This window comes from Pelmatolapia mariae, linkage group LG7, assembly GCF_036321145.2.
Source record: "Pelmatolapia mariae isolate MD_Pm_ZW linkage group LG7, Pm_UMD_F_2, whole genome shotgun sequence".
In the NCBI taxonomy this organism is placed as follows: Eukaryota; Metazoa; Chordata; class Actinopteri; order Cichliformes; family Cichlidae; genus Pelmatolapia; species Pelmatolapia mariae.
In genome coordinates, this window is record NC_086233.1 from 50,359,344 (window position 1) to 50,431,432 (window position 72,089).

Below are 72,089 nucleotides of genomic sequence, written 5' to 3' on the forward strand. Positions count from 1 at the left end.
CGGTTTCTCGCAAGTGAAGCGGAGCGCTGGATTGACAGACAGAGGCGCGCACAAGTGAAGAAAATTTGTTTTAAGGCGGGTATTTCGAAGTCGCAGAAGTATGACGTCACAAGAAGGTGATTGGTCACTTGCAATGTTGAACCTGGAACAACATTTATTATGATGATGTGGGAACAACGCCAACATGAGGATATCAGATGATGCGTCTTGAGCTAATGGCTTGCTCACACCACATATGCAGTCCATACACGGGTAAGCACCCCAGATTGCACAGGTAAGATGGATCAATTCAGGCAACCATGAACACCTATCTTTACATACTGTAGAGATGCCAAATTTGCACGCCATTTTCTGAGGCTATGGCAGTTTCAGGGTCCATTTGAATTAAAGGGATATTTTCAGCTGAGAGACAATTCTGGTGTTTAAAATTAAGATAAGATTAAACAGGAAATTTAGTCTTGAAATCAAATTATTTACATAACACAGTACTGACACATTATTTTGGTGTCACTATTGTGTTCTCTACCTGTTTTGCACAGAAGTGAGTCTTCTCATACTCAGCATGTAAAGAACACTTGTATAATTTTCTGTGAGGCATAGGAGGAACTCCATCAGGCCAAAATGGTGATGTTATATATAAATTGTCAGTGAAACCATGGTTTGGGAATGGAGAGACAACTAAAATTAGCCAAATAAATTTCAAACATATTCAGAACATTGATATTTTGGAATCTATATAATTTATTTACATTTCTTATGGAATGTGCATGTTTTGTCTTGTACCCAGGACCATGGACTGAATTTCATCGCACAAGGTTTGCCTTTTGATTCAAGCAACCATCTTTCCCCATCAACTTCAGGAAATTCACAGAGTCCCCGTGTGTCAATTCGCAGGACAAAGGTTGTTGATGATCTTTCGGCTGTATTTATGGACAGTAGCATAACGAATGTGACTTTGAAGATGAACTTTGTAAATGAAAATGCTGTTGATGATGCTAGGGTGTCAAGGGAGGTTTACACTGCATTTTGGGAGCAATTTTTGGAACAGTGTGAAGGTGAAACTGAACTAGAAAAATTTGCATTTCCTGCGAAAATGCAGTGTGGATGCTTTAAAGCTGAAGCTGTCTGCTGAAAATAGCTGAAAAAGCTGAAAAGTTGCAAAAATTGTAAAAACTTTGCAGAAGCAAAGGAACTCTGTTAAAATGTAGTAACTTAGCAGAACTGCAATATCTTAAAGGAAACATAATACTTGGCAGAAATACAATAGCATAGCAGAACTTAGCAGAAATATTGTAACTTACCAGAAACACGATAACTTCTCAAAAATACAAGAATTTAGGAAAAATAGTATAAGATAACAGAAAGAATATATTTAGCCAAACATTCTTAAACATTACAGAAATACTATGATTTAGAAAAACAGTACAACATAGCAGAAATGCTGTGATTTACCAGAGACACTCTAATATACAGGGTGGGCCATTTATATGGATACACCGTAATAAAATGGGAATGGTTGGTGATATTAAAGTCCTGTTTGTGGCACATTAGTATATGTGAGAGGGCAAACTCCTCAAGATGGGTGGTGACCATGGTGGCCATTTAGAAGTCGGCCATCTTGGATATAACTTTTGTTTTTTCAATAGGAAGAGGGCCATGTGACACATCAAACTTATTGGTAATGTCACAAGAAAAACAATGGTGTGCTTGGTTTCAACGTAACTTTATCCTTTCATGAGTTATTTACAAGTTTCTCTTTGTTCACAGCCATTGACATGTCGAAGAGGTTAACACGTGAGGAGCGGATCGAAATCGTGTTGATATCTGGTGAACGCAGTAACCGGGTCATTGCAGCAGATTTCAATGCAAGACACCCTACGAGACCACCCATCTCCCATGCTACAGTTAGCAAACTAACTGCTAAGTTTCGTGAAACTGGTTCAGTGTTGGATTTGCCAAAATGTGGACGCAAGAAAACTGTCACTAATGAAGAAACATCAGTGGCTGTCCTAGCTTCATTCAGCAAGAGCCCACAGCGTAGCACTCGCCGCATGTCACTGGAGAGTGGCATTAGTCGAACATCCCTTTGGCGGATATTAGCTACTCACAAATGGCACCCTTACAAACTCCAGCTACTGCAGCATCTCAACGAGGATGACCCAGATCGGCGCACAGAATTTGCAGAATGGGCAAAACAAAAATTGGAACAGGACCCTCAGTTCACGCAGAAGATTTTGGTCAGTGATGAGGCAAACTTTTATGTGAATGGTGAAGTTAACAAACAAAACCACCGCTATTGGTCTGACACTAACCCACATTGGATGGATCCCTCCAAGACTGTTGGAACAACAAAAGTGATGGTTTTGTGTGGTATATGGGGTACAACGATAGTGGGTCCATTCTTCATCAATGGAAACCTCAAGGCCACTGGATATTTGAAATTGCTAGATGATGATGTGTTTCCCTCTTTATGCACTGAAGCTGGCACGTTCCCTGAGTTTTTCCAGCAAGATGGTGCACCGCCACATTATGGGTGCCAGGTCCGAGCATTCCTAGATGAACAGTTTCCTGGAAAGTGGACTGGTCATCGTGGGCCAGTTGAATGGCCCCCAAGGTCTCCCGATCTGACCCCTTAGACTTTTATCTTTGGGGTCATCTGAAGGCAATTGTCTATGGTGTGAAGATACGAGATGTGCAGCACCTGAAACTACGGATACTGGATGCCTGTGCTGGCATTTCTCCTGCGGCATTGCAACCCGTTCTCACTCCCAAATCGTAACATTTTACGCTAGGTGACAAATCGTCAACATATTACGTTTTCGGGCACCCAAGGCGTTCCTACGTCACGACATCGGAAAACTGTGGACACATGAGAACCGTTTGGACTCAATCTACACATCTTCGCTTTTTCCCTTAAAATCGCTTTAGAAAACACTATTTCACCTCATTAAACTGCTGGTTAAGGTTAGGAATAAGGTTATGGTTAGGTTTAGTGATAAGGTTAGGTTTAGGCTTAGGTATACGGTTATGGTTAGGTTTAGGCATAAGGTTATGGTTAGGTTTAGGGATAAGGTTAGGTTTAGGCGTAGGGATACGGTTATGGTTAAGGTTAGGAATAAGGTTATGGTTAGGCATAAGGTTATGGTTAAGGTTAGGCATAAGGTTATGGTTAGGCTTAGTGATAAGGTTAAGTTTAGGGCTGCAGTACAGGGCTGGAAACCGCCGCGTACCATAACAACGTGGAAGGTCACCTTTCGCGTTCCTCAGGAACGCCGCAGGACGTGACAAAACGTCGGGATGTTACGCCTCGGGAGTGAGAACGGGCTCGGCATTGCTATCAGTGTGTGAAGAGTGGGAGAAGAGGGTTGCATTGACAATCCAACACAATGGGCAGCACATTTAACACATTTTATAAGTGGTCAGAAACTTGTAAATAACTCATGAAAGAATAAAGTTACGTTCAAACCAAGCACACCATTGTTTTTCTTGTGACATTACCAATAAGTTTGATGTGTCACATGGCCCTCTTCCTATTGAAAAAACAAAAGTTGTATCCAAGATGGCGGACTTCTAAATGGCCACCATGGTCACCACCCATCTTGAGGAGTTTGCCCCCTCACATATACTAAGGTGCCACAAACAGGACTTTAATATCACCAACCATTCCCATTTTATTACGGTGTATCCATATAAATGGCCCACCCTGTACTATGAATATTGTAATTTTATATAAATACTATGTTTTAGCAAAAATACTCCAGTTTAGCACAAATATTATAATATAGCAGAAACACTATTCTATAGCAGAAATGCTATATTTAGAAAGAAAAATATAATATAGTAGAAATACTATGATTTAGCAGAAATCGTACAATATAGCTTAATAACAATGATTTAGAACAGATAATATGATTGAGCAGAATAGTAATAACTTAAGTGAAAATATTGGAAAGTTAAAATGACAAGCTGAATAAAAAGGAACACGGTTAAGTTCGCCCAAAACTAATTTTTGTTCACCTGTGAAAAAATAAAATAAAAATACATTTAGAAAAAAAACAAATAAGAACAGCCAACAGATACACAAAATCAAATATGGATACACAAATCACCAAATACACAGAAAATCAAATATGGGTACACAAATGTACAGAGAGAGACAAACACACAGGGTCTATGCCAGTCAACCAGTCTGAATATATTATATTTTTATCCACCAATGAGATGCTGCCCTAAAAAAGGTCTTTGTGTTTGTCTTTCTTTCTCTCTTTCTCTTTCTCTCTCTCTCTCTCTCTCTTTCTCTCTCTCTCTCTCTGTCTCACACACACACACACACACACACACACATGTCTGGTTTGCTATCCTCGTGGGGACATCCCATTGACATAATGCTTTCCCTAGCCCCTTACCCTAACCCTAACCATTAAAAATGAATGCCTAACCCTAACCCTTACCCTAAACCTAACCATAACCTAATTGTAACCCTGACAGTAAAACCGCATTTTGAGTGTGAAAATTGCTTTCAACCCCAAGGGGACCTGGATTTTGGTCCCCACGGTGCAGAAAGTCCCCACCAGGATAGTAAAAGTCAGATTTTGGTCCCCACCAGGATAGTACGAACCCGTACACACACACACACACACACACACACACACACACACACACACACACAGCAGCAGCAGCAGCAGCAAGTGAACAGGGGCTGTTAACAGCATGTTTCTAGGTCAGTAAAACAGCTGTGAGCTTCTCAATTTGAATCCACCAATCAGAGAGGCTGTGTGCTTTTTCCCGCCAAAACTGGTGCACCAAGTGCAGGCTTTTACACATGCAGCACAGAGAGAGACAGGATTTTTGCAGTGTATTTCTCATAGTCAGGACTCCCCTCAAACAAACAGCCATAAATTCCTAACCGTAGGGGCTAAAACAGTCATTCTTAGACCGTTTTGTTCAGAAGACATGGGGGAATCTTGAAATGTTGAAGCCATGAAGCCAACAATATCCAAATTTGAATGTGCAAGCCCTCAGATATGATTGGTTGTCTTTGAAGCCATATAAAAAGCAGTAAAAATGTATTATGATTTTTTAGAAAAAATACAATTAATCGAAAATACTATATTTGGCGGAAATACTATAATTAAGCAGAAATACTATACTAAGTACAAATCCTATAAAATGGCAGAAATAGTATGATTACTGAAATAAAAATAAATACTGAAAAGCAGCAGAAATGCTATGACTTAGCACAATAGTAATAACTTAAATAGAAAAATTGGAAAAGCAAAATGGACAGTTGAAAAAATCCTGAACATGTTAAGGGTCACTCAAATGTAATTGTGAAACGAAAAAAAATCAGCAAAAAAAAGTATAACAGTCACACAATCACAAATATGTACACATATGGAAACACACATGCACAGAGAGACACACACAGGATCAAATTCAGTCAACCAGTCTAAATATATTGAATTTAAATCATACAATAAGATGCTCCCATAAAATCTCTCTCTCGCCCTCTCTTTCTCTCTCTCTCTGTCACACACACACACACACACACACACACACACACACACACACACACACACACACACACACAGGGAGAGACAAGCAAGTTTCTAGGTCAGCCAAGCAGCCTGGGAGCTGCTAAATTTGAATCCACCAATCAGAGAGGCTGTGTACTTTTTCCCGCCAAAACAGGTGCACCTGTTTTTACACAGACGCAGCACAGAGACAGGATTTGTGCTGTCTATTTTTCATAGTCAGGATTCCCCTCAAACAAATGGCTATAATTTCCTAACCGTAGGGGCTAGAACGGTCATTCTTACACCGTTTTGTTCAGAAGAGATGGGGGAATCTTACAGTGTTGACAATTTATCATTAAAATATGAATTATTGAAGATATTTGACTTCTAATGCACCATAACTGAGTAGAGGCAAAGCGAAAACTGCCTTGACTTGCCCTCAAACAACGCTTTCTAACTCTAAATCTATTTGGAGTATAGATATCATTCTTTCACCGTAAGAGACAGCAGGCTTTGGTGAACAGTCATGGAAATTTTCAGGTCTGTGTTGAAATCCATCAAAAAGATATGATGAGAGAAAAAAGTGCCTCATTTCCAGAGTTTGAAATCTGAAGAGATCTGAGCAAGGCACGAATTTCCTACCCTTAAACAAACCCAATTCATGGCCAAATGGTAATAGATGAGAAAAAAATTCTTGAATTGTGAGCGTCAGGAGTGTCTGAAGATATATTGGCACAAGCCTCATGTCTTAACTTCGCTTCGTTCGGGAGATATGACGATTCGAAAATGCCTCTCATTACAGAAATCAAGCGGTGATTTTAAACGAACTCTCCATTGACTTTCTATGGGGATTTTTGAGACTTTGTGTTGCTCTGTGGAGATTTGCCAAAATTCTATAAATCCCACAACAATGATAGTGCCATCTTCTGAAAGCCAGCAAAAATACCTACGTTTTGATGTATAATTTGTGTGGGTTGAGTGAAAATTGAGCGTGGATGCCTAAAGCTTCCACACAATGAGTTCCAAGGCTGAGGCCAGACTTTTGTGATGCTGAATGGCAAGCAGTTGGGCAGATAAAGGCTTACTAGACCATGGTGTCTTTCCAGTGAGGCTGTCAAAGGCTTTCATTTTAGCTTGCAGCCTGTGGAGCCACCCTTGAAGTGCCATGCACTTACAGTTCTTATCCTGAATTTCGCACCGAGTTCGACAATGTCCTTTCCAGCAATTACTTTGAAATGGGCATCATTTGAACTTGATGGGTGTAGTAATTGTTACAGCTGAAATTGTTACATGTGTTATTATACTTGAGTTCATAAATTCTGGCTTTTTTTTATTTGTCATTGAAGCATTTGATGCATTCATTCAGTGAGCAGTCGTCAATTTAATTTTCTGATGGCTTAGTTGTATGTTACCTCAGATTTCAAAAGGAATGTTTATTGTTTACAATGCTTTGAAAATGACTGCATGTTTCACTTCTGTTGAAACCAGGTTTGAGGTTAGTGTTATCATCTGTACACATTGTCATTGTTTTGCCTTAGCTTTTGTTTTTACTCCTGCCATCAGCCCAAATAAAGTTCAGCGTCCTCTCTCTCATTGTCTGCTTTTCGGTATGTTCTCTCAACACACCGGCGTACCCCGCCGTGACACACATTTTCCTTTGGCCTGCTGTTTATCCATCAAGATTGTTTTGGTGTGAGTTGCACAGTTTAGGGAGATATTAGCTGTAGAGATGTCTTTCTTCTCATAAATATAATGAAACTGGATGGTGCTTGCCTTTTGGTATAACAGCTAAGGAACCCATGAAAAACAGGTCAGCTGATGGGGACACCAGTAATTTTATATCCAGTCACACTGTCATGCCCCTCACATCACATTTCCTTCTCCACTGTCCAAAAATACATAAATACATTGCTACTAATCATTAAGTTCCATTGGAATCAACAGAAAGGTAGGCTTCTACGGTCAATATCTCTAAAATTAGGCAACTCACACTAAAACAATCTGGATTAATGAAAAGTACACCTGGCGAGAAGAAAAATGTGTAAATTTGATTTTAGGGTGAAAGGTCAATTAATGTTTGTAAAGAATGTCACTTTATGGTTGAGAAAACAGTGATTGAAAGTTAATGATAAGATCCTGTATACTAAGGCTACGTTCACACTGCAGGCGAAAGCGCATCAAATCCGAATTTTTGGACCCTATGCGACCCATATCCGATCATGGTATGACAGTGTGAACAGCACAAATCCGATATTTTCAAATCCGATCTGGGTCATTTTCGTATGTGGTACTGAATCCGATACATATCCAATGTTTTAGAAAGTAACTGCTGTTTGAATGGTCATGTCGCATTAAATCTGTCTTTTACATTACTGACACAAGACAGACGCCAATTATCAGCGCCCGAGAAGACATCGTGAACGCTTCCTGGCCATCCCGTGAAACTGTTGGGAAGACAGTCAAAGGAGTTTGCAAAGAAAAGCGTCTGGACTTCTTTAAGCTGCTTGAAGACGTTTCACCTCTCATCCGAGAAGCTTCTTCAGTTCTAAGGTCAAATGGCCGAGAGTCCCAGATTTAAACCCAGTGGGCGTATCCCCCCAAAGAGGGACAAAGGACCCCCTGGTGATCCTCTAATCACATGAGCCAAGGTGTGAAAGCGGGTGTGGGACCTAATCAGCCAGGGTTTCAGGTGAGCTCATTGTGAAACCTGGCCCCACCTTGTCATGTGAATTCCTGAGGTCAGATGGCCCAGGATGTGAGTGGGCATTAAGGCATCTGGGTGGGGCAGACGCCTTAATGCCCTAATCCAATTTAAGTTATAACTTTATAACTTAAAGCAAAATTGGGAAACGTAAAGTCTGAAACAGTCAAACAATAGTGTTTGGTCTGGGTCTAAACAGAGCGCGTTGTGTGTGACATCTTCTTTTGCGCATGTAGGCCGCTTTGAGGGTTCACACTAGAGCACGTTTGCTGTCACATTTTATTTGTAGTGTGAACAAGCAGACAAAAAAATTGGATCTGATCAAAAACTTGGAATTAAGCATTAAGACCTGCAGTGTGAACGTAGCCTAATTCTATAAGCTGATGTGTGAAACATGGCCTATAAAAATCATCTTGCAACAATAAGTCCTAGTCTGCTTGATTAGCTTCCAAAATGTTTACTAGTTGTTTTGTTCACACATCTTTTTTCAAAGGACCTTGCCATAATGCGACATACAGATGATCTACATCTGATCTGTTTAAACTTGTTATCAGATTTCAAATTTTCTTGAATAATCAAGATTGTAGCCCAGGATTTCACACTGGATTAAATAATATATGTAGTTAATTAGAAAGTATTGCTACATTTTTTACAGATTATGCATTTCTACTGCCTACCCTTCTCTGAAATCAAAGTGCTTGGGAACACAGGCAGTCCATACACAGATATCGTCACTATGCTTTTCTGTCGTTTGCAGTTTTGTTGTCTGTACTACATAGTCAGAAAAAAAGGAATTGATTACATTTCACAGTTTGTCTTGTACTTCAAAAACGCATATCATCCTTACAGAAGTGGCAAGTGTTGCCAAAACAGCATTTGAATGAACTTGCTCTTCATCAACAGGACAGGTGGATACAGGGAATTTAATATCCAGCTGATAAAATCAGCTTCAGATAAATTCAGTAACCAAAACAGAATGTTTATGTCTATCAGAAGTTCAAAGAGTTCAAAAAGTCACTATTTATTTATTTATTTTTTCAGTTTTGTTTAACCAACATTAAAAAGCCAAAGCTAGTCTGGAATCATCATTTAAAAAATTGAAATGAAATAATTATATTATTAGACTGAGAAACTTGAGTTTACAAAAATGCCAAAGTGGCCCCCCTCAATTTCTTATGCCCCTTAGTACCATTTTGTATAGCCTGCCAGTGTGACAGTTCACGTTATAGTATATATAAAGAAACAAAGCAGAACAGAATTTCTCTTCAATTTTAACCTATATTCTAGCCAACATAGATAACTAAATATTCCAGTCATTAAGAAATACAGCTGGTGTCAGTAAATGCCAACTCAGTTAAAAAATGTTGATTATTACAAAATACTCAACATAACTTGTGTCTTATGTTTTGAAGATAAGATATTCTCATAAATAGCTGTGTACTAGAAAGGTTACAGTTTGAAGTCTGTTTAACACCCAGAAGTTTGCTTTGTCACATATAGCACAGGTCTATTTGGAGAGTTTCTCTGCTGCAGTGCATGTGTTTTACACCAATTCCATGATGGTCTCTCTTAGATGCATGTACAATTTCACAGCCTGATATGGGCCCGTTGGTGGAGTCAGATGGGATCCGGACATAAGGATATTGCACAGTTCATATACATCTGGATCAAGTGGTTTGGTCAGTCGAAAAACACATTCATTTTTACACAGTTCAACATGTTCTTCTTCAGTGGGGCAAACGAAGTCTCTTGTCACGTAGAGCTCAGGTAATGTATACATTGCATTAGGCCGACTGCTGGGGATATTGATGTTTTTTGATGGCCTGATCGAGTTTGTATTCCAAACCTGTTCAGTGTCATCCAGCTCATCCTGTTAAAAAGAATACATAAATGTAAGAAATGTGTGTGAGAGAGAGATAAAGATAGAGAGATAGAACTTGCAACAGAAATAACAAGAGAAAGGAAAAAAAACTTAAAAACGTCAAGTTTTCATGAATATCGCTAGGTATACACAATGTTTATACTGGAAAAGGAGTAGGATGAAGTTTACAATTTTTCTGTTCCTACCCTCTTATTTTAAATTTCATTACTTACAAATCAGTATTCAGAATTCAACATTATACCCACATAGCAGACAGATCTGGCCCGGATCTGGTGTCAAGCCGGCATGGTGACTTCTGGCATGGTAAGTGGTATGTCATCCAGATAGGGGCCAGGCCCGGCGTAGATGGCACTGTTTATGTCCTCAGGCATGATTATGGTTTGGTTTATCTGGCCCAGGCTCATAGAAAAAAGGTCTTCCCAGGACCCAGCATCAAGCTGGCACTTCTGACTCACTGGTGACATATAGGGAATATGTCAATCAGATGCGGGCCAGGTCTGGCAATGATGGCACTATTTATGTTCCTATTCTCCTATTTTAGTTAGAAGACCCAAATGCTATGTTGCAATCCCAAACTGCTATGGTAGCCAACGTTTCAAATGCAGGTTTGACAGGTTTGTGAGTGTAAACTTTTCCAAAACCTAGTAAGGGTTTACTCATGTTTACCACTGGGTGGCTGTAGCTCAGGAGGAAGAGCAGATCACCTACTGATTGGAAGGTTAGTGGTTTGATCCCTGGCTCCTCCAGTCTGCATTCAAGAGTGTGAATGCGTATGAATGTAGTTAGGAAGCACTCAGTTTAGAAAAACTGTGTAATTGGGTGAATGTGGCATGTTGTATAGAGCACTTCGAGTAATCTGGGAGAGTAGAAAAGCACTATATAAGAATCAGTTTCATCATGTTACTTTTGTACTATTATGTTCCGGCACATGTTGTTATTACATGGCTTGATTAAGGTACACATTAGGCTGACATCTGGGCCAGCACTGAAACTGTTCTAGGCCAGCAGTGTGTCTGCAACTGGCCCATGGCTGCACATGGCCCACATACCGCAAAGAATGACGGCCCTTTGGTGGTCCAGATCAGGTTTGCCAGAGGTAATCCACACATGGTCCAGCACAGGACCACCAGTGTGTCTGCAACTGGCCTTGTGCTGGCCCTTGTGTGGTTCACCTCTGGCAAAGCTGGTGCACGTGTGTCGCAGTGGTCATGTCAGTGGAAGAATCCAGGAGTTTCTAGTAATTAAGGTCAGTACTTCCACGCTTTAAACGCTGCACAGTCATATGCTCTCCCGCACTTGACATATTATTGTTGATCTGCACACAGCTGTTGCCACGAACGCTGCACTCGCTTAGGTCATTGTCTTGAGACACTCTTGCAAAAAAAAAATCACGGTTTTAGTAACATAATAATGCAGCGTGCTTTACGGGAAAATAACAGTAATCTAATGACCTATTTGCAATGACAAAAAAGGCAAGGTCTTGCTTGCCTCAGTGCCACCGCTTGTGTCTACTGCCAAGTAGTGTTTTAATGTCTTTATAGTTTAGTCCAAGCTCAAAATAAAAATCTATGAATCGCTCACATGGGTGTGTGTCCTGCATCGCTGTGATTGCTCCTAAGGTTTCAGTGCTGACCTGGAGTTGTATGGTCTTTAAACTTTTGCAAGATCCTGAGTTATTTTTTGCAAAATCTTGCAAAAGTTGATCTGCCTGGAACATCAGCATTGGTTCTTTGTAGGGAAAGCTGTGATGAGAGGTAAAATAATTTCATTCTCATCACATAAAAAGAAAAGACAAAACAAATATATGCAGGAATTAGAAAAAAACATAAAATCCTTAGAAGAAGCTAGAATTGGATGTCTTGAGAACGGTCTTGGTCTCGAGACCACTTTTACTTAGTCTTGGTCTTGTCTTGGTCTTGACGGACTTTGGTCTTGGTGTTGTCTTGTTCTCGCTGTCTCAGTCTTGTTCTCTCAGATCAACATAGTGGTCGGGAGATTTGGAGTCAAAAGTATCCATGACACACAATGTAATGTTCGATAATGTGTCATGCGCAAAAGCATCAGCTTTAGAGCCGTGCTTATAGAGTGCTTTGTAATGAATCAGAAGAGTCGACTCCCACTGAGCGAGAGCCGGTTCCTCACTTAATTTCCTTTCGCCGCTCAGCTCTCACACAGTGGCTCAGCTATGATCCAATCCCTCCATAGTGTGGCCAATCACATGCAAAGATAGAGGATAATATAATTATGTGAAAAACAGAGAGGGTGAGAGACGCGAAAGTCAAGTGAAGTGTGCGTCTATCCTCTCAGTAAGTGAGTGAGACAATAGACAGCGGTGAGGAGGGCTGTGTGAGTGCATCGCAAAAACACATAAATATGCCTGACACCTGTAAACGAAGCAGCAGGAGAAAACGGAGGAAAAAGAAACTATTCCTATGTCGGGTGGTCCTGGTCTGCAGGCTTCTACACCGTCTGCCAGAGGGCAGCAGCTCAAAAAGTCTGTGTCCAGGGTGTGAGGGGGGTCTGTGATGATTTTTCCTGCCCGTTTCCTGGTTCTTGAGAGGTGCAGGTCCTGGATGGAGGGCATGGGGATGCCAATGACATTTTCTGTTGCCCGTGCAGTCCGCACCTTTCCTGTTTAGTGGCTGCTCCATACCAGACTTTGATGGAGAAGCACATGACAGATTCAATGACTGCAGTGTAGAACTGGATCAGAGGCTCCTGTGGAAGACTGTATTTCCCTAGTTGTCTCAGGAAGTACATCTTCTGCTGGATCTTATTGAGGATGGAGGAGATGTTGGTCACCCACTTCAGGTCCTGGGAGATGGTGGTACCCAGGGACTTGAAGAGGTCCACAGTTGACACCGGGCTGTCTGATATGGTGAGGGGGAGCAGTGTTGAGGGATGTCTCTTTAAGTCTACTGTCATCTCTAAAGTCTTAAGTGTGTTCAGCCCCAGATTTTGCTGACTGCACCAAATTACCAGCTGCTCAACTTCCTGCCGGTATGCAGACTCATCACCATCCTGATTAAGGCCAATGATGGTGGTGTCATCTGCAAACTTCAGGAGTTTAACAGCCAAGTTCTTGGAGGTGCAGTCATTGGTGTAGAGGGAACAATAGTGGTGAGACAACACACTTGAGGGGCACCTCAAGTGTGTTGAGGGACAAAGCTTCAGAGGTGATCTCCCCCAGCCTCACTTGCTGCTTCATTTTACCTCATAAAAGGCAGGCCACTCATCAACAAATACATGTAGATTTCTTAATTTAATAGACTATTTGTGTAGTAAAATCATTGAAACCACAATATTTTCTCTAGATGCAGAAAAGGCTTTTGACAGAGTTAACTGGAAATTTTTACTTGCAACGTTACATAAATTTACATAAATTTGGCTTTGGAAACTTTTATAAACTGGTTAAAATATTAGTTAATTTCCCAACAGCTTGTGTTTAGGAGTCCAAAGAAATGGATGTTAAACTAAATTGTTTCACCTGGTAGAGCAGTGAACTGAATATTTTATTAAAGATGAAAGAATTTAGACAGTTTGTAACTCAGTAATGTAGCAGTGTTCATTTGACTTCATGACCGGAAGTGGAGTTTGGACCTGGAAACAGCTCATGACATTAGACTTAAAGACTGGATTGCAAAATAGGAAGCGGATCTTTCAATCAGCTTAGCCCTATAAAATCTGAACTATGAAATAACTGTGAGAGATTGTTTTGATAATGGACTGTTTTGCTGTCCTTTAGACAATATATATAAAAATATATCACATTTCTTGTTCTTTTTGTGGCCTTTCTTTTTTTTCTGGATATGGTTCAATTTTGTTGTTGTTAACTCAGTTTTTACTGCTGTTAGGCCAGTCCTTTGTATTGGAAGGAGAAGCTTCTTTAAATTGTGGAGAGTCCCAGATTTAAGCCCTGTGGGAGTGTGCTACAAAGCACCCCAACAGGAACAATGGACCTCCTAATGAATCTCTACCTAATCACAATCAGCAATCAGGTTTCGGATGAGCTCATTGTGAAAACTAACCCCACCCGATCATGTGATCCTGAGGTCAAATGGCCCAGCATGTGAATGGGCGTTAAGGCCTCTGCGAAGGTATCTCAGAACTGGATTATAGATGGCAGACAGTTAGTGTTGTAAGCCACCGCCTCTGTTTAAAGATGGTTGTTCACAGTGGACATAGATGGCTTCTTTCACTCCTCTTTCAAACCGTCTGTCTTCTCTTTCCAAAATGTGAACAACGGCATCCTCAAAAGAGTGATGCCAGTACGAAAGAGTGATGTACTTCAAAGCCCAGCAACATACTCAGACAAAAACGGCTTCATCCCAAAGACAAAACTCCTAAACACAAACTTAACAATGTAGTGTATGCTGTACAGTGTAGTGAGGAATGCCCAGACCTCTACATTGGAGAGACCAAACAGACACTTCAAAGCGCATGGAACAACATAGAATGGCCACCTCCACGGGACAAGACTCGGCTGTCCATCTGCATCTAAAGAACAAAGGTCACTCTTTCAAGGATGCCAGTGTTCACATTTTTAAACAGGTGAAAATATATTTATGAGCGACAGGAATTAGTGCCGCTGAATCTTTGATTTTATTTATTTTTTTGCTGTGTTTTACTTGCATCTATTTGAAAGAATTAAATTAAATTAAATTTTATTTCGATAACGACTTTCAAAGTGAAACAGAACACATAACAGACGCAGACTTGACTAAGGGATACAGCTGACAGAGAACAAAGGGAACACACCGGTAGGGATGGCTGTTCACTAAATAGAAGGAGCACAGAATCACAACCTCAGAACTAGAACACAAGAAATGCTAAGCTGGGAATACTAGAGAGAGAAATCAAAAACCAAGAGACTAGGAAAGACGCATCATGAAATCAAGGATAACTGATACAAAGAGAAAACACGGAGCCCACAGACACAGAACTGTGACATTTGTAAAGCCTATGTTGATATAATTGCTCCAATTTTACTCAGGATGGTGAACTGCTCCATTGCATGGTACTCTTTTTCTCATTGTGTGTATGATGCCCATGTTTGTCTTCTTCCTAAGAAGGACAGAGACCCCACCAATGCCCGCTTAGTCTATTAATTTAAAAAATCATTTAAAAAGTCTTGTCTTCATGTCTTAATAAATTTGGGGGCACTTTAATTTGACAGGATCAAACTTTGTTTATCCCTGACAGATTTGCTTTCTCTAATACCCGTCATCTGTTGAATGTACTGTGTGGAACAAACCCACCACATTCAGCTGTTATTTCCTAGACAACATTCAGTAGTGTAGGAGTTGACTGAATGTTGGTAAATGGCGCTATATTCTTATATAGTGCTTTTCTACTCTCCCGGAGTACTCAAAGCGCTCTATACAACATGCCTCATTCACCCATTCCAAGCACTTCTAAACTCAAGTGCAAACTAAACTACATTCATACTCCGATGAACGCATCGGAGGGAAACCTGGGGTTAGTATCTTGCCCAAGGATATTCGGCATGCAGACTGGGAAAGCCAAGGTTCGAACCACCAACCTTCCGATCAGTAGCTGATTTGCTCTACCACCTGGGCCACCACATGTTGGGGTGGGTGTAGTTTTGCGGGTGTGGTGTGGTCAGGTGGGCTGCCCCGTGCTCTGTGGGTCTTGGCAGTGCTGCTGCTGTGGGACCCAGTCTGGATGGGCCTAGGGCCCCTGCTCTTGGTTGATTATGGGAAACGGGGGTGCCCACTGGCATCAGCAGGGAAGCTGGCTCCAGGGAGGGGGTATAGCAAAGTATTTTATTCTATTTTGTATAGTATATTATTCTATTTTATCTTACTCTATTCTATTAACTTTTAATTCTCTTAACTTGTACTGTCCACTTTCTGCCGTAACCAAAAAATGTCTCATGTGTGGGACTAATAAAGGTTTAAGTTATCTATCTTATATAGTACTTGTGACACAAAAATGCAAAAATCTGAACTCTGACTTTCACATTGACTCAACATGGAGCCAGATTTGTACATTTAAAGCAGTTTAAAATGTACATTTCTTAAAATCTGTTTTGAAGAAACACCTTTAAAGCTGCATTTGATGTTTAGTTTTCCTCTCACTAAGCTGTTGATGATTTATCCCATACAAATATTTAGTAAGCTGTGACCAAAATACAGGTGTTTGGTAGAATTTTGTAGAAGGTGATGAAAGTAGCTTAAGATGTTCTAAAAGTAAAACACAAAACTACTGTCCAAACTATGTGTGAGAGTTGAAAAATTTGAAGCCTAACATGCCACCAGACCTCGTGCATGTAAACATGACGCTGCAGGTCAGCAATGATAGTCACTAAGGATCTAGACCTGTGAGTTTATTTGCACATCCTGTGCAATTCATGAGCCAGTAGCAATTTAGATAGCGCCTTACGCACTCTTACTGCACTACCAAATATTAACTTTAAGTAAGTAATATAATTTTATGATATGTTTTAAAATATATTTTATTGTCAAATGAGAATCTTGATTTTATGGTAGCATTTATTGTTTTGTAGGATTTTAGTTGGATTTAGATATTTCAAATATTGCGAAAACGAAAAATCTTCACTTGGCGTAATGGGTGTCCATCCAGCCATTATTTTAACCAAGTGTTGAATTCAGGGTTATGCAGGGCTGGACTCTGTCCTACTGTACATTTGTACTACTCATGGAACAGAGACAACAAGCAAACTTAGTATGAAATTAGGATTAGGAGTTTGGAACCTTTTTTTGCTGTAGAGATGTAAGTACTGCCCCCTGTGCATTTTCAGAACTTTTGCAATGCTGCCAAACACTTTACTTCATATCACTATTGATAGAGAAAAAAAATCTTCCAGGTGTGCTTGTCACGGTGAGTGGATTGAGCCGTGTGGAGAAAAATAAAGGAGGATCCAATAGTAGGCACTAGTGGAGATACAAAGGAGGTTTATTGTAAAATAAACACAAGTTGAACACGGCAATACAGAACTAAAGACAACCTGAACTGGGAAAACTAAACTACAACACACGAACATGAAGGAGGGTGGGCAGAGGCAATGACAAGAATGAGCTGCTAGAGATAAAGCTAAAGGAATCAAACCCTGCTGCTTAATGGCTTTTGAGTAGAACATGAAAGCCTTGATATGAATAAGCTCCCGAGTATTGCAGGATGTTTGTCAATGATCTTATCAAATGTACAGCAGATGGTAGACAAGTTGGCATAAGCTTTGCTTAAAGCAGCTCACGTAGGTTTCAGATTATGTTAGGTGATACCTGCATGGTCATAGTCACTCATGAGATCTTTACTTTCTTGGCAGGTTTGTAAGAAATTTGACATCCCAGTGTCTCATTTTCCCCTTTTAATTTCTATTTTTAATATATTATAATAATTGGATTCTTATGAAACAATAGATTTATAACAGATGAGCATGCTGTCAATAAAACAGTTTTATTGCTGCCTCTGTCATCTTGAAATGAAGATATTTATTCAACTGCAAACATACTTGTTCAAGAGGAAGGATGTAATAATATGTTATATGGGACTTGTGAAGGATGTTGGACAGCCATCCAGCACATGTTTGCCGCGACTGGCAATAAATCTTCATGTCTTACACAGGAAGAAGCTGTGAGAAAAAAAGTCAGATCTCAATATAAAGGGCTGTCAAGAACCACTCTCTACATTACCCACTCTGGGAACAGCAAGTCCACAGTGGCAACAATGAGGGGGAGTTTGGTGGGGTTGTGCTTCCTTGCTTTGACTATAGCCCATGTCACTGAGATCCAAGCCAGATGGGGTAAGACTCAAATAATTTTGGTCTGCTTTTAAACCTCGATGATTTAAATAGATTTTTCTGCTTCAATAATGCATATATAAACACAACATTTATTATACTGCCACCAGTATTCATCTTTTATTTATGTGAATGTTTCTCCAGTCCGCAACCATGTGAGCAGCATCTGTAGCACATGGGGCAGGGAGCACTTCAAGACATTTGATGGTGATGTGTACCAGTTTCCTGGCATGTGTGAATACAACCTGGTCTCCGACTGCCATGACACCTTCCCAGAGTTCTCTGTGCACATGAAGAGGAAGGAAAACGATGGAAACCCGACAGTCAGTTATGTGGTGGTCACCATCAGCGATTTTGCATTTCACCTCAGCAAGGATGTGGTCACTGTGAACGACCTGCCGTAAGTTAAAAAAAAAAAAAAAAGCAACTCTGATATAATTATGATTACAATGATAATCTTTTATCTCAGATATATAAAACCAATATATACACACACTCCTAATGACATGAATTAACCACTAAATCATCAAGTCTCCACCAAGTCATTAATCTCTGATTCATTGATTGATTGATTGATTCACCATGTTCATCATTACCCACACTTCCCCTCAGCACTTGTATACACTCATAAAAAACACAATAAATTAACATCATTTGAGTGAAAGAGTTAAATGCAGATAGGAATTTCCCCATGGGGATCAATAACGTATAAATTATCATCATTATTATTATTATCAGTCATCAATTTCATTAATTTCACATTCTTCAAAAGCAGGTTTCGAAAAATTTCTTTGAACTGAAAAATGCTTGAACATTGCTGTTGGTCCACTGGAAGACTGTTCCACAATTTTAGTAGACAAATGGAAATGCAAAAAGTTTGAACTGTTGTTAATTTGTTATTTTATGAGTTCCATGAATTTCAAGATTTGTTGACTCCAAAAATAAAATGTTAGTGTGGTCGCTGAATCCGGCTTCATTTAATGATTGTGGTTGCTTTTCCTGAAGTTCAGATAATGACTGAATTTAAGTTTTTTTATACATTAACCCAGGCTTCCAGACAGTACTCTTAAGTATTGCAATATGAGTGAACAGTTGAAGTACACAGAGTGATTTATAATGCAAAAGACTTTATTCAGTACAGAGATGCTTCTTATATAATGTTAATTATAGATATAAATGAATTATAATTGTTAAAAAGATATTATCTTTCTTCTCAGTGTCAAACTTCCACACTACCAGGCCGGAGTACAAGTGGAAAGAAATGCAGTCTACATCAAGCTCCAGTCCAAAGTTGGCATCATTGTCATGTGGAACCTTGATGATGCAGTCATGGTAAATCCTTAAAACAGACAGATCCAATAGGACATTTTTTAAACACATTTCTTTTATTAATGACTAACAACCCAACCTCCAGAAATACTGAGCCATATTTTTATATTTTGGTCTGTGTGACATTTAAATAAATGCATTGTCCTCAAGTTAAATTGCTGACCACCTGGTTTACTACAAGGAGAACAATAGTTACAGTGGTTACTATTGTCTTTGCATACATGTAAAGTCCTTACATGTGGCAACTTTAATGCAATCTTTCATTTTGTTTTGTCATTTTATATATTTTAATATGTAAAACATGTCATGTCTGGTTTCTAAAACTTTTTCTAACCCTTTACTCCGTGTTTAAGGTGGAAATTGATAATGATTACACTAACCGCACTTGTGGACTTTGTGGAGATTTTAACGGTGTTCCAGTCTACAATGAGTTCCTCCTTGATGGTAAAAGCTGTTCATCATTTATTACTTTTTTAAATCTATAATATGCTGACTATTGCATGTTCCTACTAATGTAATTGTATGCAAAAGGTCGCAAAATCAGCCCCATTGAGTTTGGCAACATACATAAAGTCCATCGTCCAAATGATGATTGTGAGGACCCATATGAAGAGGAAGATGTCTCACAGGAAGCTATGAATGTGCCAGAGTCATGCAAAGAGTTTGTGAGTTTTGTTACCTACTTTAGCCAGGTTTAACGAAAGAGACATGATGTTTTTTTTGTTTTCATTAAATAATTGTGCACATGTTTACTGTCGTTTAGCAAAACACCTGTGAAGAGATGCTGCATGCAGAAACCTGGAGATCCTGCATCAAACTGATTGACCCTGAGCCTTACATTCAGGCCTGTGTGCAAGACATGTGTGGCTGTACCAACCATTCAGATGACTTTTGTGTCTGCAGCACACTCTCTGAGTTCTCTCGACAGTGTTCTCATGCAGGAGGGGAGCCTCCCAACTGGAGGACTTCTAAGTTCTGTGGTAAAATTTAGTTTTCTCTTTCAGTTTGGTTTTTATTTTTGTATTTTATATATTAAGGTGTAGAGAGAGTACGAAAACACTGAAATCACCTGAGCCAACTATATGTTGAAATTTGGCAAATGTCAGAAGTAAAATAAGTGCACAGAAAAAATCTGCTGTTGTTACACTCAAGTGAAAAACTTCAACAAGTTGATGTTTAAACACTTTGTGTAAATTCCCACTTCCTTCACAGTCAAACAGTGCCCATTCAACATGGTTTATGAAGAGAGTGGATCCCCTTGTGTGGATACCTGCACGCATCAAGACACAAGCTCATTCTGTGAGGACCACAAAATGGACGGCTGCTTCTGTCCTCCTGGTTAGTGCTCATGTCAAATAACTTTCTTTCTACACACCTGTTAAAGCTTCTCTTTTCATGGGACTCCATCATCAAACACCAACTTTCCATTTCAGGAACCGTGTTCGATGACATTTCCATGAGGGGGTGTATTGCTCAGTCTGAATGCCAGTGCAAGCATGGAAAAATCTATGAATCTGGTGAAGTTTACAGACAGGAGCGAGAGGAATGGTAATGTTCATAATGCTATCAGAATGTAATTTTTTTTCAATGTGTCCGCATATTTTGATATCTTAATGGATTCGTTTTTTTTTTTTCTTCAGCACATGTTTTGAGGGTAGATGGGCTTGTGAAAGTCTTTCAACACCTTCTACGTGTGCGGTTGAAGAAGGTTCACATTTAACCACCTTTGATGGGAAAGACTTCACCTTCCACGGAGACTGTTACTACACCCTGGCCAAAGTGGAAAGAAAGGTAAATGAGCATTAGCTTTGTACAGTCAAATTTTAGACAATACTGTGTTGGGAACATGTAAGTAAAAAAATATTGGATTAGGCTACATTTTTTTTCTTTTGCCTTCATTATGCGTATTTCAGGATGATGCAAGCCCCAGGTTTACCATTCTGGTCAAACTGGTACCATGTGCTCACCAAGAGTATGACACCTGTCTGAAGACCATCAAAATCCTGCTGAACAATGACAGAAACAATGTGAGTTAAATACTGGGCTCATGCTTTAAATAGTTACTGACAGCTGCAACACCCTAATGATCAATTCTGTTTTTATTCAGGTGTTAACATTCACTGCTGATGGCACAGTGAAGCAGAATATGCAGATTATCACTTTGCCATACTTCTCAGGTTCGTGAGAAAATAAGGAACTTTCGATTTAAGATGTTACTTTCATTTATGCTGAGATGTAAGAAGTTAGCCAAACTGATTTTTGTGTTTGTCTTTATTCACAGGGGATATCAGTATATTCCACGCTTCATCCTTTCACATCATCCTCCAGACCAGTTTTGGTTTGCAAATTCAGATCCAACATGTGCCTCTCATGCAAGTTTATGTCAGCCTGGAGCAGAGCTACAGAGAAAAGACACGCGGTAAGTTTTACATTAGTCTTAAAGCATTATATTATGAGGACTAATATGCATTTATTAAATAAGTATTTACTGCAAGACTTAAAAAATGCTGTCTGTTGAAGATGATTACAGTAATTTTGATGTATCTGTGCATTTCGAAACAAACTTTGCCATTTGCAGTTTAAACAAATTAAACACCAGCAGATTATGTTGACTTCGGTGATTCATATGTTGTTGTTTTTTAATTAAACACTTTAAACACTAAAACTAGTTTTGGCTAAAAGGTTGTAATAAATGGCCTCGCCCACTCTGCTAGGGTGAGAAATTTAGAAATAATGAGGGTGTTCGGAGTAGTGTTATCTTCTTCAGATGAAAAGGAACCAGCTAAGATGGTCTGGGCAGATAAGTGGTATGCCAAAATAAAAAGGTTATCTGGAAGGTTCAGTGGAAAGTAGACACTGAGGTAGCCAAAAAACATAATAGAGAAATTGTGTTTTATGTGACCAGGGATGATCTCAGGATTGTTCCACTCTGACTACCACCCAACAAGCATAATTTGGTTTCATACATTTTTTTCTTCAGCATTCTTATTTGCATTTCATTATCATTTTCTTTATTAAAATCTGTAATTTTTAGGTTTATGTGGGAACTACAACATGGTCCTGTCTGATGACATGAACACGCGTCAGGGAATTGTGGAGGGAAGTGCAGCAGCTTTTAGTAACTCCTGGAAGGCTAGCCATGTATGCCAAGACAGAGAAGACAGACTCGATGACCCTTGTTCTTTCAGCGTGGAAAATGGTAAACTAGAAAGTTTTTTTCCATCAAGTTTATTTCTTATTTCTTATTTTATTGTCCACGTTTATGTTTTTCTGAACTCCACCTATTTATTTAGTGGGTTTGGATTAATTAGTAAATATAAATTGGTCATAGGTGTAAATGTGAGTGTGAATGGTTGTCTGTCCTCTATGTGTTAGCCCTGTGACACACTGGCAACGTGTCCACGGTGTGTCCAGGGTGTACCCTGCCTCCCACCCACCCCGCGACCCTGACAAGGATAAGCGGAAGAGAATGGATGGATGGATGGAAGTTTATTTCTGTAATTGCTATCATTTGCTTGAAACTGATTTTCTAGGCACTACCGGTAATTGCAGCATATATAAACAAGCAAGAAATATAAGCAAGAAATGACATTTTTACTCATCTACTTGTAGAAAAGTATGCCAATCACTGGTGCGCCTTGCTACGACAGCCAAATAGTACTTTTGCAGAGTGCCATTCTGTTGTGGATCCTGAGATTTACTACAAGGTACAACAAACCCTCTCTGTGTGTCTTTAACTAAATACAGTGGGACTGTAATACAATAAAATGTGTTCACTGTTTTCTGCAGCGATGTACTTATGCTAGCTGTAACTGTGAGAAGAGCGAGGACTGCCTGTGTGCTGTTTTCTCCTCCTATACCAGAGCTTGTGCATCAAAGGGAGTGTTCTTGACAGACTGGAGAGAGAATGTGTGCGGTAAGGGTATCTGAAACAGCTCAGTAATAAAGTTTGATGAGTGTGTTCTCTTTTATCAGTTAGTCCAAAACTATGAGGCAATCATTGTCATATTTGCTGTAAAACAGACAAATACACCAAGAACTGCCCAGAATCTCAGACCTTCTCTTACAAACATCAGAGATGCCAGCTGACTTGCAGATCATTGAGCTTAAAGCAGCAGAGCTGCACCTCTGATTTCTTGCCTGTGGATGGCTGTTCCTGCGCTGAGGGTCACTACCTAGATGACAACGGCATCTGTGTCCCAGTGGCAAAGTGTCCCTGTTACCATAATGAAGTCTACGTAAAGTCAGGCAAGTCCATCAGCATCAACAACGAGCGCTGGTGAGTCACTTCAGGATTTCAAATGAAACATCCTAAATTAAGGATTTAGCAAGACTGTAACACATGTAGTATGATGGCTTTACAAAAACCTTTTATATTTTGGTTTCTTTTTCTAGCGTATGCGCCAACGGAGTTCTTCATTGCCATTCTGGGAGAACCCGCATGTCAAGTCAGTTTTTTTTTCCTTCTTCAATGCGAGCTTTTGTTAAGACAATATACAGTATTAAAGCAATTTGTACTCTTTTCCCTACAGTTGCTACAGCTTGTCCTTCTCCTAAAGAATACTTCAACTGTTCCACTGCAAGTGCAGGAGTTGTTGGAGTGCAGTGTGCTCGAACTTGTTTAAATCTGGACAATGATGATTGTGTGAGTTGTTTTTGATGCTGTGCTTTAGCTGACCTCTCAGTCTCAAAAAACAGAATTTAATTGCTTAATGTTATACGCATACACTCAGTAGTAGACAGTTTTGAATGACAGTTTTTAACAGTGTGTGATATTTTTCCTTTTATTTCTCTATCAATGTGGTCTTTCTATCCTCCCAGGATGCCACAGAGTGTGAATCTGGTTGTCGGTGTCCCAGTGGCCTCCTTGATGATGGTAAAGGTTTCTGTGTGAAAGAAAGTGACTGTCCATGCAAACATGAAGGCCATCTCTATGCCTCAGGAACACGAATACCTAACCAGTGCAACACCTGGTAGGACTTTATTTTATTTTCCAATTAATTATTGTAGAGTAATAAACAGTATTTGACATATATGGCATGTTTTTCTTTCTTATTAAAATTGTATTGTATTTACTTTTTGATACATTTAGTACCTGCCAAAGTGGAAAATGGACATGCACAGAGAAAAAATGTCCAGGAACTTGCCTTATTTATGGAAGTGGTCACTACACTACATTTGATCAGAAAACATATGCATTTCAAGGACAGTGCGGCTATATTGCTGTAAAGGTAAATAATGTATGCCAAAATCATCTGACCAACAACTATCACCTGAATTCACCTCCTCATGCCCTTGTCCAATGTTTCCCATAAAAACGAACATTGAACAATTAAGAATAAAGTCTGTCATGCAACTCTAACTTCCTTAGTTAAAAAAAAAGATACATGCCATTAACACTGTATCATTTCTTTACCAAATACAATTTCTTAGTTACAACTCTTGGGTGAAACTGCAAGGAGAAAATGCCTTACATTTAAATAAAAAACATCATCATCAGTATCAGAAATACAATTACTCATTTGAACAATTGCAAGGAGCAAAGGCTGTATATTTTAAATAAGGAATCAGAAAATCTTTTTTCTGAGTGTAAAGATTTCAGACACAGTTAAGACTTATGAATTGCCTACACAGTGACTCAAAAATTGATTACATAAAAATTCAAAGGCAGTTAGTCAATGTATAACATGTGAGTGCATGATCTTGTCCCTGTTATTGTAACCATAAAAAACACAAAGTTTAACAAGTCCCCTTTTTTATTTTTATTTTTTCAACAGAACAACTGTGGCAATAAAACAGTGCACGACAACTTTGGAGTTATCACTGAAAATGTACCTTGTGGCTCTACGGGCACCACCTGCTCTAAAAAAGTCAGAATTCAACTGGGGGTAAGATCAGACACAAAACACACTCCCAAAGTTTTCTCATGCAAACATAAATAAATTAAATAAATATATTTTTAGCATTGCAGTTGAACAAACAGAAATTTCCTTTTCCTTTATTACAGAGAAAGGAAATCAAATTATCAAGGGGAAGATTTGAAGTGGATGATCTGGGACATGGGCCTTTGATCAAGTACAGAATAAGGAAGGTTGGCTTGTATGTGGTTGTAGAATCTGTCATCGGTGTGGCAGTGATTTGGGATCGCAAAACAGCTGTTCGGATCCTGCTGGAACCAATGCACAGTGTGAGTGACAGTGGTACATTAAATTAAATTTTAGATATTTTTGTACATTAAATTAAAGTTTAGATATTTTTAATGCAATGTACCCTTTTATTCTCGCCACATTCTTGATGTTTTCAATACCATATATTGAAACAGAAAAAAAAATCCTAGAGGAGCCCCATATAATAATGAAATGTATGGTAAATGTAAATCACTATATTGGGGGTGTACAAATTCATGGGCTGCATCCTCCTTGAGGCTGCATTTGTAGACTGATTACGTCAAAGTGACGTGACAAAGGCTGCCCAAATTCGTAGACTCCATAGACCGACAAATGTTTTTCACTTTTCACATATTTTCAGGTAGCTGTGTAAACGTCAAATATCTGCTCAGTTTATCAAGATATCATATATTTGCAAAAGTGCTCTGACGTTTTCAGAGACATCTGTTACCAACCAGGTTGATAGCCAGGAGCGTGAGGGTCACTAAAGCCGGTGAGAATGGCAAACTCCTGGCACATTTTGAGATCACCAGGCGCGGTCTTTCGCTACTCAGGTTAAACGTGATATATAAGTCTTAGATTTAAAAAAATGCTATTGTTTGGCTTTTACAGTGTTTTATTTTGTTCGTGAGTAAAATAAAACACACTGAGATTAAACTTATTCGATTAGATTAGATAAAATAAAACTTTATTAATCCCCTGGATGGGTTCCTGAAGCTGAATAAACGTCAAACAGAAAACTGATTAAACAGAAGTATGAGATGGTCAAGAATTTACACCAGTGTCCTGTTATATTTTAGATAGAAAGGAGCAGCTGGCCAAATTTATTAAATTAAGCCGAGACAGCGGTGATGCAAATCTGAAGGCTAGACCATCCAATTTCACAGCTGTTTACCTCTGGCCTATCTGACCTTCTGAGGACCCGGCCCACATAGACTGCAGAGGACAGGTCCTCAAGAAGATGCAGCCTATGTATTTCGACACCCCTATTATATTTATAAACATCACGCATTGTTTGATTGACTCTTTTGTATGACTATACAGGGAGAGGTGTGTGGCCTGTGTGGAAATTTTGATGGTGATGGACAGAATGACTACACCACCCAGGGTCAGCTGGTGGTGAACAATCCACTCGAATTTGCAAACAGCTGGAAAGTTTCTAGCTCCTGTCCAGATGTGGAGGAGAACATTGATCCTTGCACATTGACACCCGGTCGACATCTGTGGGCAAAAATGATGTGTAGCATCATAACTGGAGACACATTTAAAGAATGCCGCAAAAAGGTAACGACAATTTGTAGGATTCTATTTCATGTAATTATGAAACACTTTGCTAAAAAAAGTCATCATCAAATTTGCACCACTGGACAGGTTGACCATGGTCCATTTTATGACAACTGTGTGAAAGACTCATGTGCCTGCGACACTGGAGGAGACTGTGACTGTTTCTGCACAGCGGTTGCTGCTTATGCTCAGGCTTGCAATGAGCATGATGTTTGTGTTGCATGGAGAACTCCAGAGATCTGTCGTAAGTAACATATGTTATTAAAATTTAATTTTCCAACCTTTTCTGACACCTGACTTTTTCTTTGAAGCCTTAAATTCATGTGAGCGAAGTGTTAACAACTACAGAAACATCTGTGCTATATATCAGCCTGCTCAGGAAATCTACCCCTTTATTTTTTGTAGTTTTTATATTGTTATTAATAATGAATAAACTTAACCTTTTCTGTATCAAGCTATGCTCAATAAACAATAAGAACCAAACTGGACACATGCTTTTGCAAGTTTACGAAACATCTGAAACTGAATTCTCTATTTTTAAAAAATATATTCAGACCATTAATTAAAGAGTGCGTGGGATTTAGTGACTCCATCATGAAGATTCCGGTGGGGAAACTCCTGTAGGGTGCTTCGTTTCCCGTGTGATATTCGCTCTTTGTTTACTGCCGCTTTTTCCAAGACAAGTAAACCAAATGAATGAATCAAGGGGCGATTTACATTTTTTGAGATGTCTTGAGCATTTACGGAATATATATGTAGATGCTATTCATAGACCTGGCGATATTTTTCCCCTGTGCCACAGAGCAAAACAGACAAAGGATTCAATTTCTCTATTTCTCAGTATTTGTAAACAGCGGTCCCTCGAATATTGCGGGTGTTATGTTCTAAAAATAACCGATAGGTGAAATTAGGTAGCCAATTTTATTTTTCGACGGTGCAAAATGATTTGTCGACATTCTGTTGGGGAAAAAATGTACAAACATACAGTACTGTACTTCAGAGTCACACTGCTAGCGATCGATGCTGTGATTCTGTACTGTACAGGACGGCAGCCGATCAGGACGCAGGACACAATGTGATGTAAAAAAAAAAGCATGCAAACTTGCACTAAAAATCTGCGAAACAGCGAGGTGAAAAGGATTTTTTTCACGGTTTGTTAACATGCTGTGTAGGTGTCTTATTGACTAGCTGATATCGACATAACAGGGGAAACATCTGGCTTTGACTATTGTTCCCCTGTAGTTTGAATGCTGAACATTTGCCTGTTTAAATCATAAGAACTGTCACTATACAGAGATGTGCTTCTGAATGTGGACGACGTGTCTTCTGATTTTGTAATGCAGTTCTGCTTGTGTTGAGTTATGTAAACAACCGATCAATCTAAACTCTTTAAACGTCAGAATTGATCATTCGATTTTTTTTATGACACAACAGTGGTGAGTGTTCCCACCTTCTGCTCTTTGTAACTTAACGCGATCTTTCCATTTTCATGTTTTGAACATGATTTTGGAGTATATCTTCGCAGTAGCGATTAACTGCAAAGTAAGGCTACCGGAAATGTACAACCCTACAAACCAGGAAGTTAGCATTTTCTCGTGCACAGGGTCTATTAAGTATTTCTTTCATTCACCTTATAAAATTTTGATGTGAGACAGTATAAAGTGAAGTTTGAACTGGCAATCACATTACAAATTGAAATTAGTAGATATATAGATTAATAGATTTATATCTATATATTATATATTTTATATATTTCAACAATTTCATTTTCAAAATAAATAGCATGATTTCATGTTTTTTTCTTCCTAGCTGTCTATTGTGATTACTACAACGACCCAAAAGTATGCATTTGGCACTACAACCCTTGCCACCCCGCGTGCTACAAGACCTGTTTGAATCCAAAAGGTGTATGTTTCAATCCGATACCCACTCTGGAAGGTAAGCGGTTAAGTGGGATCAGTTTGTATGACCAAGAATCAAATTAATGTGCCATTGAGAAATGTTGAATAAGGTTCTATTATGTGATTTTTTTCTACAGGCTGTTATCCTGTATGCCCAGAAGATAAGCCCATATTTGATGAGAAAAACCAAACATGTGTGGATGTATGTCCAGAGACAACTACAACTGCACCTCCAACTACAACTACAACCACAACCATACCTCCAACTACCACGACGACAACCACAACGCCACCTCCTCCAACCACAACTCCACCTCCTCCAACGACAACTACAACCCCAACTCCGCCTCCTCCTACCACAACTACCCCTCCTCCTCCTACCACAACTACCCCTCCTCCTCCTACCACAACTACAACCCAGCCTCCACCTCCCACTACCACAACTACAACCCCACCTCCCACTACCACAACTACAACCCCACCTCCTACCACAACTACGACCCCACCTCCTCCTACCACAACTACAACCCCACCTCCTCCTACCACAACTACAACCCCTCTTCCTACTACTACAACTACAACCCCAACTACGCCTACTCCTGCCACAACTACATGCATTCCAGGTACCGAATGTGAGTGGTCAGAATGGTATAATGTGGATAAAGATCAAACAGACAAAAGTGACTGGGAAACATATGAAAATATTACAAATAGTGGTTATCAAATATGTGACAATATTGAAGAGATTGACTGTAGAGCAGAAGGTTACGAGGACATAACACTTGATGACGTTGTGGCTGAAACTGGCCAAGTTGTTACTTGTGATAAGGATATTGGTTTAGCATGTAGAGTGGAAGAACAGGTTAGACCTCCATTTAAGTGTCTTGATTACAAAATCAGGGTATGTTGTAAGACTGTCATATGTTCGAGCACAACTATGACTCCACCTCCCACTACCACAACTACGACCTCTCCTCCTACTACTACAACAGCTCCTCCTACAACTACAACCCCACCTCCCACTACCACAACTACAAAACCACCCCCCACTACCACAACTACAACCACACCCCCGCCTCCTCCTACAACTACGACCTCTCCTCCTACAACAACAACTACAACCCCACCTCCCACTACGACAACTACAACCCCTCCTACTACTACTACAACTACAACCCAACCTCCCACTACCACAACTACAACTCCAACTCCTCCAACCACAACTACCCCTCCTACTACTACTACAACTACAACCCCACCTCCACCTCCCACTACTACAACTACGACCCCACCTCCCACTACCACAACTACAACCCCACCTCCCACTACTACAACAGCTCCTCCTACAACTACAACCCCTCCTCCTCCTACAACTACAACCCCACCTCCCACTACCACAACAACAACCACAACCCCGCCTCCTCCTACCACAACTACCCCTCCTCCTACTACTACAACTACAACCCCACCTCCCACTACCACAACTACGACCCCTCCTCCTACAACTACAACTACAACCCCTCCTCCTCCTACAACTACAACCCCACCTCCCACTACCACAACAACAACCACACCCCCGCCTAATCCTACCACAACTACCCCTCCTCCTACTACTACAACTACAACCCCACCTCCCACTACCACAACTACGACCCCTCCTCCTACAACTACAACCCCTCCTCCTCCTACAACTACAACCCCACCTCCCACTACCACAACTACAACCCCTCCTCCCACTACCACAACCACAACCCCTACTACTACAACTACAACCCCACCTCCACCTCCCACTACCACAACTACAACTCCACCTCCTCCAACCACAACTACCCCTCCTCCTACTACTACAACTACAACCCCACCTCCACCTCCCACTACGACAACTACAATCCCTCCTCCCACTACCACAACTACAACCCCTACTACTACTACTACTACAACTACAACCCCACCTCCACCTCCCACTACCACAACTACAACTCCACCTCCTCCAACCACAACTACCCCTCCTCCTACTACTACAACTACAACCCCACCTCCACCTCCCACTACGACAACTACAACCCCACCTCCCACTACCACAACTACAAGCCCTCCTCCCACTACCACAACTACAACCCCTACTACTACTACTACTACAACTACAACTACAACCCCTCCTCCTCCTACAACTACAACCCCACCTCCCACTACCACAACAACAACCACACCCCCGCCTAATCCTACCACAACTACCCCTCCTCCTACTACTACAACTACAACCCCACCTCCCACTACCACAACTACGACCCCTCCTCCTACAACTACAACTACAACCCCTCCTCCTCCTACAACTACAACCCCACCTCCCACTACCACAACAACAACCACACCCCCGCCTAATCCTACCACAACTACCCCTCCTCCTACTACTACAACTACAACCCCACCTCCCACTACCACAACTACGACCCCTCCTCCTACAACTACAACTACAACCCCTCCTCCTCCTACAACTACAACCCCACCTCCCACTACCACAACTACAACCCCTCCTCCCACTACCACAACTACAACCCCTACTACTACAACTACAACCCCACCTCCACCTCCCACTACCACAACTACAACTCCACCTCCTCCAACCACAACTACCCCTCCTCCTACTACTACAACTACAACCCCACCTCCCACTACGACAACTACAACCCCTCCTCCCACTACCACAACTACAACCCCTACTACTACTACTACTACAACTACAACCCCACCTCCACCTCCCACTACCACAACTACAACTCCACCTCCTCCAACCACAACTACCCCTCCTCCTACTACTACAACTACATCCCCACCTCCACCTCCCACTACGACAACTACAACCCCACCTCCCACTACCACAACTACAAGCCCTCCTCCCACTACCACAACTACAACCCCTACTACTACTACTACTACAACTACAACTCCACCTCCACCTCCCACTACCACAACTACACCTCCTCCAACCACAACTCCACCTCCTCCAACGACAACTACAACCCCAACTCCGCCTCCTCCTACCACAACTACCCCTCCTCCTCCTACCACAACTACCCCTCCTCCTCCTACCACAACTACAACCCAGCCTCCACCTCCCACTACCACAACTACAACCCCACCTCCCACTACCACAACTACAACCCCACCTCCTACCACAACTACGACCCCACCTCCTCCTACCACAACTACAACCCCACCTCCTCCTACCACAACTACAACCCCTCTTCCTACTACTACAACTACAACCCCAACTACGCCTACTCCTGCCACAACTACATGCATTCCAGGTACCGAATGTGAGTGGTCAGAATGGTATAATGTGGATAAAGATCAAACAGACAAAAGTGACTGGGAAACATATGAAAATATTACAAATAGTGGTTATCAAATATGTGACAATATTGAAGAGATTGACTGTAGAGCAGAAGGTTACGAGGACATAACACTTGATGACGTTGTGGCTGAAACTGGCCAAGTTGTTACTTGTGATAAGGATATTGGTTTAGCATGTAGAGTGGAAGAACAGGTTAGACCTCCATTTAAGTGTCTTGATTACAAAATCAGGGTATGTTGTAAGACTGTCATATGTTCGAGCACAACTATGACTCCACCTCCCACTACCACAACTACGACCTCTCCTCCTACTACTACAACAGCTCCTCCTACAACTACAACCCCACCTCCCACTACCACAACTACAAAACCACCCCCCACTACCACAACTACAACCACACCCCCGCCTCCTCCTACAACAACAACTACAACCCCACCTCCCACTACGACAACTACAACCCCTCCTACTACTACAACTACAACACAACCTCCCACTACCACAACTACAACTCCAACTCCTCCAACCACAACTAACCCTCCTACTACTACTACAACTACAACCCCACCTCCACCTCCCACTACTACAACTACGACCCCACCTCCCACTACCACAACTACAACCCCACCTCCCACTACTACAACAGCTCCTCCTACAACTACAACCCCTCCTCCTCCTACAACTACAACCCCACCTCCCACTACCACAACAACAACCACAACCCCGCCTCCTCCTACCACAACTACCCCTCCTCCTACTACTACAACTACAACCCCACCTCCCACTACCACAACAACAACCACACCCCCGCCTCCTCCTACCACAACTACCCCTCCTCCTACTACTACAACTACAACCCCACCTCCCACTACCACAACTACGACCCCTCCTCCTACAACTACAACTACAACCCCTCCTCCTCCTACAACTACAACCCCACCTCCCACTACCACAACAACAACCACACCCCCGCCTAATCCTACCACAACTACCCCTCCTCCTACTACTACAACTACAACCCCACCTCCCACTACCACAACTACGACCCCTCCTCCTACAACTACAACTACAACCCCTCCTCCTCCTACAACTACAACCCCACCTCCCACTACCACAACAACAACCACACCCCCGCCTAATCCTACCACAACTACCCCTCCTCCTACTACTACAACTACAACCCCACCTCCCACTACCACAACTACGACCCCTCCTCCTACAACTACAACTACAACCCCTCCTCCTCCTACAACTACAACCCCACCTCCCACTACCACAACTACAACCCCTCCTCCCACTACCACAACTACAACTACAACCCCACCTCCCACTACCACAACTACAACCCCACCTCCACCTCCCACTACCACAACTACAACTCCACCTCCTCCAACCACAACTACCCCTCCTCCTACTACTACAACTACAACCCCACCTCCACCTCCCACTACGACAACTACAACCCCTCCTCCCACTACCACAACTACAACCCCTACTACTACTACTACTACAACTACAACCCCACCTCCACCTCCCACTACCACAACTACAACTCCACCTCCTCCAACCACAACTACCCCTCCTCCTACTACTACAACTACAACCCCACCTCCACCTCCCACTACGACAACTACAACCCCTCCTCCCACTACCACAACTACAACCCCTACTACTACAACTACAACCCCACCTCCACCTCCCACTACCACAACTACAACTCCACCTCCTCCAACCACAACTACCCCTCCTCCTACTACTACAACTACAACCCCACCTCCACCTCCCACTACGACAACTACAACTCCACCTCCCACTACTACAACTACAACCCCTCCTACTACTACTATAACTACAACAGCTCCCCCTACAACTACAACCCCACCTCCCACTACCACAACTACAACTACAACCCCACCTCCCACTACCACCACTACGACCCCTCCTCCTACTACCACAACTACAACAGCTCCCCCTACAACTACAACCCCACCTCCTCCTACTACCACAACTACCCCTCCTCCTACAACCACACCCCCGCCTCCTCCTACCACAACTACCCCTCCCCCTACTACTACAACTACAACCCCAGCTCCACCTCCCACTACCACAACTACAACCCCACCTCCCACTACCACAACAACAACCACACCCCCGCCTCCTCCTACCACAACTACCCCTCCTCCTACAACTACAACTACAACCCCATCTCCACCTCCCACTACGACAACTACAACCCCACCTCCTCCTACTACAACTACAGCCCCTCCTCCTACTACCACAACTACAACCCCACCTCCCACTACCACAACTACAACCCCACCTCCTCCTACTACCACAACTACCCCTCCTCCTACAACCACACCCCCGCCTCCTCCTACCACAACTACCCCTCCCCCTACTACTACAACTACAACCCCAGCTCCACCTCCCACTACCACAACTACAACCCCACCTCCCACTACCACAACTACCCCTCCTCCTACTACTACAACTACAACCCCATCTCCACCTCCCACTACCACAACTACAACCCCACCTCCTCCTACTACAACTACAACTCCTCCTCCTACAACTACAACTACAACCCCACCTCCTCCTACTACCACAACTACCCCTCCTCCTACAACCACACCCCCGCCTCCTCCTACCACAACTACCCCTCCCCCTACTACTACAACTACAACCCCAGCTCCACCTCCCACTACCACAACTACAACCCCACCTCCCACTACCACCACTATGACCCCTCCTCCTCCTACTACAACTACAACAGCTCCCCCTACAACTACAACTACAACCCCACCTCCACCTCCCACTACGACAACTACAACCCCACCTCCACCTTCCACTACCACAACTACGACCACTCCTCCTACAACTTCAACAGCTCCTCCTACAACTACAACCCCACCTCCCACTACCACAACTACAACCCCTACTACTACTACTACAACTACGACCTCTCCTCCTACAACTACGACCCCTCCTCCTACAACTACAACCCCACCTCCCACAACCACAACTACAACCCTACCTCCTCCAACCACAACTACGACCCCTCCTCCTACAACTACAACCCCACCTCCTCCTACCACAACTACAACCCCTCCTACTACTACTACAACTACAACCCAACCTCCCACTACCACAACTACGACCCCTCCTCCTACAACTACAACCCAACCTCCTACTACAACTACAACCCTATCTCCCACTACAACCCTAGCCACGCCAACAACTTCAGAAACACCGGATTGTCCTGAATGGGGTGTTTCAGTAAGCCTTATAATTTTTAATAATTTATGTCATTTTATGCCCTTCAAAGTTGAATTTACTAAGATTTAAATGACTTCAATGACATGACTATTTTGGTTTGTTTAGTGGCTCACTTTCTTTCATTTTTGCAACCTTTTCCCATGTTCTTAAAGCAAAACGAGACCTTCTATTTGTGCAACTGCACAATGGCCAAATGCATAGAGAACAACACAATAGAAATCGTTCCATATGAATGTCCACCTCTTCAAAACATAACCTGCACAAATGGAAAGAAACCAGTTCTTGTGTATGACGAGTACTACTGCTGTCAATATTATACTTGTGACTGTAAGTTATTCTGTGGTTAAAAACATTTATTCCATTGATGTTGTTTTTTCCTACCTTTAACATTTTTACTTTCTTTTCAGGTGTATGTGAAGGGTGGGGAGATCCGCATTACATCACATTTGATGGACTTTTCTACAGTTATCAAGGAAACTGCACTTATATTTTGATGAAAGAGATTTTACCAATACATAAATTGAAGATTTATATTGACAACATCTTTTGTGATCCAACTGAAGATGTTTCTTGTCCACGATCAATAACAGTGGCATATGTATCAGAAGTCATCACACTCATTAATCATAATCTTATTGGAACTGCACAACTGGAGGTGAAGTTGGATATATGATTGCCAATATTTCATTGCATTTTTCTGCAAAATAAGCAAGACTGCTTATTTTTTTATAGTATACACACACACACACACACACACATATTTTACATATGGTGCTTTTATTCTTTTGTAGGCACTGCAAAATGGAAAAAGTTTGAAACTACCTTATTCTCAACAAGGTGTTAAGATAGTTAATTCAGGTCTGAACCTGATTTTAGAGATTCCTCGACTAAAAGTGGTTATTACATTTGGAATAACTGGCTTCAGTGTAACCCTTCCATTCCAGTACTTTGGCAAAAACACACAGGGCCATTGTGGTAAGACTGTTCACTGAAGTGATCAGATTTTTCAACCCTTAGTTTGAGGTTACACTGCAATATTATTTTTTTTTTATTACTGCTGTCAGGAACATGCAACAATAACCAAGCTGATGACTGCATGTTACCTGGAGGTAAGCTGGTGGAAAGCTGTGCGGTGATGGCTGACTATTGGCCTGTTGAAGACCCTTACAAACCCAACTGCTCAATACCACCAGCACTACCTACCAGTGCCCCTGAACCACCACCTACCTTAGCTCCATGCAAACCAGACTCCATGTGTGACCTGCTTAAAAGCAGGTAAACATTATCTGATCAATCCCAACACTTTATCCCTGTACCATTAACAGTTCACAATTTTAAATAGAATACTTTTATTTTTTGTTTCTTTTTTTAAAAACAGTGTCTTTGCAGAGTGCCATCCATTTGTCTCTCCAGAAAATTTCTACAGAGGTTGCGTATTTGATAGCTGTCATGTTTCCAACCCAGCAGTGGAGTGCACAAGTTTACAGACTTATGCTGCAGCCTGTGCTCAGGCTGGAGTTTGCATTTACTGGAGGAACCACACCACATTGTGTGGTAAGCAACCCTCCATCATTTTGTAAATTTTTTGGATTGTTTGGAATCACGAGTGACAACTTGTCATCATGCATACAAAAACCAAAACATATACAAACACACAAAGCAATGAAGTTCTTTTCTTCTTCATCAGCTGGTGAGTGCCCATCAGGCAAAGTTTACAAGCCATGTGGTCCTGTAGAACAACCAACCTGTGAAGACAAGTAAGTTTCTCAAAACTATGCTAAAGCAGGCAATATAGCCATAACAAAAAGTGGCAATGCATACATTTATTGTGGCAATAAGTGAGAGTGACACTGTGCATCACCCTAACTGAATGTAATTTTACTGCTGTTTCACTATATCTTGCTTTACAGTCCCAGTGAACCAACTATGAACTACACTACTGAGGGCTGCTTCTGTCCTGATGGAATGAAACTCTTTAACCAGGAGTCTGGAATATGTGTTGAAAAATGTGGTGAGTATTTTTTTAGATTTTTTATTTACTACTACTGACCACAAAAAGTTGATTGTGTCCATGTGGACGAGGCGTTTTTAGTGGGAGAAACATTTTGTAAGTAATCCAAGTGATTTCTTCTGTCTCATTTTCCCCAGCCTTATAAACAGTGCATTTGCACAATGTCTGAACTCACAGCCCACTGACTGAAAAGTGGGCTTTGAGGTCAGTTCCTTGATCATTGATATGCAAATTGTCATGACCATTGATCAACAACCACTGATCAAAAACCATTGATCAAAGTGACAGGTTTCTCACACAGAAAATAAATGCAGATGAAGAGTCACCTTTGTGGGATTTCCTTACCTGGATGATTGAGCATTCATCAAGACATACAGTGGGATGCAAAAGTTTAGGCAAACTTGTTAATAGTCATTTCCCTGTATAAATCGTTGGTCATTACAATAAAAATGTCAGTTAAATATATCATATAGGAGACACACACAGTGATATTTGAGAAGTGAAATGAAGTTTATTGGATTTACAGAAAGTTTGCAATAATTGTTTAAACAAAATAAGGCAGGTGCATAAATTTGGGCACTACAAAAAAAGAAATTAAATCACTATTTAGTAGATCCGCCTTTTGCAGGAATTACAGCCTCTAAACGGTTCCTGTAGGTTCCAATGAGAGTCTGGATTGTGGTTGAAGGTATTTTGGACCATTCCTCTTCACAAAACATCTCTAGTTCATTCAGGTTTGATGGCTTCTGAGCATGGACAGCTCTCTTTAAGTCACACCACAGGTTTTCAATAATATTCAGATCTGGGGGCTGAGATGGCCATTTCGGAACGGTGTACTTGTTCCTCTGCATGAATGCCTTAGTGGATTTTGAGCAGTGTTTCGGGTCGTTGTCTTGTTGAAAGATCCAGCCCCAGCGCAGCTTCAGCTTTGTCACCGATTCCTGGACATTGGTCTCCAGAATCTGCTGATACTGAGTGGAATCCATGTGTCCCTCAACTTTGACAAGATTCCCAGTCCCTGCACTGGCCACACAGTCCCACAGCATGATGGAACCACCAACATATTTTACTGTAGGTAGTGTTAAATTCTTCCAATTCTTTCATCTTTGAGCTAAAGGAAGGACAACACTCGGTGTATAAATGCTCAATCAACAATCATTTTATTCCATACAATTCTCATTATTCCATATAACACTTTTGAGCATAAACCATCCGGAGGGGAGATGAGCGCGGGAGGGTGTCCGCCTGATCTTGACGTGTCTTTTTCTCACATTCTTATAACTTCAGCCCCCCTCCAAACTAAGCATTAACATTCTTTCTCTCTTACGGTGCCTAAGTGACGGCCTTGGCTTTCTGTTTTATCTCCTCCTGATGAGATGGGGCAGAAAACCTCTACGATATGTTCTGTTCTCTTTGTAATCAGAAAAATAAGGTCATGATTCTCTGAAAACAGTATTTCTTATAACTCAGCAGTATAATGCATCATAAACAATGTAATTCATTAAAAATAAATAAGCAGTCTAATGTAATACGAATCAGAAAGTCTGCAATAATAATCAGTCTAATAAATCTAATAGTTATCACCTCTTAGGGGTATAATTAGGGGTATAACGTGGCATACGATGATATAATAATCTCACATTAGCAGGTGTTTATCTTGGAATGATGTGTTCTTTTTCCTCCATGCATAACACCCCTTGTTATGCCCAGATAACTCAATTTTAGTTTCATCAGTCCAGAGCACCTTATTCCACAATGAAGCTGGCTTGTCCAAATGTGCTTTAGCATACCTCAAGCGGCTCTGTTTGTGCTGTGGGTGGAGAAAATGCTTCCTCTGCATCACTCACATACAGCATCTCCTTGTGTAAATTGCGCCAAATGGTTGAATGATGCACAGTGACTCCATCTGCTGCAAGATGATGTTTTGGTGCTGGTCTGTGGATTGACTCTGACTGTTCTCACCATTCGTCAGTTCTGTCTATCCGAGATTTTTCTTTGTCTGCCACTTCAAGCCTTAACTTGAACTGAGCCTGTGGTCTTCCATTTTCTCAATATGTGGAAACAGACAGCTTAAATCTCTGAGACAGCTTTCTGTATGTCTGTGTGTGTGTGTGTGTGTGTGTGTGTGTGTGTGTGTGTGTGTGTGTGTATTTAACTGACATTTTTTATTCTAAAAACCAACGATTTATACAGGAATATAATGACTATTAACAAGGTTGCCCAAACCTTTGCATCCCACTGTACTACTACTGACTTAACTATATGTTATATTTCTGCTGTGTCTTTTATTTTCCAACAGGATGTCTTGATCCTGAGGGCATTCCTCGTGAGGTGAGCATTTTTCATCTTTTTTTTCCAGTTTAATTAAATTCACTTTTATTTATACAGCATCATATCACAAATCATATGACCCCCTATGAGCAAGCACTTTGGCAACAGTGTGAAGGAAAAACTCCCTTTTATAACATGACGAAACCAGGCTTAGGGAGGGGAAGTCATCTGATATGATTGGTTGGGGTTGAGAGAAGGAAGACAGGACAAAAGACATGCTGTGGAATGCCATGTCCAGAATGGCTGGTGTATTTGTGGAAAAAGCAGACAAGGGAGAGATGGAACTGAATCTTTAACAAAAAGTGGGCTGTTTATTTTGGGCTGATGTCAAAAATGGTAGACAAGCCAAAATGTACAGAGACAAAACTAAACTAGAAACTAATGTGGGAGCAGCTAAATTACTATGATAACCAGAACATGAAATATGAAACTGAACAGGTACATGCAAAACATGAACATGAAAAAACAAAACACAAGTATTATCATATACCTGAGCAGTAGAAATACAACTTTGACCAGACCTGACTTGATGTATATACAACAGACTCCCAACAAAGAACAGAGGAAGAAAGAGGACTTAAATACACTAAAGGGTAATGAGGGAAGTGGAAACACCCGGGGAAACACAGCTGACACAAAAGAATCTGAGGCCATAGGGGAAACAAAATTAAACACACTGAACATGGAAACACAGCAAAAGGGAACCTAGATAGACAAGGAGATCACGCATGACAAACAGGAAAAGACTCATGAACACGGTGACATTGATGAAACATAAACTAGAATAACACTCAACTAATCCATTACTAAATAATAATAATAATAATAATAATAATAATAATAATAATGGATTGCATTTATATAGCACTTTTCGAGACCCTTAAAGCACTTTACAATTCCACTATTCATTCACTCTCACATTCACACACTGGTGGAGGCAAGTTACAGTTGGAGCCACAGTTGCCCCGGGGACAGACTGACATAAGTGAGGCTGCCATATCGCATTAACTTTGCATTAATACAATCTAACATAAGAAAATCAAAAATACCAAAACAAACGTTGGGCCACAGACCTAGCCCCTGACATTGGAATCCAAAAATGAATAACTTCAATGCAGAGAGGTCTATTAACACATACTGAGTGTGAAATGTGACTGAAAAAGAAATACTTAGTGCATCGTGGGAATCCACAGCAGCCTACGCCTATTGCAGCTTAACTAAGGGAGGAATCAGGGTCACCTGATTCAGCGCTAACTACAGCAAAAAGGAAAGTTTTAAACCTAATCTTAAAAATAGAGAAAGTCTCTCTCTCCTGAATCCAAACTGAATTCAAAGGCCTCAAAACCTCTACTTTTAAATACGCTAGGAACAACAAGTAAGCCTGCAGTGCCAGAGCAAGGTGCTCTAATGGGGTGATAAAATTTAAATCTTGTTTACTTACAAGAGACAAATAATTAATTGTTGTGGTTTACTCTTTCAGTTCAATGAAAGATTTGAGTACAAATGCCAAGACTGCGTCTGTGAAGAATCCACCAAGACTGTGACTTGCAAGCCTAAGGTGTGCCCACCACCAGCCACTACAGACTGCTCTGCTCCTGGGTTTGTCCTTGTAAACCAGACCAGTCCGTCAGACCCCTGCTGTTCTACCTATGTTTGCCGTAAGACGTAGTATCAAAGCACATTTTATTTTTCCCGATTGTTGTTTGATTGTGGTAGTTTCTCACTGTGCCATAATCTCTGCAGAATGTCAAGCTAACACCTGCCCAGTCACCAGTATGAGCTGTCCAATTGGATATAAGCCAGTTGTCAGTGTCCCTGTGGGAAAATGCTGTCCAGAACATACATGTGGTAAGCTAATATATATATATCTATATCTAGCTAATGTATATATATATATATATATATATATATATATATATATATATATATATACATATATATATACATATATATATATAGATAGATAGATAGATAGATAGATAGATAGATACATACAACCCCCTATATGTGGGGTTGTATATATAAAACACTTTCATGCAATTCACCTCATCTTTGTCTAACTCTTCCCTAGAACCTAAAAGAGTTTGTGTTCACAGAGAAACTGAATACCAGGTAAATAAGAAGCAGATGATTTGTCATTTTCTCACCTTTTTTATCTTTAAGGATGCACATAATTATGTATGGCTTTTTTTATCTTTATTTACCAGCCTGGTTCTTCAGTTCCTGTGATTGCATGTCAGGATTGTACCTGTGCCAATGAGATTGACCCAAAATCTGGTCTATTAAAAATAGTTTGTGTGTTTCAACATTGTAAAGAAAGCTGTGAACTGGTAAGAGACAATAAAGCAGGCATATTCACTTACACCATACATCCCTGTTTGTTTTCCTTTGGTGGCTTTAGCGTGTCACTTGCTAGGGTTTCACAAGCTAAACGTGCCATCTCTCTCGGTGTCTCACAGGGATATGGATATGTGGAAAGTGATTCAGATGAATGCTGCGGGAAGTGTGTACAGACACACTGTGTTGTCAACATTAATGGAACCAAACAACTTTTGACTGTAAGCTGTTTAGAACTTCATGTATTAATTCACCTAAGCCAAACAAGTAATAAGTGTTGATTTATGTATTTAAATAAATATTCCTAAGTTTGTGTGGATTTGTGTAAACATCTATCTCACTGCTTTCTAGCAAGGAGAAACCTGGTCACCACCGGGGAATAAGTGTGAACATTACACCTGTGTCAAGAATGGTGAGACTTTAACAGCAAGCCATTCGCAGACTGTCTGCCCACCATTCCAAGAGAGCAACTGCCAACCTGTATGTATGCTTTTAAAAATTAATCTTGATTGATTGACTGTATCTGTCTGAAATCAAATGAAACAAATTTTATTAATGTTGTATATTTTCCTTGTTAGGACACAATTCAAACTGCAGCAAATGGCTGTTGCAAAATTTGTGAGTATAACATTTTGATATATAACATTTGAATCAGGGGCAGCACAGTGGCATGGTGGATAACATTGTTGCCTCACATCATGAAGGGACTTTAACTGAACCCTCCAGTTGTGTGCACCCACACCCCCTTACTTTAGTGCTCCTGGTCACAATTTCCCGGTCAGTTTTAACAGCTCTTAAATTAATATAACTGAATTTTTTCACCACCAAATTCAGTTCAGTGGGTAATTCAGTGGGCCATACAGTGGGTCGTTCAGTAGGTCGCTCAGTGGGTCTTTCATTTGGTCATTTGGTGTGACAAAGTTGATTAAAACACTCAAAATTCGATGAAAGAGGTGCTCATTACTTTTATATGTTCAAGTTAATAGTGTAGAGGATGTCATAATGCCTTGAGGCAATCAGATGTAAAACCCAATATTTATGAGTGTTTTAATTCGTAAATCGGTCAGATTTGACCCTAACACAACAGGAAGGTGAATCCAACATCTATCCGGGGTCTTTCTGTGTGGACTTTGCATGTTCTCCTCATGTCTGCATGAGTTCTCTCCAGGTACTCCACCTTCCTCCAATAGTCCAAAGACATGCAGTTAGTGGAGTTAGGTTAACTGTTGATTCTAAATTCCCCATAGGTGTGAATTTAAGTGTGAATGGTTGTGTGTCTGAGTTACCCTATGACAGAGTGTTGACCTGTCCAAGATGTACGTGCCTTTCAGCCTATGACATCTGGATAAGCTGAACAGTATGGATGGATGGATTTACATTAAATAGAAATAAAAGAAACTAACTCAAAATCTTTTTTTGTAAAAGGTGAGGAGAAGGAGAAGGGATGCAAGTTAATGTCCATGAAAACCCATATTACAGTCAACGGTTGTCAGTCTGCCCAGGAGGTAGATATGCCATATTGTGAAGGATCCTGCAACACTTACACCATGTAAGGATACCTTTACTATTATCTCATATTTCCCTGGAAAATTACAAAAAGTGTTACTTTACACTTTGAGTATATTAATAATCCTGCCCCCTGCTGTCTTTAGGTACTCTGAAGCAGCAGCAGCTATGGAGCATTCCTGCTCATGCTGTAAGGAGATAAACTTCAGCAATCGCACTGCTGACCTGGTCTGCCTGAATGGAGACACGGTCCCCTACACATACATGTATGTGGAGCAGTGTGGTTGTACCAAGACAGACTGCACCAGAGCTGGACATCATGTTCGCAGGAAGAGAAGTTTCACACTGCTGTGATGAAACAGTCTGTCTCTTCACAGATGTGACATACAATTGTTTCTTCCCATATTGTCTTAAAAATAATTTCACATCTTACAAAGTAATTGCTATTGTAGCTTGAGTATTTATCTACTGATCAAAATAAAAAAAATTGCAGCTCAGTTCATGTCTCATCTCTTCCTTCTTCTTTTTTCTACTAAACCAAAATCTAAACATTTAATTTGTGTTTACATCACAAAAACCCTAAATATATTGTCTTGTTCTCCGCAATGACATTAAAGTATAGCCAGCAGGGCTTTAAAAAAAATACAATAAAGTTGGCAGGGTGAAATTTAAAAATAAAAAGACCAGGAGAATCTGCATTTTGACTGTACGGTTTTTACTAAGCTAACTACCTTTAATTTAGTAAACTCCCACTAAATTAGGGTATGTTTTAACTGATGAAACTGTGTCGTACTCAGGCTCGGACATCTGATTGCTGCCTTTTACAAGCTTTATTGCACAAGCGTTAGCTAACACCAGTACAGTAACCGTGCCTTTGCAGAAGCCAGGTAGTCAACTGAAAGATACAAAATAAAACAACCATACAACATTAAGAAAGCAACCCTATTAATGACAGTACAGTTTGGTAATAGTCATATTTATAACTTTAACACATTATTTAGTCAACACAGAAACTCACCAGCTCGGCTTCATCAGTCATAACAGCAATATCAATGAAAAGAAGATCGGCAGGTAGGATCTATGAGTGGCTGTTAACACATACCATCCCAGACTTACATAAATCACTCCGTCTTAAATACATTTGTCATTTAAAGCAAATATGGGTCTGACTGATAATAAATCACAACAAAGTAAATTGGCATGTTAGAAATATGGGAAAAAACCACACATTGACTGTTCTTGGTGAAGTAGTAATAAGTAAAAATAGGAAAGAGTGGAGATGTGCTTCTGGACTGTAGATATAGATACAGTATATGAACACGCTTTCATTAAAATCACTAAACACATGGAGTATTTGAAAAGTGGTAGGGGTGAAAAAATAAGCTGTTACAGTATTAGTAAGTATAAGAATGAAACAAAAAAGAATTCAGTAATAATGTCGCTCATCTGCTTGGACGTGAGTGAAGATTGTTGGCCACATAGATGTGATTGAGTTACAGATTGTTAAGCTTCAGTGATACAGTTGGTGTTTATTTCAAAGCAATTATACAGCATGGAAAAGACGCTAGAATTATGTGAGAGCCAGAGTTTCCATTACTTTGAATTCTGCTTTGACAACATACCAAAGACATGCCTTACCTTGCTATTTTACCACAGCCAGTCCACTTATGTAGTTGGAAACATGAATGCTTTTTGTTTTCAGACTTTAAAAAAAGTATTCTACATTTATATACAATTTTTTTCTGAATACTGACACAATATTTTCAGCTTCTTATATTTAACGGGTTCACTGCATGTAGATGAGTGAATAAACTGTAGACTAGTTACAATGATTTAATAGGAAGTAAACATAAAAAATACAATACAATACAATACAATACAGTTTTATTTATATAGCACATTTAAAACCCGAAGGCACACCAAAGTGCTTCACAGTAATATGGAGAGTCAACATAAGTCAATAACAGGGTACAAATCGGGCACTAGCACAGACAGGATAGAGGCACTAACAGACCAGAAGAGTTAGATAAATACAAAATCCGCTAAGAAGACAAAAACAGCAGTAAAATTAATAATGAAATAATAAATTTAATAAAATTTAATAAAAGATTTAAAAGTTTAAAATTTAAAAAGTTTAAAAGGGTATTAACTGGTCGGGAAAGCCAAGTCAAATAGATATGCTTTCAATCTTGATTTAAAGGATTGGATAGAGTCCAAGGCTCGAATAGAAGCTATTCCAAAGGTTGGGTGCAGTTGAAGCAAAGGCACGATTGCCTCTGGTCTTCAGTCTAAACTTAGGTTGGGCCAGGAGTAATTGACCTGATGATCTTAATGCATGACAAGGAGTGTACAGATTGAGGAGGTCAGTGAGGTAGCTGGGCGCAATGTTATTCAGGATTTTAAAAGTGAGTAGCAAGATTTTAAACTCAATGCGATATTTGATTGGTAACCAGTGTAGATCAACAAGAGCCGGAGTAATAGGGTCAAATTTTCTAGTTCCAGTAAGAAGGCGAGCCGCAGCATTCTGAACGAGTTGCAGCCTTTGAAGAGAGAAGGCTTGGAGACCACAGTAGAGAGAATTACAATAATCTAACCTGGAGGTCACAAAAGCGTGGATGTTTTTCCAGGTCCCTGTGTGGTATATAATGCTTAGCTTTAGAAATCTGGCACAGTTGAAAAAAAAAACAGATTTAACTACAGATGATACTTGCTTATCGAGCTTAAAGGAGCTATCCAAATAGACACCCAGGTTACGCATAGAATCAGAGAGAGAGTTAGCTAGGGGCCCCAGCAGGGCAACAAGCTGGTCTCGAGGGATATGGCTGTCGAACACCATAACTTCAGGTTTTTTCTCATTTAAAATGAGAGAATTATCTGACAGCCAATCTTTAACCTCTCTCACACTGTAAAATCTAATTAGTTCCCAGAACTCAAAAAAATTATGGAAACTCGTTGCCTCAAATAAATTGAGTAAAGCTTAGCTAAAAATGGCTAAGTTAGGACAACTTATTTATTTTGAGTACTCTGTACAAGCTCATTTGTTCCCAGAACTCAAAAAAATTGGATCAAGTTTATGTAAGATGACCAAGTTAGGGCAACTTACTCATTTTGAGTACACTGTACAGCCTTGTTAGTTCCCAGAACTCAAAAAAATTATGGAAACTCGTTGCCTCAAAAAAACTAAGTAAAGCTTACTTAAGATGACTGTTAGGACAACTTATACATTGCAAGTCTGCAGTATTAAGAATAACTTGATATTTCTGACTTTCTGACAACACTAATTGTTTACCTACTGACAAACATTTCAAGTTCAACTAAATGAAAAAACAATTTGTGGTACCATGAATATGATTAAAAATAATTAACAACAATTTTTGTAATGATGTTAAAATGAGCCCAACTTTTATTTTCAAACACAACAAAGTACAACAGCCAACATACTGGACACTGTTCTGCTGAACAACAAATAATTATATTGCCATCACTGTTATAATCTTACAATGAAACAAAGTCTCAGATTTAATTATTCTGAAAATAAGTTTAGGCCTACCACAAGTTTGTTTTGTACTTACATTACTTATATTATCAAAATAAAATATTTGTTGTTCTGTCACAAGTGCAGTCTCTAATTTAAACAACACATTTGTTTTTCATTCCAACACAGGAGCTGGAATGTTGTAATATTTTAAGGATGGCTTGTTTCCAGTCCAGGCATTACTGCCTGAATGACTGTCATGGATCGAGGTGATCCAAATGTAGGTGCAGAAGAAAGTCTTTAACTTCCCTTAAGTACAGTGGCAGTGGATGTGGGTTGGAGATGCAATGAGCTTGAACCTGCAGGCGACCATCTTCACTGACCACACCATCTGTGACGGAGGACTCATCTCTCCTGTTGTCGTGCAAGCAAACAATCATATTTTTTGGAACATGAACTTAATTGCTTTCTTAAAACATTTTTTTCTGCATTTGGTATAGAACAGACTCCAATTTAGACAATCTCAGGCTCCCTCCCCACCGGAGAGGTGACATTCAATGTCCCAATTGTCAGTCTGGATAGCCGTGACCACCACCCAACACACAATATTGTCATGAAAGCATCATTTTAAAAAGGGCTATGCAAACATGGCCAATAACTTTCATTCTAATGATGTGCAAAATGATTTGGGCACAAAACAAATTTTGCTGTTAGAAAACTTGCAGACTTCACTATATACAGTGTAGACCCTCTAAACTAAGTTTGGGATGTGATCTTTCAAGAAATGCAGACCAAACTGTTGTTGTTTGTTTACTTACACAGCATGTCTTGTAGAATTAACTGGAGTCACCAGCAACAGCATAGTGCAGTCATATCTCAAGTCTAATAACAGAAGACAGGAACAGATCAGTGAAGAAACAACTTCCCCAAACCAAAGCACAAATAAAACAATAAGTAAAACAGGCTGATCTAAAGTATGATTAAAGTTCAGCCTGATTAATATAAATGTCACTGACAGTTGCTAATATATTGGAAAACATAATAATAATAATAATATATTGGAAAACCAAAATACTTACCACTGAGTTGATGTCTTTCTGTCCAACAACAGGAGTGCTGGTCCCGAGCCTCAAAGACAGTAAGAAGCAAGCAGAGGGAGAAAAAAACAGAACATATTTCAGAAACTGATTTTATCCTTAATGGCTGTGCAATCATTGTAACATACAGTTTGCTTATGTTGTTAAATAAAGGCTAGATTTGACATTAATAGATGCCACACTTGTTCAAAAGCTGCCACAAAGCATGAAAAAATAGACGTCTCCGAAAACGTCGGAGCATTTTTGCAAATATGTGATGTCTTGATAAATCGAGCAGATATTTGAACTTTACACAGCTACATTCTCGCCTGAAAATATCTTAAAAGTTTATTTTGTGACCCAGAAAAAGTAATACGTTTTTTAGCGGCGCTCCTCCGCCATTGCCGCGCTTACAAGTGCGCACAGGCTCCGACAACCGTGGCCGACAAATGCGATCCTCCTTTTCCCCAGACTACCCTTTCTGGGTCACAAAATAACCTTTTAAGATATTTTCAGGCGAGAATGTAGCTGTGTAATGCTCAAATATCTACTTAATTTATCAAAATATCACATATTTGCAAAAGTGCTTCCACGTTTTCGGAGAGCTCTGTTATCCACCCCCACACCTACCCCACCCCTAACGGCTGCACCTCCGAAGAATTTTGTCTGGGCTCTTATCTCACTTATTTATTTCAAACGATCAACAGAAAATTTCACCGACATAGTTTTATGTAAGGTTTTTAAGGCTGTGGTGTTAATTTTTAAGTAACATGAGCCCAGCGGCAGCAGCAATGCTAGGCTAACACTAACTAGCTAGCAAGATTATAAACCTGGTGCTAAACTAAGAGAAGCCACAAAATCAGTTTGAATAAGAGTAAACATTTACTCACCAAGTCAGTGTATCAGGTAAAGATCCACAGCAATGACAACAATAATATCTTGAGCTGACGGTTCTCCAGGTTTGCTCAACATATTCCATAACAAATGCACCATGAACATGCGGACTGATCAGCGAGGGAGGAGGACGGTAGTCACGTGGCATTTTCAAAACACATCTTTCATCCTTCCGCCCAGAGAAGCAAAACTTCCAGCTTACTTAGTTTTTCTAAGTTAGGACAACTCAAATTAATTGAGTTTATCAGCGTTTTTGCATAAAAAGTACTGGTAACTTATTTAAGTTGAGTTCTAATAACAAATTGATAAAAATTGAGTTCAGCCTATTTAATATTTTTAATTAAACACAATATTACATTTTACAGTGCAGGCAATCGTACAGGGAGTTCAATGATGCTGACAAATCATCAGTCAGTTGACAATAGATTTGAATGTCATCAGCGTAAAAGTGATAAGAAATATTGTATTTTTCAAATATGGAGCCCAAGGGTAGCATATACAAAGAGAATAATAAAGGGCCCAATACAGACCCCTGGGGCACACCACAACAGAGAGGGGCAACAGAGGAAGAGTATCCTCCCATCACAACAGAGAAGGATCTATCTGTGAGGTAAGAATTAAACCAGTTAAGGGCAGAACCCTTGATGCCTACAACATGCTCTAGCCTCCTCAAGAGTATATTATGATCAACCATGTCAAAGGCTGAGGACAGATCCAATAAAACTAAAACGGCAGGGCGACCAGAGTCAGCAAATACAAGAAGATCATTATAGACTCTTAGCAGGGCCGTTTCAGTGCTATGGTGTGGCTTAAAGCCAGACTGGTATTTGTCAGTAATATTATTTGCAACTAAGTAAGCCTGTATTTGGAGAAAGACGGCTTTCTCTAAAATCTTTGATAAAAACGGAAGTTTCGAGATTGGCCTATAATTGGCAGGGTCTTTCTGATCGAAATTACTTTTTTTAAGAACAGGGTGCACTACCGCATGTTTAAAAGCAGTCGGGACACAGCCCACTAACAATGATAAATTCATTAAAAATAAGATGCAAGGCCCAATTTCCTCAAAACCTTCCTTGATAATTCGGGATGGAAGGATATCATGCACAGAATTTGAGTTTCTCAATTGTTCAATTATTCCCTTAAGAGTGGGGAGTGATAGCAGCTCAAAGTGAGAAAAGGTGGACATGCATCCTAAAACCGGAACAGGATTCAGCACAAGAGAGTGAGAGTGTGAAGCCTTCAGTAATAAAACTTTTCCATTAAAATGATTAAGAAATTGCTCACAGAGAGCCTGAGAGGCCGAGCTCGAAGAGTCCGGACAGGGATTTATCACTGAATTAAAAATTTTGAATAACATTCGGGGGTTGTGGCTATTAGTCTCAATAATATCTGATAGGAAAGCTGCTTTAGCTGCCTTTATGGAGTTCTGGTATAGAAAGCGGCTCCTACAAAGAATGTCATAGGATATCTGAAGCCTGTCTTTTTTCCACCTCCTTTCAGATTGACGGCAGACACGACGTAAGGCTCGTATAGTGTCATTTAGCCATGGTTGATGAGAAGTTCTGGGACGTTTCATCTTTATAGGGGCCACAGTATCTAAGATGGAACAACAGGTGGATAGCATAGCGTTGGCAAAATCATCAACCAAGGGAGGTGTGTAACAGTTAATATCGGTGAAATCTGGATCAAAAAAGGCAAAGTTTAGAAAGGCCATAATGAAGTTAGCCACAGTCTCAGTATTAATGATACGTACAGGGCGATGACAGCCTTTAGAATTTAAATCAATTGCACATAGCTCAACATCAAACATGACCAAAAAATGGTCAGAAATACCAGCATTATCAATGTCCATTATTAGGCGGGGAGCAGAGAGGGGAACCATATGAACCAGTGGATGAGATGATACATGGAAAGGTAGCGTCTCCCAAATTCCAGCCTTGATCCAACCCAGCATAGGGGGGGAAACGAAGATTTAACAGAGTATCCCGGTCATAGGTGATTAATGCATAACCATCTGGGGGGCTAGTGCCAGAAAGATGACAAATAATAAACAAATATCAAGGAAAAGAGATCGACAACAGAGACGAGGGCGGCCTGTTGTCCACACTGGCGCCATCTTTACTCTTGTTAGTGAATAACACGAGTAAAGAAAATAAGTGAAGAAGCATTTTAAGATTTGTGTTTTAATTTGTAAATCAATCAAATATAGCAACACACCTCTGCAATGCAAATTAGTATCACTTTTGAATAGGTTACTAAAACAACCAGAATACCTTAATAATCCATAAGGAAACTATGTGAATAATAATGATGAATACTTACGAAAAACTGAAGTCCGGAATAGTTCAACCTATGTTTAGTGTCTGTTTAGGAGCTTTGGGGTTTGTATGTTTTGTCTTTTTGTTTTGTTTTGTTCTTCTTTAGAATAAACTAAAGCAATTACAAAGAATTTACAGCTTTTTCTTTTCATATATTAGGAGCCAGCAGAGTAGACCAGTGTATTTAGCTGCTTGTACATAATGCACACCCTCTGCTCGGTATGCATGAACATGGCACAAATAACTATCAGATGCTATCAGATTTTTTTCCCTTCCTTCATTCTGTTTTCTTTGCTGCTTGTCCAACCAGGCTCAAACTGAAGCTGGAAACCACTCCCAGCCAAAACTGGGTAAAAGCTGGGGGTACACCAGTCCATAATCAGTCTAAAACACAGAAACAGACAAATACACACTCACTTTCCACAACTACAGTCAGTTTAGAATCACCAGGTTAATCTCATACACATGCCTTTGTGGAAACTAGAGTGATGTTAGCCAATTTTCAGACTCAGCTTTATTGTCATTCAGCTCTTTGACATAAGACAGTTATGTGGGTCTCAGTATATGCAGTATGCTACTAAGCGCAAGGCAGAATAAATAACTAGGTGAAAAACTAAAATAAATGCACTACTAAGTACTGAAATATTCTAATAATAAATAGTATTAACACACACACACACACACACACACACACACACACAAACCTTTTAAATGGAGCACTCAGTTAAGTAAATGTTTTGGGGATTTTTGGAGGCTCTAGCTGCTTTGGATGCTCATGTAACCCGTTTCTCATCCAAGCACACTAACCATGAATTGTATTAGCTAAAGTCTGTTTACTCAGTACTTCATCTGGGGTTCTGGAGTACAAACTGAAAATACCAAGGTAATTTGAATGTTGTCAAACAGATACTCAGGTGTGAGCTCCTCCAAGGGCAAATATGAGCTGGCAGTAAGAACAAGGAGGGAAGATCAAGTTCTCAGAAGCAGCACGCACTGTGTTTATTCAGGGAGGACAAATGATTACACTGAAGCAGTTTTGGTCACTAGGACAGCTGCACACTTAATCCACAAAGATACTATTTAAGTTCCAACACCTTTTATCATCCTCTAAAACCTACTGTCTGGCACTTTCAACTGTCACTAAGACAGTAGTGTGTCAGATTGCAACACAGGCTTTAAATTAGAGACATAGCAGTAATGTGATAAAAATCTATGCGATATATTGTAAAATGTACTCCTAAATGTTCCCCCAGTAGAGTTTCATACTCCATACTTAAATAATAATAAATCAGTACTAAAGCAAAAGGCAACCTGGTTAAATGCAAAATGCAAGTTTTAAATGATTTTGTAATTAAAAAATTATGTGTATAGAGTCAACAGTCAAATCTAATGAAAACCGCTTTACTGACTTTGTGACTTAATATGGTTTTAAATTTTATTATTATTATTTTTTTTATTTATTTATTTGGCCTTCCACCATCTGTTCTGTTACACAAATCTCCCAACTATTTAAAGCCAGGTTTCTAACAGTACCACGTCTTCATATTGTAACATCTCTGGTCCAGTTCAGTGAAATAACCCATATGGAAAAGAAATAGTAAAAACGTATAAAAGACTTGCATAAGATGTGGCCTACTTCATATAGTAAATCATATAAGGCTTATATGATTTACTCCAAATTGCCCATAGGTGTGAATGTGGGAGTGAATGTGAGCGCGAATGGTTGTCTGTCTCTGTGTGTTAGCCCTGCGACAGACTGGCGACCTGTCCAGGGTGTACCCCGCCTCTCGCTCTATGATAGCTGGGATAGGCTCCAGCGCCCCCCGCGACCCTGAAAAGGATAAGCGGAAGTGAATGGATGGATGGATGGATGGATGATTTACTCATGAAAGTGGCCACTTTCTCATTACTTTCATATATTGTTTTAGGAAGTATCCAAAACATACAAGTTTCATTTATAATATAATTTTTCAAGGGATCTTATATCTGTTTTCACTCTTGTATGATTTTCATACAAGTTTCACACAAGACAGATACAAACTTTATAAGATTTATATATATCTTTTCCATATGGGAAATTAGTATAGATGGGGCCTGGTGCACAAGATTGGCTACAGCTGCACCTGGAAATCAAAGCAGCTTTCTTACATCTTACTCTGACAGTGTCATGCCTTGTTATTTTTCTCTCTCTACACAATAGAGGCACAGTAGCTACATTTACTTATCAAAATGTTAAATGTTAAAAGTTTATGTTTGGTGAAATCTGCTGAGCTGATTGAAAAGATTAAAATGTTAGTCCATTTCTGTTCACCCTATTTTGTAGAGCTAGGTAGAATTATCTATTGTAAACACAACTTTGGACATCTGCAACATAAACGCACCACAGGGATTGCAAGTAAAAAATGATGTGTTGGAGGTGTAAGCGGGCTTTGGCATGCCATTACTTTCCTATTGCTGAGTAAGTATCTCCATGGTGTCACCATTATTGTGTATAACGTGCCTATCAGGTTTAATTCTCACTCACAATTCAATCAGTGACAAACGCATGAGTCTTTTATGGTCACTCACTTGTAATCATAGGAGGTTGCTGGTTTTGGTTTTTTTTTTACACATTTATTTATTGGTTTCAATGAGTTTTACATAGTCAGTGTTGGGCAAGTTACTTTTAAAATGTATTCCACTACAGATTACATATTACATGCCCCAAAATGTATTTTGTAACGTATTCCTTTACGTTACTCAATGACAGTAACGCATTCTGAATACTTTGGATTACTTAATAAATTATCATGCTTTTTATAGCTACATGAGTATACTATTGCTGTGTAATTTATTAATATTACTGAAGGTTAGTCGCCATACCAATACCAACTAGATTTTTTAATCTTAATATAAAATGAGTAACAGTAGAGTGGACGTTAGGTAAGGCTGCACTTTTTGAGGCGATCTCATATAGGAAACTATTCCACGCTGTTAAATTCTCCCAATTCTTTGATCTTTGGGCTGAAGGAAGGACAGCACTCGGTGTATAAATGCTCAATCAACAATCATTTTATTCCATACAATTCTCATTATTCCAAACAACACTTTTGAGCATAAACCATCCGGAGGGGAGATGAGCGCGGGAGGGTGTCCGCCTGATCTCGAAGTGTCTGAGCGTTTCTCACATTCTTATAGCTTCAGCCCCCCTCCACCTAGTCATAAAACCTAAACATTCACATTCTTTCTCTCTTACGGTGCCTAAGTAACGGCCTTGGCTCCCTGTTTTATCTCCTCCTGATGCGATGGGGCAGAAAACCTCTCCGGTATTCTCTGTTCTCTTCTAATCAGACAAATAAGGCCATGACTCTCTGAAAACAGTATTTCTTATAACTCAGCAGTATAATGCATCATAAAACAATATCATTTATTCACAATAAATCAGCAGTCTAATGTAATACAAATCAGTTTAATAACTGTAATAGTTATCACCTTCTTCTAAGTCAGGAGAATAATGCAAACTAAAACTACATAATGATTTCACAATCTTTAATTAGGGGTATGACGTGGCATAAGATAATATTATAATCTCAAAACGCATATATAAAACAGGTCCGCGGCGCTGAACCGTAGTAAAGGGACCTCTGGCTAATACGTCGGGTTCCATGTCGGGAACATAGCCGAAAACTAGCTTTACTTTGTTGTCTGGGTCAACTTTGCTAGCGAGAGACAGAGAGAGGCATTGAAAGGCTGCTCCAACGGAACTTATTGTTTTGGAGGAAAACACAAACATCCACCCATTCACACACTGGTGATGGCAAGCTACCTTGTAGCCACAGCCACCCTGGGGCACACTGACAGAGAGGAGGCTGCCGGACACTGGCGCCACCGGGCCCTCTGACCACCACCAGTAGGCAACAGGTGAAGTGTCTCGCCCAACGACCGAGACTGTCCAAGCCGGGGCTCGAACCGACAACTTTCTGATTACAAGGCGAACTCCCAACTCTTGAGCCACGATCGCCCACAGTCCACAGTCGAGTGTTAATAGCTTACTTACAACTGGGCTCGTGTCGGCATACTGATTTCGCTCCCGATCCTTTTTTTCTGACCTGGTGAAAAACCAAAACGAACGACTCGAGACAGACTTCTTCAATTCAATCAACTTCTTTATTTCAACCCCTGCGCAGGAGGGAATCAGCTCAGCATAAAGCCTCTTGCAGATTCAAAGGGCAGTCCTTCAAACTGTTACATTTATATTATTCCAAAGTTCCTTATTTACCTCCCACCTTTCCTGTTATTCTGATATCACATTCGCCTATACGTCTTACACAGTTTCGATCAAAACAACTTCTTCTTCATCTGTCGTCTTCTACCTTTCCTTTTAAGGTCTTGCCCTATCTTTAACCCCTTTCTTAAATGCATATCTTAATTGTTTATGTGTGTGTGTGATGTACATGTCTCTATCTGCAATGTGTGTGTGTGTGCGGGTCATGTCAAGTGTCATGAGTGTGCACTCTGTATGTGTCAAGTGTGTTGCGCCGGGGGTTTACGCTCTCCTCCTTAGTTCTGCTTTTCTAGTCTATACTTATCCAAGGTGTTAGACTGTTCTTAACGATGCCCTTTTGCCCCCCTCCTTATCTACCCCAACTTTTGTGCTATTTCTTAGTATCTCGCCTATGCATCTTTTTCCTGTAATGTTGCTTCAACTAATCTTGCTCCTAAGGTCACACAGGGGCCTGCTTAAAAGTATAATGTTTAAACAGTATACGGCTGAAAAGTATAATGCTAAAAGCTATATAATGCTATATAATTACACAATCTCCCTCTTTTGATCGCCTTTAAAAGAGATCACACCAAAGTCTCCTGTTCTCCTGCTCTCACTGCTCCTAACCATCCCAGATACATCATCCTTTCTCCCTCCTTGGTCAATGTCTTCAAAATCAAACGCTCAGTTAGGCCTCTCAGGAAAGGTATACAACAACAACCACATGTAATCAAGATTGCAAGCATAACAGCAATAGAAATCATAATTGACATAATAAGACCCGTCCATTTGCCAAAGACTGACGTGAACCATTCCCCCAACGGATTGCGAATCCCTGAGTGCTCATGCATGGTTTTAGACAGCGTCCTAAGCCCTTCTAACGCTTTGGTGACCAACCCATCTGGTGCTGTGTTGTTGGGAATAAATGTACAACACATATCTCCAAACACAGCACACACACCACCTTTCTCAGCTAAAAGCATATCCAGAGCCATCCTATTTTGCACAGCCATCAGTGACGTGGGACCCAATTGTTCTGCTAAACCTTCCACTGCGTCTCTAGTCAAATTAGCCAGCCTCAGCACATTGTAATGAACATAGTTAATGCGGTCCACATTCTTATAGGGCTTTGGAGTTGACGTCACGCCGCAGTGCATTGTGGGATCGCGGCGCCATGTCAGAAGGCCACAAATCAAAACAAACACACTGTGTTGGAAGCAGGACTGCCAGAACCACGCTTAAAATCAGCGCAAAAGACAAAGGACTGTATCGCGAACGATTGCGCCCAGACGCCAAGAGACGGTACATGGAAAAAATAGCGTGCATCGGTAATGTGGACCCGTATGAAAAAAGGCAGTGGAGTGGAAACCCAGACAGCCTACCGCCGTTGTCCTATCCCAATATTTTTGCGTACCTTGTCTGTGGAGTCAGCGCATACACGGCGAATTATTTTCGGAATTATAAATTCCTGGAGGCGCACATCTAATTCACAAACGGTTGGGTACAAGATTTGGCCGTTTTTAAGCCTCCAATTTGTGAGTACGTTGACCATATGACCAAGATACAGCCAGAGGTTGCCAGCTGTGCGTTGCCATGTAAATAGTTTGCATTTCATGTGTATGTACTTGCTAAGTACATGTCAACAGATCTTGAATAAAAAAAAATAAACATACTTTTCTTTTCTGTTTCATATTTCATATGCTGGTTTGCCTGCAATAATGCCAAATAATACGCTACTCTGTCAACATGACGTGGTTCTGCAGCATCACACATTAGGATGTTTATCTAATTATCTATGACCTCAGCGCATTCAAAATAACATGAAAAGCCTATTAAGAGAGATATGAATTTATTTAGAACTCACCGGAAAGAAAATGGCGCGAGGAAACCAACAAAAAATTGGGGATGGCAGAGAACTCGATATCCGCTCGTCTGACCGCTGCAATCCAAGCCTGACGTCTTCGTTTAGTAATATCGGATACATGAGATCCCTCCCGTTGCCTCCAGGAGGGGAAACGATGAAAAGAGAGCCAATTTTCCAGCTTCTTGCCTTCCTTATCGTGTGATCTAACGTTGCAACACAGCATGTACGAACCATAGCTGACGCTTCAGTGTGCTTTCTTTGGCCTACTGTCATGGCGGGAGGGGGCTTGGCCCCGCTCCCGTGACATCACGCTCCAAAGCCCTATAGGGAGGGAGAGAGAAAGGGAGGAAGGCGCACACACATCACAAATAAACAAGCAGGTCGTCCGGGGAGGACCGTCCGACCGTGACAGTAACGGAATACATGTATCGGCATTACGTATTTAAAATATAAAATATGAGTAACTATATTCCGTTACAGTTACCATTTCATAGGTGATAATCATAATATAGTTACTTTGTTGCAATAAATAGAATACACGGCGGTCCCAAACATAACACACAATAAGAGGCTGTAATGTAAGCATCCTCTTAATGTTGTTGGCGTCAATTACACAATGGACCCAGAGCCAGCACAACAGAGCCTGCAGTCCACAGGCAGGAATGCATGTCTTACTTGGAAATTTCGACACCACCATAAGAAGAATGAGATGGGTGAAACTTCAATATCTTCAATGTACTATTGGCGTGTGAGTTTTATTACTAATAATGACTAACTATTACGTTACTCTCATTGAGTAACTTAACAGAATACATTACAAAATAAATTTTGAGGCATGTATTCTGTAATCTATAGTGGAATACATTTTAAAAGTAACCTTCCCAACGCTGCAAACAGGTGTGGCAGCCTATGATCCACAGGGAACAGGCTAAATGTCAGACCTTGTTACAGGCATGTCTAACACAGACTTTAGCTACAAATTGTCACAAAAAGAAAAAAAAAAGAACAGAAAAAGGAAAAATGGGTGAATAATACAGAAGGTAAGCAGGGGCCATAGAAAAAACAAAGCAATCACTGGATTAAGATTGAGCCAGTTGCTACCCAGAATTGTTTTAGCGGGGTTCACCTAACAAACTTAGTGTAAGATGCCATTTTCTTCACTTTGGTAATTAAGAAATTTGTGCCTTATCTATATAAAATGCCATTTAAATCTTAGTGCTATTTATTTTGTTTAAATTGTTTTTTGTTTTTGCAAAATTCTGCTAATTTTATGAATGTAAAATTAGGTAGGATTACAGCTTTGTCTAATAATGAAGTCTTAATTTGTCTTAATACGACCCCCCCCCCCCACACACACACACACACACACACACACTGGATAATTTTGATCTTTGGGCTGAAGGAAGAACAACACTGTTGTGTTTAATGCTCATTCAACAATCACTTTAATCCATACAATTCTCTTTATTCCATACAACACTTTGAGCATTACAAACGTCCGGATGGGAGATTTGCACAGAAGGGTGTCCGGCAAAATCTCGAAGTGTCTGACCGTCTCACACATTCTTATAGCTTCAGCCCCCCCTCCCAACAAGCATTCACATTCTTTCTCTCTCTCAGTGAGCCTAAGTTACGACCTTGGCTTCCTGTGCAGTATGTTTTGTTCACCCTAATCAGAGAAATAAGGCCACAATTCTACACAAACAGCATTTCTTATAAATCAGCAGTATAATGCATCATAAAACAGTGTAATATTCCGTTCCTGTTTTTTCTCAGAATAAACCATCTATTAATTTTATTACATGTACTTGGGGATTTTCATAGCTCAGCATCCAACATCAAAATCCACTGGAGCAGTTCCAGCAGCACACATTGACACACAGAAATCAACAACCTTTGTCTCTCCATTCTAGGTGCCTGCTGGTCCCTCTCTAGTCTAAACAACAGTGTTTCAGTAACTTTCCTCTCCCAGGCAAGCGTGAGCGAGAGTCTGCAGCATTCTACCCCCCAAGGACACGTTGTCTAATGCCTTTATTTTCAGGGCCGTGTCCACTTAATACTACAATATATGGTTATATAGCATTAATATAAAGCATAGAATTGAGGCACTTCAAATAATTCCATCCCAACACTTTCAGCTGTGAGATGAACTTTGAGATGGAATCTGAGTTCTCAGGTCCAGAACAGATAAGAGTACGTTCAGTCACTCTGTAGGTTTACCTGGAGTTAAGCACATACATGTGTACTGAACAGCCCTCGTCAATGGATCCCCAATACCAGCATTCGACAGTAACAGGAGAGTCTCAAAATTGACAGACAAGACACCATGAATACGTGGCATTATAATACTTGTGATAAGCTGACTTTTGTGAGAAAATGTGTCTTTAGGTTCAAACTTCCATTTGTAGGCAGCGATTGCCATTTATTATCAAAAAAAAGAAAGAAAGAAAGAAAGAAAGAAAGAAAAGGAGTCAGAAAAACTCAGTTTATTGAAAACATTGAGTTTCTCTCATCCCAGGGTTAAACTCCCAGGGTTTCAGTGCTTTTCTGCTAGACTTGAGCACTCAAATTGCTGAATGATGTACGGTGTACATAGCTATTTATCCCAGGCTGCATAGTAAGGACTAAGTACAGGAGTACCCTCTAACATAGGATGGAGGCTGATAACTGGCTTTAACCCTGAATGAGAAGACTCAGTCACAAGGTCACTTATAAATTACATTGCATACTAAGATGAGAATAGCACATGAAGAAGACAGGGAGATGGGGCTTGCCTATGTCAAATTATCTGTCCCAACAGAAAGCAGAGTGCGCACGGGTCTGACCTTACAAAGCTAAACTAACTTTTGCTGCCATCTACTGACATGTGTGTGAAGCAACATGCACAAAGTCTGGTCTGCCTTGGTTGATTTCTGTTAGAAGTGATTTCGGCTTAATATTGGGGGGGGAAGCAATCAATACATAACTGAAAGTGCCACATTTATTACAGATAGTTACCAAGCATTGCATCTGCATAATTGTTAGACATCTGAGGAAAATTGACATTTGTTAACTACACCATTTACTGAACTTCTGTTACACTAAACATAATGACCATCAATCAGCAAAAATCTAGGCAGTGTTTTATATTTGAATACTTAAACATGAATGCACAACAGTCTTTTAAAAAAGAACATTTTAAGATGAATAAAATGTAATTTAGCTTCCAATACTTGAGAAATATTATCTGAACATAATATTTTGTGCATGGCTTGTCTCCTGCTTACCCAGCTCTTGTCTTAATTGAACCATAAATATAACTAGATACAGAAACACAGTCACATTGTTTGTAAAATCAAAACAAACTGTTCTTCAAACACTTTCAAGCTATACATTTTAAAAATGTACAATTCTGGAGAATATGGAGGACCACAAGAGCCACGCGCATCGAAATAAAAAATTCTGTGCTTAATTAATGAATTGTAGAATAAAATCTGCATTTGTAAATTCATTTTTGAATTCCAATTTAATAAACTGATTTTTAAAATGCTTTTTAAGTCTTCATTTCAAAAAACATTTTCGAATTCCACTTTAATAAACTTCATTTCAAAAACCTTTTTCGAATTGCACTTTAATAAACTTCATTTCAAAAACCTTTTTCGAATTGCATTTTAATAAACTTCATTTCAAAAACCTTTTTCGAATTGCACTTTAATAAACTTCATTTCAAAATCCTTTTTCGAATTGCATTTTAATAAACTGCATTTCAAAAACCTTTTTCGAATTGCACTTTAATAAACTTCATTTCAAAAACCTTTTTCGAATTGCATTTTAATAAACTGCATTTCAAAAACCTTTTTCGAATTGCACTTTAATAAACTTCATTTCAAAATCCTTTTTCGAATTGCACTTTAATAAACTTCATTTCAAAAACCTTTTTCGAATTGCACTTTAATAAACTGCATTTCAAAATCCATTTCCCTTTCCTGTTCGCTCAGGGATTAACATGTGGATTAGCAGTCGGATTAACAACTTCATTTTAAAAATCCTGCTGCTATTCAAATTAGCCACACCGTGGGATGTAAGGAGCTCTCTGATTGGTTGGTCAGACACAGGCCAGCCTGGATTTTTCTAGCTCATAGCTTCGCCCTGCTAAGAAGCGTGTGTGCTTGTACAAAGGCCGTTCAGCCTCGGGATTTACACTCGGCTCGACACGGATATGCGAAGAATGAAGGGACCCTGCAGCGAAACGGAGAGCGCAACATCTGACTGAGTGCCTATTTTCGCAGTCTGACCACCTGTTGAAGGTAACGTGCTAACATGGCTAACGCTAGCATCACCGCACGTAGCCCCGTTATTTTAAGGTCATCTTAGCTTATGAAATTTTTACGTCGCAGCTGTACGAGCTAGCTACGTGTTTTGTAAGCTGCTGTGCTCTTCACAAATAAAGCTGGAAGCAGCTCAGACTGTTAGAACCAGCACTGAGGCCTGTTACATTTATACAGTGTTAGAGCAATGGCTGCAACCTACAGCCTTTAAACTAGCGATTAAAATGTTGACAGTAAACTCGTCAGTCCAGATGTTACCACATTACTTTGTGATACTTAGAGTTAAAACAACTGAGACAGGCTGATTAAAATAACAGCTGTCAGTTCTCTCATTCCTTATATCAAGACTGGAGATCACACTACTGATTTCAGTTCATTTAATATGTGAGTGCACAGATTCATTCTCAACTGGACATAAATGATGATCAAAGGTTGTATATATGATGAATTCATCAAATCCCAGCCTCTAACACAGTGCGCTGAATCTTAGCTTTGAATGTCCAGTATATTCTAATCAGTGGAATTTCAGCATTCACTGAACCTACAGTATCTACACCTGTGTGGCAGATGTGTGGTAAAGATACAGATCAGGGCTCGCAAAATTTCAAAATCCCTGGTAGCCCTTCGGGCAGGGACTCTTCAGTTTTGGTAGCCCAAAATAAATTTAAGTAGCCCGAATAAAAAAGGGAGCAATTTTTTTATGTTTTGTTTCCTGTTTTGTTTCCGTTACAATATGATACTTTAATGTATCATATTGTAACGGAAACAAAACATTAATCAAAAAATTGTTGAAACACAAATTACAATATTGTATAGAAATTACAATCATCAACTCAAATACTTGGTTGTAATTGAACAGAAATTTCTATGAACTGTAAGAACTGTACAACAGGAATCAGTCTGTGTCAGATCCTGAATTTGAAATTTCCACTGAAATCACAGGTAAGAGGCAAGTGGAACCAAGATCTAGGACATTTGCTTTTTGAAGTTTGCAAAGACTGCTAAATTTTGCCAGTGGTAGTTCACTCTTTGCAACATAGTAGGCTGCTCTAAACAGATTTTCAGGTTGATTTTTAGTATGTTATTTGCAGACTGAGCAATAATCCATTTCTTACATTTCTCATGGGTTCTAATGGGGGCCTTTCTTATAATTACTGGTCCCAGTAACAAAGGCACTTGTCGACTCAGAAATCGAGGGAAACCAACAACACACCCGGCAGAACATTATGTTATTTACACGGGTGCACATAAGTGGTCCGCATGTGCGCATTCGCTGTCAAAATAAAAGACGCGCACCAGATAAGAAGTTGCAATGCGGGTTTGCGTCCATACAAAAGGCACTGTTTTTGTCTGCTAGAGTGGGATTTTCACGGCACATTCTGCACCAAATCTCTGTGCGTTCATCATTTGTTTAAAGCCAGCTCACCTCCTGCAACCACTTTTCCTAGAATACGCGCTTCTTTTGTGGTTCGGACCCCATCTGACATTTCTTTGGAGGTGGAGGAACCAAGGGCGCGTAGATTTGGTTTTGGCATTGGTGGGGACGGATGATTCAACCACCGAACCCTGCCCTGTTTCTTTTCTTTTTCCTTTTTGTCTTTGCTTCTTGATAAAAGGGGACAAATATACTTGCCTACATATGCTATTCTACATGCTTTTAAACCATTTAAAATTACAGTTCAATATCCAGCGATTCAATAATCGATGATCTCGATTATTTGATGATATTTATTTAACAATAACAATGTATTGAATAATGGCTTTAAAGATTGTCAAAAATAGTATAAAATAGTGTGCAAATACTGAGAACAGTGCAAATGTTTGCAATATAAAGAATAAAATGTAAACATCTATGTTTAGTGAACTTTGCCATGTCGCTCTGTGGTGCAGCTACAACACCAAAGTTTACACACTATGTCTACTTGATCCACGTCTGACTCCGCGAACCCATAATGTTTCCACACCACTGAAGGGTTTTTTTACCTCTCTTTTCAACCAACGGCAGTCACTCTCCTCTCCAAATAACTTCTGCTTAGCTTTCCAAGCTTCCCTCTGTTAGCTCCTCTTAATTGTTGTGACGCGTGTTCGAAACGCAGAGAGGTGCGCTCGATTTGCCACACGGAGCAGCGCGAGAGTAAAGCACGAGGGAGGTGCTAATAATCGGCTCAGTCATTTTTAATGATCGTTGAAAGCCCAGATCGTAATTTAGATTAAAATTCGATTAATTGAGCAGCCCTAGTCACATATTGACAGTGGTTCACCGATGCCAATGACATATTTACCCAGCTACATTTCCGAAAGAATGCAAAAGCATTGACATATATTTTTCCTTCCTATGATAGCCCGACGGGCAGGGCAGGGATAGATTCTGGTAGCCCGACTGGAAAAATCGCTAGCCCCGGGACGTCGGGCTAGCGATTTTGCGAGCCCTGCAGATAATGAAATTTAATTATTAATACAATATACATCATGAGAAACGAAAGCTGAAATTGATTCAGTTTAGTACTTTTCTCTGTATGCTCTGTGATTATAAAGGCCTTAAATTCTGTGATATATAGTGTAAATGATTTTCACAGAGGTCTTAAAGTACTTAAATCACTGCTGATAGTCTGGTTGTTTATATTTTCACGTTTTTGTGTCTGTAGGGCTGTTTGATGACGATTTGGACTCCTCTGGGACACACCCACATCTGTTCCATACTGCAGCCATTGATGGTGTTACGGCTCTGAGTCAGCTTTAGGCCATCAGATGCACACACTGGAAAACCAGCACCTGGACTTCATGCAGGAGAGACGGCCTCAGTGATGATGGACTCTGGATCCTCTACTTTACCTTCTAATCTCTTTCTCTTTAACACACAATTAAAATCACTCCAAAAGAGTGCAAACTTACTGAGGAAGTCTCTAACTTGTACACATTTGTACTTTTACTTGTTTTATGAGTTATTTTTAAGAAGAGTAAAGTTATTCACATAAAGTTTTTATTCTTCTGTATTTATTCTTTTATATCATGTACCACAGTCATACTGAACTTTACAGACCTGGTGAATTGGGAAAAAAAGTCATATATATTTATACATGAATGAATCATTCAGCTTCAGCAGTATTTCTATTCATCTTATTAATTCCAGTCTAATGTCAATTCACTGTTTGAGTTCAGTTTTGGTCTTAAACTCCAGAGAATACCACCATCTTTTCATCTGATTATTGGCAAAATGTTTTCTTCTGAGAGATGCTCCTAGAGCTGAAATTGAGCCCAAAGAAACAACAAAGTTTAGTTCCTCTGGATTTTCCATGGGAAATTGTTTTATCACGCACTCAGGTGACTTCTCCAGTGTCACGGATGAGTGATGAATGTATCTCCCACTGGAAACCATTGTGTCCAGTTAAAGTCAATTGACTTTTTTAAGGAGAGTTGTTAGATGCTGTGCTCATGAGGACAATGAGTTTTAACTTGCAGCACAATACAAAGCTGCCATACTGGATCAACGATCAAAACACTTAATTGAGCAGAATTAAGTCAAAATGTAATATCCTCATATGATGACACATCACACATGACCCAGCATTGTTCTAAGAATGCAAACTTTCTTATTGGACGTTTCCACAGCTGCCAGAAAGGGACAGATTTCTGTCTGGTCTTAATGAGTGGTCGTTGCTCTCTCGTTTTCTCTGGAATTGCTGCACAGAGGATGTAACACCCATGATAAGCGCTGAGGTGTGTGTCCTTGTCAGGAATCAGCCATCCTCAGCTTCCAGGTTAGGAAAAGTGGAACCAGAAGATATTCAAATACATCTCTTCACAGCTGCTGATGACTTCTACAAAAAGAAAGTTTGTTAAAAACATTTGCAGGTGAATCACCACTGACATCCGTTTACTCAAAAATTACTGACAAGTGGATAACTAGAATATATAGTTTATAATTTCAACAATGTACTGTACAAAATGGAATTGTATATGACAAATGTGGTGCTTGTGGAATTTTTAACAAGGACCCTACAAAACTTTACAGTACTCATGCTGCCAAACTTCTGATGGCTAGGTGTGCAGTTCCTGCTTTAAATGCATTCACTTTTAAGATTAAGGAATCTAAGTGATAAGAGGCCAGAAATGTTTGAACTAGCTTATGAACCTAAATCACTTAATTGCAATTCGAAAAAGGTTTTTGAAATGCAGTTTATTAAAGTGCAAATGGAAAAAGGTTTTTGAAATGCAGTTTATTAAAGTGCAAATGGAAAAAGGTTTTTGAAATGCAGTTTATTAAAGTGCAATTCGAAAAAGGTTTTTGAAATGAAGACTTAAAAAGCATTTTAAAAATCAGTTTATTAAATTGGAATTCGAAAAATGAATTTACAAATGCAGATTTTATTCTACAATTCATTGATTAAGGACAGAATTTTTTATTTCGATGCGCGTGGCTCTTGTGGTCCTCCATAGGAGAAGGCAGGTCCCATTGAGGAACACTGAGAACAACCCAGCTTCATGAAGGAAGGCCACAGGTTTGAACCACAGGTTTCCAGAGTCAACTGTGCAAAGTATCCAATCCAATCCAACTTTATTTATAAAGCACTTTAAAATAGCAAGCACAAGACCAAAGTGCAATAAACAAGTCAAGAACAATAGATAAAACGAAATAGCAAAAAAAAAAAAAAAAACACATAATACATCAAAATATACTGCAAGATGCTGTAGATGCAGCAGCAGCAGCAACAGTTACAGTAGACACACTGGCACCTTCATTAATATCACAGCATTCTGCAGCACCATGCAATGCCCTCTGGGATGTGTCTAGTTGGTCAGGGGTTCAACCTACAGCAAGATGATGACCCCGAACATAAGTCTAAGCTATGCCAGAACTACATCAGGAAAAAAAGAACAAGATGGTAACCTTGAAATCATTTTGACCAGAAGTGTGTATTTATCATCCATACCCATTATGTTATAATTTCCTTTTTTTTTTAAAATTTAATCAGGTTGGTACAGTTGTAGCACTGCAGCATGTGACAGTTAAAAGCTACACTTTAGCTATTAAGGGTGGCTCATGGTCAAAGTAGCCATTCATTTTACCTGTATCCTTGAATCTCTTTCATTCTTATAATTTCAGTTCTAACCACATTAATTTCACCTTCCTCTCTCCTGCTCACTCTGTTGTTGTGACTGCTGTCCCTCCTCCTGCACTTTACCGCGGCTGGTGCTAGCAACAGCAACCTCCTTTCAATCGATTTCTCTCTCTCCACCAAACTTTTTTTTTTTCAGATCTGCAAAAACTATTCAGAAATTTTATTTGGAATAGTAAAAGACCAAGGCTCAGACTCTCCTTACTCTACCTTCCTTATGAAAGAGGGGGTTTACAACTTTTCAAATTTAATGTGGTACTTTTGGGCTGCCCAAATCAGAGCGGCAATGTTTTACTTTGTTAATGAGCAGGTTCGATCAAGGTATAAGAAAAGTGTCTGATCTATTTAGGAATAATACTCTTATGTCTTTTGAACAACTTAGAACTACCTTTTCTATTTCTGCAAAACACTTTTCAAACTTCTTCAATTAAGAAATTGTATTTTAACCACACAAGGTAACAGCTTAGAACTCCCTGCCTACTCTTCTCTAGAGAGTGCAGTTATAAAACATCTAAATGGGAGAGGCCAAGTTTCTGCACTGTATAAAATTTTTATGGAAAATTCTAAAGAATCAACACAGTTTATTTTATAGGCATGGAGGAATGATTTGCAAATGAATATATCTGATGATGAGTGGTATAAATCATGCTCCTTGGCCCAGAGTCAGACAATGAAGGTACAATCTAAGTTACTTCAATATAAATGGTTAACAAGACAGTATTTACCCGTTCAAAATTGCATCATTTCATCGGCTTGAAGTGCTCATTTGATATGTATGTCTGCCCTCCCCTCCCCCTTTGTTATGGCTTGCTTTATTTTTGTTTCTATTATCACGACTTTTGTCATTATGTTATTTTATGTTCACTGTGTACAGTGTTGGGGAGTAACAGAATACATGTACCGCCGTTACATATTTAAAATACAAAATATGAGTAACTGTATTCAGTTACCATTTAAAAGGGTGGTGTTCAGAATACAGTTACTTTGTTGAAATAAAATGGATTACACCGCTGTCTTTTCCTGTTTCATATGTTAGGCTATGCTCTCTCTTTTAATAATACCACGCCCATGGAAACCCAAACAAAACACGCATTAAGAGGCTCTAATGCCTGGGTCTCAATCTCACGGCCCACGTCAGTCCTAGTTGAAGAAATATTTTTTAAACATTAGTCAAAAAATTATTTAATATGAAGGTAATAGGCAGAGTGTTACAGGCATCGCCCTAAAGAATGTAGCCTAATGGGCAGTATAGTCCATGCTGCAGGAAGAATGGACTGCTTTACCCGTGATGTGTCTGTGAGCACCAGGGAGGGAGAAAAAGGAGAGTTGAAAAGTACAAGTTGTCACCGACCAGAAATGGGAGATGGAAGCATGTAAATATAATAATAACCACTGCAGCCAAAAATAGTGCCTGACGAGTGTGGTTATAAATTATATGTGAGAATCCCCAGGGGAACAAGTGGTTTGTATGCTATGGTGTATTTAGGGGCACCCCTAGTTTTGATAGGTAAAAAGGGGGTGAGAATAGAGGGGATTACACCAGGAAGGCTAACCAGCAGACGCAGGCGACATGTGTTGGCAAAACGGTCAGAATCTTCGTTTGACCTGTCTGTGGGATCCCCAACGTACATGGATGCAATTGGGATACCCAGAGGAGTCCCTGATGAGTATAAGTTAGCAGATCAGGTAGCCGCAGGGTTTGAGAACATTCCTATCATTTCATCTTTCTTTCCAGTAACTCCAAATAGGGCTTTGGAGCGTGATGTCACGGGAGCGGGGCCAAGCCCCCTCCCACCATGACAGTAGGCCAAAGAAAGCACACGGAAGCGTCAGCTATGGTTCGTACGTGCTGTGTTGCAACGTTAGATCACACGATAAGGAAGGCAAGAAGCTGGAAAATTGGCTCTCTTTTCATCGTTCCCCCTCCTGGAGGCAACGGGAGGGATCTCATGTATCCGATATTACTAAACGAAGACGTCAGGCTTGGATTGCAGCGGTCAGACGAGCGGATATCGAGTTCTCTGCCATCCCCAATTTTTTGTTGGTTTCCTCGCGCCATTTTCTTTCCGGTGAGTTCTAAATAAATTCATATCTCTCTTAATAGGCTTTTAGTGTTATTTTGAATGCGCTGAGGTCATAGATAATTAGATAAACATCCTAATGTGTGATGCTGCAGAACCACGTCATGTTGACAGAGTAGCGTATTATTTGGCATTGTTGCAGGCAAACCAGCATATGAAATATGAAACAGAAAAGAAAAGTATGTTTATTTTTTTTATTCAAGATCTGTTGACATGTACTTAGCAAGTACATACACATGAAATGCAAACTATTTACATGGCAACGCACAGCTGGCAACCTCTGGCTGTATCTTGGTCATATGGTCAACGTACTCACAACGTGGAGGCTTAAAAACGGCCAAATCTTGTACCCAACCGTTTGTGAATTAGATGTGCGCCTCCAGGAATTTATAATTCCGAAAATGATTCGCCGTGTATGCGCTGACTCCACAGACAAGGTACGCAACGATATCGGGATAGGACAACGGCGGTAGGCTGTCTGGGTTTCCGCTCCACTGCCTTTTTTCATACGGGTCCACATTACCGATGCACGCTATTTTTTCCATGTACCGTTTCTTGGCGTCTGGGTGCAATCGTTCGCGATACAGCCCTTTGTCTTTTGCGTTGATTTTAAGCATGGTTCTGGCAGTCCTGCTTCCAACACAGTGTGTTTGTTTTGATTTGTGGCCTTCTGACATGGCGCCGCGATCCCACAATGCACTGCGGCGTGACGTCAACTCCAAAGCCCTATTGTTTTGGAGGAAAACACGAACACAGTGTAAAGTCGAGTCTTAATAGCTTACTTACAACTGGGCTCGTCAGGCACTCTTCTTGGCTGCAGTGGTTATTATTATATTTACATGCTTCCAGCTCCCGTTTCTGCTCGGTGACAGCTCGTACTTATCTCCTTTTTCTCCCTCCCTCACGCTCACACACACACACAGCGGGAGGGGCGGTCCCACATGTTCTCCCTGCTGCAAGGATGTTAGGAGTTTTCCTGTAAATTCAACTCAGATTGGAATAAATGACACTCAGACAGGTTTTACAAATTAACGTGCACGGGAGAGAACTGGACAGGCGCTGTTCCTTCGCTTGACCTCAGTTGCTCTCGTCCGCTCTCCCGTAACACTGCTCTTTTATTGTGGTTACATGAATATGCATAGGTTCATTAACATATGACATCTTATAGGTATACATGTGAACAAAGAATACCTTGTGTGTGTGTGTGTGTGTGTGTGTGTGGTCATAAAATGACTTCCTAACCCTGCTGGCCTGGAAGTCCAGCAGTTCATCTAAACAAAATGCACTTAGAGTAAAACAGACATAGATACGTTTATCCTACCATAAAACAATAAGACAAGGTACGACCTCTCCCATGCTCCCAGGATGTGGGTGTGAAAGTCAGGGAGCTCTGGAATGCACACAAAGCTTGCACAACGTAACTTCTCTAATGAAAAGAGCAAACACATCTATAAAACCTTAAACAAAATGTACTTCTAAACATAAACATAATAAAATCTTTCAACATTCCCTCCTGTTGTTTGATCTTTTTTCCTATATATATATATACATAGCAGCTCACTAACACTGTATCAGTCTATGGCCACTTGTAAAACAGTTTTAGCCAGGACATCATTAATTAGTGGGTTTTGTGAGTATGTTATATCCAAATGTCTATCTCATTATCATCTTCTTCATTCTGTGGCAGGGTGATGTAAGCATTAATTGAAGCAGTTACCATTTTTGACACCATGTTCTTCAAACAAGGTATGACGCATGAAGTAAAAAGACACAATAACAATAGTAGAACACCAACTAAAACAAGTCCTTTAAACAGCAGGGATTTCCAAAAGCCATTTAACAACCACGTGAGCCAGTCTTCTGTGTTTGTGACGTAGTCTTGTTGTTGTGCATCCCTGAGTTGTCTAAGTATGTTCAGAGCATCAGTCATATTGGATGAGTGTACATTATCTGGAATGTATGTGCAGCATGTGTTGTTAAAGAGTATACAGAGTCCTCCTTTTTGGCAGTTATACTAGAAAAGTACCCAGTTATGAATACCTCACGTCTGACAGTGTCCATGCAGCCATTTTTATACTCAGCGTATGTCAATCACTCTAAATTACTGTAACACGCACAGGTCAACAAATGTATTAGAAACTATCCAATTTCTCATTGATCTCATTCAATGGTAACTGCATCCTACAAGTGAACAAATGAATTGTTAATGGTCAAAAGAGAAATTAACAATTTCAAAAACACTCCAGCTTGTTGGTGCTCCTCTACAAGGCATGTAAAACACCCGTCTCTCTACAGGGTGGTTTTGTAGCGCGTCATAAATGTGTCTTCCAGTTGTTTCCATCACTGTCCATAGGACCAGAGTCCAAATGTATGTAGAATAAACATTCAAACATACCAGTTGAGTTTGTTGTTTGTCAACGTGGATCTCAGCTATCTTGAAAGCTGCAGACCTCTTCAGCACTCTAGTTTTATGGCCTCTGCCAACCCCCATCACCTCACTTCAGGCCTCTGTCCTGTGGGGGATATTATGACTCCTCCATTGTCCATCCTCTGCAGGAGAAACCTCTGTAGAAAGGGTGCTGGATCCAGTTATCTTACTGCTGTTTATGATCCCAGCAGTCTTCAGTGTGTCATTGTATACACAGTATAGTGACACAGCATTAGGTGATGTTCATAGGAAACTGCTGTCATCACCACCATAGCTTCTGGTTCCGTGTTGTTCACAGAATCATGATGCCATCCTCGAAATCCCCCTGCGCTGTCGATTGGAGCTTGGCACGCTCCCCTCATCCTTCAGGTGCCCGTCTGTCGTCCACAATCTCCTCTGTTGGTCTCTGGAAAGCCCCCTTGGCACAGCTCTCATTCCAACGCAGCTTCGTGGTCCTTGCTGTGGCTCCAAAGTCTGATCTCATGATGGGCCCCAAACAGCTCGACCTTTGACCTCAACCACTGCCTTGGCTGTCAGCTATGCCTGGAATGGGTTCGCTTCTCACTGGGCCTCAGAAGATTTCTCAAGAGATTCCTTTCAGCAATACCCTGGACTGCTGCACCTGTATTTCCTTGCTAGGAGGAAAAAACTTCTATCTGGAAAGCATGTCAATCATCATCAAACCACATTCTTTAGTTCAGTGAACTCCATCTATGGACCATCAAAGCCTCATCTGAACATGGATGCACCAATTGCATAGGTTTAATACCTGTAAATGAACTGTTAATCACACAAAAATCACTGCAAAAATCATAAAAACATAGTTTAGAAAACATAAAAAAGATAGTTTCATGTAACTCTGTAATTCTGGACCCCTCCTCTTGACGCATGGACATTCCCATGAGTCAAC

General features: G+C 40.2%; 3 protein-coding genes across 3 annotated transcripts; all 3 read left to right on the forward strand.

Moving 5' to 3' along the window:
- The first annotated feature begins 17,809 nt into the window (after positions 1 to 17,809).
- LOC134631812 (mucin-2-like) lies at positions 17,810 to 35,178 on the forward strand. Its single transcript, XM_065471493.1, has 30 exons — positions 17,810 to 17,885; positions 18,027 to 18,282; positions 19,100 to 19,214; positions 19,565 to 19,655; positions 19,743 to 19,876; positions 19,975 to 20,191; positions 20,424 to 20,549; positions 20,645 to 20,759; positions 20,852 to 21,002; positions 21,125 to 21,238; positions 21,319 to 21,388; positions 21,493 to 21,630; positions 22,246 to 22,410; positions 22,824 to 22,918; positions 23,001 to 23,127; positions 23,235 to 23,490; positions 23,607 to 23,659; positions 23,753 to 23,856; positions 24,033 to 24,184; positions 24,304 to 24,442; positions 24,989 to 25,099; positions 25,219 to 25,398; positions 26,423 to 26,662; positions 26,750 to 26,906; positions 28,472 to 28,600; positions 28,701 to 28,765; positions 28,807 to 29,195; positions 29,464 to 30,056; positions 31,860 to 34,551; positions 34,605 to 35,178. Exons 1-30 carry the CDS (start codon positions 17,810 to 17,812, stop codon positions 35,176 to 35,178), a joined length of 7,824 nt encoding a protein of 2,607 aa, XP_065327565.1.
- Positions 30,884 to 31,573, forward strand: LOC135933286 (mucin-2-like; the record flags this gene model as incomplete). Its single annotated transcript, XM_065471379.1, has 2 exons — positions 30,884 to 31,307; positions 31,407 to 31,573. Coding segments are annotated over 2 exons (591 nt in total), but the record flags the coding sequence as incomplete, so codon positions are not given.
- A 171-nt stretch (positions 35,179 to 35,349) lies between the features above and the next one.
- LOC135933274 (intestinal mucin-like protein) lies at positions 35,350 to 43,730 on the forward strand. Its single transcript, XM_065471351.1, has 17 exons — positions 35,350 to 35,518; positions 35,599 to 35,846; positions 35,983 to 36,166; positions 36,256 to 36,466; positions 36,570 to 36,745; positions 36,879 to 36,948; positions 37,102 to 37,202; positions 39,502 to 39,533; positions 41,014 to 41,191; positions 41,277 to 41,381; positions 41,605 to 41,645; positions 41,741 to 41,863; positions 41,993 to 42,091; positions 42,222 to 42,350; positions 42,449 to 42,488; positions 43,296 to 43,419; positions 43,523 to 43,730. The coding sequence occupies exons 1-17, from the start codon at positions 35,377 to 35,379 to the stop codon at positions 43,728 to 43,730; spliced, it is 2,211 nt and encodes a 736-aa protein (XP_065327423.1). The 5' UTR covers positions 35,350 to 35,376.
- Positions 43,731 to 72,089: the final 28,359 nt, after the last annotated feature.

Coding starts and splice junctions, on each gene's coding strand:
- LOC134631812 (XM_065471493.1), top strand. CDS start 17,810: ATGAGGGGGAGTTTGGTGGGGTTGTGCTTCCTTGCTTTGACTATAGCC. Junction 23,491..23,606: donor AGCATCAACAACGAGCGCTG/GTGAGTCACTTC, acceptor TTCTTTTTCTAG/CGTATGCGCCAACGGAGTTC. Junction 23,660..23,752: donor TGGGAGAACCCGCATGTCAA/GTCAGTTTTTTT, acceptor CAGTTGCTACAG/CTTGTCCTTCTCCTAAAGAA.
- LOC135933274 (XM_065471351.1), top strand. CDS start 35,377: ATGGCCAAATGCATAGAGAACAACACAATAGAAATCGTTCCATATGAA. Junction 36,167..36,255: donor AAACACACAGGGCCATTGTG/GTAAGACTGTTC, acceptor TACTGCTGTCAG/GAACATGCAACAATAACCAA. Junction 36,467..36,569: donor TGTGACCTGCTTAAAAGCAG/GTAAACATTATC, acceptor TTTTAAAAACAG/TGTCTTTGCAGAGTGCCATC.